At 40.5% G+C, this 72,089-nt stretch overlaps 1 protein-coding gene across 1 annotated transcript; it reads right to left on the bottom strand.

The window, feature by feature from the left end:
- Nucleotides 1–27,042: 27,042 nt before the first annotated feature.
- On the bottom strand, nt 27,043–31,055 carry LOC134223675 (CCAAT/enhancer-binding protein). Its single transcript, XM_062702860.1, has one exon. The coding sequence runs from the start codon at nt 30,032–30,034 to the stop codon at nt 28,859–28,861; it is 1,176 nt and encodes a 391-aa protein (XP_062558844.1). The 5' UTR covers nt 30,035–31,055; the 3' UTR covers nt 27,043–28,858.
- Nucleotides 31,056–72,089: the final 41,034 nt, after the last annotated feature.

Genomic DNA, 72,089 nt, shown 5'->3' on the forward strand with positions numbered 1-72,089 from the left:
AAAAAATCTTTAGGTAGGTCAAAACATACAAACCGCCCTGCAGAATAAATAAGGTTGTCAATTCAAAAAATAACTCACCACATAAAGGTCATTTGTCTAGAGGATCTATACTAAAAAATACGCTAGAACAAAACTACTTTAGTTCTCGATAAAACAGGGGGTGATCAAGTCTCCCCGGGGATCAAGTCTACCCACCTTCCCCTACCTACACCGGTTCGGACACTCGGCCTCGCCCGAGTGTCCGGTGTGCGCAGGTTTAGAGGAAACGGCGGAACACGTGTTGTTCGTGTGCCCGCGTCTGGACACTACCCCGGCCAACCTAGTTCGGAGGATGTGTATAGATGAAGTTGGCTGGAACGCCGTTTTATCGGCTATCGTCCAAATCGTCTCGGAGCTACACAGAAGGTGGCGCGTGGACTCAAGGATGGCTAGTTCAGGCGCAAACAAGAGGTGGTCCAAGGGTTCGGAGTCGGCTTCATGGGTCATACCGGTGGTCATGCCCTGTGGTCGAACTCGATCCTTTTATCGAACAAGTGGCCACGCGAAGAACAACATGGTATCGTCGCTTTCGCGGCGTCGGTCAACCGGGTGGGTTCCGAGCCCGAGGACGGAAAGGGGTCCTCGTCAAGGCTGGGGCATGCGTAGGCACCGCGTCGGCAAGTCCCTCTGTGTGTTGGCGAACAGACCCTATCGCAGAGAGGTCAATTTGGAGTGCACGCGGCATCATCATTCTTGATACCAGTCGTGCAGAGGGAAGCAGGCGCGAGTCGACCCTTCCCACCTTCCGAGAACTTAGGGCGTGGTAAGGCCACCTGGAAAACCGGCAATGCGCTGGCACGATACCATGGTGTTCTTCTAAAAAATCGAGTCACGATCTTCGATGCTGCAAGGACACGTAGCTAATCTCGAGGGTGCCCCCTTTGAAGCATTACTTTCTGGTTGTACCGAAGGGACGATGGGCTTGGCGGCAATGGAAACGGTTTAGCGGGTCGGGATGTAGTCCTGCCTCCCTCGTTTGCTGTTGGAGGTGGTCCCAGACCCCGCACTTCCTGGAGTCGATTAGGGTTACGGCAGGTGTTCCGCAAGGCTCCATACCCAAGCAGCACACTAGTCATAAACGAGTTACTGTGACTCATGTACGCCAAAGTCCAGTCATATATAAGTTGCTGCAACCTAATCGGTCTAAATAGTGCTGCTCGGGTACTTGACCCAATGCTGTGGAAAGTTATGTACAACGGAGTATTAAAGCTGAAGTTGCCCAAAGGCGTGATAATCTTCGGATTCACGGATGATGTCATTCTAACGATAACCGGAGAGTCGCTGGAAGAGGTAGAAATGCTGGTGCGCAGACGACCGACGCAGTTGAAACCTGAATGAATAGAGTCAAACTGCAGCTTGCTCGCCACAAAACAGTAGTGATGCTGGTCAGTAACTGCCGAATCATCCAGCGAATGCAGATTATCGTCGGAGAACACTACATATCGTCTGTGCGGGCTTTGAGACAACTAGTTGTGATGATCGACGACCGGTTGTATTTGAACACCCATATCGACTATTCCTGCGAGAAGGCGGCTAAGATGGTCACTGCGCTTGCAAGGATCATGCCGAACGTCGGTGGACCGAAAGACAGCAGTAGGCATCTACTGGCGACCGTATCATCCTCAATACTGAGAAACGGCGTTCCAGCCTGGGGAGCTGCACTCAAGGCGAAACGTAATTGCAGGAAATTGAATAGCGTGTTTCGTCTAATGGCCATTCGTGTGGCGAGTTCGTACCGAACCATTTCGTCAGAGGCAGTTGGCGTTATCGCATAACCAGGTACTATAAATGTGAGGAAGACAGTGAGACTGGACTCTATGATGAAGTGGCAGCAGGAGTGGGACAATGTAGATAGTGGAAGGCTCATCCCCAATGTGTCGACGTTGGTGAACAGGGAGCATGGAGAGGTGAACTTTCACCTCACTCAGTTCCTATCCGGACACCGTTGTTTCCGGCAATATCTGCGCCGGTGTGGCCATGCTCCCGGCGTGTATCAACGTAGAGGAGACTCCAGATCACGTGTTATTCGATTGTCCGAGGTTTGCGGAAGCACGCAAAGGAATGCCTAGTGGACAACATCGCAGAGCGGATGTGTCACGATGAAGATACATGGAATGCGGTAAGCAGAGTCGTGAGGCAAATACTGTCAGAGCTGCAGCGTAGATGGAGAAGGGACCAGCAAATAATCGTCGGCTCGGAGGAAAATCCAGCACAGTGAGCAGTGTTTGACCTCGGGTCGTCGGGGCGCCGGTGAACCGTAAGTGCAGACCTTGAGAATAATATATAGGTAAGCATTTGGCTATTGAATATAACCTAATTTTATGCCAACAAACTTTAACGCAGGCATTTCCGTTTATTGCTAAATAAAGTTATGTCCATTCAGAATCCGGAATCATTTATTGTATTGCAGCGGCATGGAAAATGGCCGCTGCAAGAATTCTTTTACAGCGGTTTGTCTACCTAGGCGCCCACTTGCTGTGGTATAAATTTCACGATGTTTCGTGCAGCGAGTCAAAAATTATTCCAGATGGAAGCCGAAAGGAGAGAAAAAAAATCTGCACACCCACGTTGATAATCCTGCTCATCGACGATGGAACCTACGTCAAAATGGATTTCGGACAGCTTTCTAGCCAAAAACTCTACATGGCGACGGCACGAGGAGTAGTTCCTGCGAAGTTTAGGTTTGCTTTTTGAACAAACTTGCAAAAAATCGTATGATTTTGGCAAGGGATATGCAACTGTGAGGCAAAGACGTTGTTTGTGACGAATAAGACGATAGACTCGAAGCTGTACAAGGAGGAATGTCTCGAAAACCATGGTCTACCTTTCATAAAGCCAATAAAGGTCCCGTGAAGTTTTGGCCAGATTTGTGGAGTTGCCACTACAGCCGGTAAGTCATCCAGTGGTACCGCGATAATAACGAAGATTTAATCGATAAAATATATCCACGCAACTGCCAACAGCTCCGGCCCATCGAGACATTTTCGGCAGTAATGAAACGGAAGCTTAAGAAAAGTGGAAAACAGCTCGGGACGCGACTCAGATGACCGAAATGTGGAAGAAATGTGCCAAGGAAGTTGACTTCGGAGGTGTGCAACTTTTGATGAGAGGAATATAGAAGAAGGTGCGAATTTTCATTAGAAACAAAAAGAAATTATTTGTATCATAATTTCTTCCTTAAAGTACAGTAAATTACTCTTGTTTTGATGTATTAACCGTATTTGTACGTCAATCCGTTACTGAGATACAGATGATTTTATTATTCCGGATTCTAAATGGACATAGCTTTATTACCTTTTAAAACTAGCAGCACATTTAAACTAACAACAAACTGCCCTGCGGAAAACACGCCGCACCGGCACGATTGTGACAGAGAATAGGTTCGATTTTGAAGCGTTTGAATAATCTGGATCTGCAGGATCTTGAAAATGTGAGAAAATTATAGTTTTCCATGATATACGGAAAGAAAAATATCTGAAGGTAAAAGTTTAGGTCATAACAATACCTGGAGCATTCTTAAATCTGCAAAGATCTAAAAATTTATAAATCAGGAAAACTGCTGAAACTTCATCATCTCCATTTCACTGTTTTCAAACAATGGTTGTTCAAACTGAATACTTTCAAAAGACAACGGAAAACGGACAATACTCAGAGGAGGAAGAATTCGCTAATCGAAGAGCTTCCATAATTAGGGCACAAATCGAACAATCGTTTCATAATACATTTCATATTACATACACAACTCAGTCAACTTAAATAAAAATAGAGCATACCGGTGGGCCCTCCTTAGCCGTGCGGTAAGATGCGCGGCTACAAAGCAAGACCATGCTGAGGGTGGCTGGGTTCGATTCCCGGTGCCGGTCTAGGCAATTTTCGGATTGGAAATTGTCTCGACTTCCCTGGGCATAAAAGTATCATCGTGTTAGCCTCATGATATACGAATGCAAAAATGGTAACTTGGCTTAGAAACCTCGCAGTTAATAACTGTGGAAGTGCTTAATGAACACTAAGCAGCGAGGCGGCTCTGTCCCAGTGTGGGGATGTAATGCCAATAAGAAGAAGAAGAAGAAGAAGAGCATACTAAAACGACGAGATCTACAAACTATTTTTACTTCACCGAGCGATATTATTTAAATCAATATCTCTTATGAATTACGTTTTATACTTGAACACTTTCAGCAAAACATTGAAGAAATTTTCAAGTGGAAACCAAAATGACACATTCCAGCGTAACGCGACACCATGAGGAACCGACTTTCAGCGAGAAATTAGGTCTGCATTCGAAAATTAGCCTCGGGGACATATGATTAAACAGGTGTAAAATTATTCTTACTAAATTTCCTTTCTGATAGTATATTCATTTTGAGATTTTTCGCTTTGAATATGATAAATATAGGGCGTTGCATTACGTAACGCGACACCATCGCTGAATTGCACTTTTTCGCATTTTGAAATGCAATTGCGTTTTTCAGCTCTGGTATACGGTTTGGAGTCTCGATTTATTCTAAGCATTTCTCGTATACATCAACAGAAATGAGGTTGTGAATTAAAATCGCAGGAAAAAACGGAAATTATAATGAAAATAACTGAATTGATATGAACACCGCCGCGTTACGCTGATCGACAAACAGTCTCCTGCAAATGGTGTCGCGTTACGCAAACGTGTTTATCGTTGATAGAATACATAATTTCAGCCGATTTCGATGCGACATGTTATTTTCGACACAGAATATTATCACATTATCTATCGTTGAATGTAGTTCGAGTTGGTGGTTACGATCTGGAGTTTCAGTTATCAAAGTTTGAGGGACTAACCGGCACAAATATAGAACTGAACCAATTCCATTCGTATCACATATTCAGTTTTAGAAACAAATTAAATGGTAATGGGTTTTCCTATTTTTATATTGGTCACACCCAAGTATGACCCAGATCGGTTTTTAAGTACGTGATCAGACGATCGATCCCCCTAGAAGTGAGTTTTTTTTACACTGAAAAGTTCTATATTGCCTTTTTTCTACGTTAACCATTTTGAAAGGTGATGATGGCTCAGCAATGTTGAAGAGGAATATTTCTGTCGTTTTTTATTCTACGTTTCTACTGGAACGTTGTCTGTTTTCAACTTTTTATTTATTTCCGAAAAGATTGGAATACGTCTCATGTCTCAACCAATGTTTATCACAAGAACGTATGCGTCGTGCCCTGAGTGCACTACTTTTAACTACATTTTCAATCTTTACGCTATCATCAACACTACTCAGAAAATAAATACTCAATTTTGAAAATAGTCTGGTGTAAAATAATTGTCTTATTATTGTATATTCATTCAGGTCAAAGCGAAGTTCATTAGGATGCCTGATGTAATATGTCTTTATTAACGAACCAGCTCAATGCTGGTTCATCTCGATTAACATAAAATGGATTTTTTTTTCAGTTTATCACTCGGCAACTCTCTGTTAACCTTTTTCGATAGGCTCTTATTCTTGCATTGGTTTGGTGAAGTTTTTTGCCTGACGCTATTCATTATATTTTCGACTACGGGTGACCAACACTCTTAAATTATTTCACCGATTCTGACTGTGAAAATCTCTGCTAAAGTTCTTAAGATGAAATATCGACTAAATTGACATATGTTCACGGCATCTTCTTTGAGCGCAGACGTACTCGGCCGTGGAGATCTTGGCCAAGAATAAAAAAATGCCGAGCTAGTGAGAGCGAACGAAAGGAAAATTAACTAAAATATTAAAAATCATCAAATTAAATGGAGTCTTTCGGTTCCTCAAAGCTAAAAATATGTTTAAAAATCAAGATAAAACTTGTATTAAAAAACATAACTGCGGCTCCGTAATGCTTCACGTCAGATGAGCCTTTCAAATAAACGAACCATTGAAAAAATATAATCATACTTGGCATCCACAAACAAGTTTGACGGTTCGTGACATGGTAGAAGGAAACCGTGCTCGTCAGCAAACTGTTAGTTACGTTTACTCATATGAGTGGCATGGTGATATTGCGTGGAAAAGAGAGAGGATTAAAAAAGCCTCACAATTTATTCGAAAAAAAACTCAGTTTCACGTGACTTATTAACGGACGACCCCAAAGGAGTCACCAAACACCAAACATTTGTAATTTCCCATCACTCCGTAACATTTTTGTATCGTATCCTATTTTTTGTAGTATGGGGAGTTACCAAATGACACACCCCGTTACACCCCCAATTTGTTACGCTATTCATGTACAAGCCCTAAATTACTTGAAAGAAACCATTGTGATACTGTATCAATAAACCGAAAGCATTTTATCCCTTATTACAGAAGCACATTCAATTCGCGTAACGCGACACCATATTTTTGTACCTAGTGTAACTTCATGGAAAATGGTCCGATTTTGGATCTTAATACACGAAAAGAAAGCTCCACTACTACGAGTACTAAAAGAATCCGAAATATTACTTTTCCAATGTTTGTACCTTTTGTCTAGTATCAATTATACGACTATTTTTGTAACGCGACACCATTTCAATGTCACTGTTTTTAAAGTACAAATATTTCATGTAAACTAAAATTTTCGAAGCAATACAATGTGCACACAAAAAGATCATTAAAAACTGTATTTAATTACGTATTCATCAATACATTTTCACCCAAATAGGTGCGATAGAGCACATTTATAAAAAAAAATGATTAGGGAGTTTTTTTTATACTAAAAGTCTGCTACTTTGATTGGCTAATAAACAATGTTCCGAAAACATTTTTCAGTGGAAGAAATGTTTTTCTTGTAATTCAATATGTATGTTTTCCTGTCCTACAGATATTGGATCCCAATTTTTAGTTTGAAATTTTGGTCCCTTGGTGTAGAAGTGCGTGGATTGTGTCAAATGATTTTTCTTGAATATGCATAATTGTTTCACGAAGTGAGATTTAGTGAAAGAATTAATATGTATCAAAATTTTAATAGAGTTTGAATAGCTTTATTGAGCGGTGCATCCGAAATTTTTTAGCATTAGCATTAGCATTAGCATTAAGCAGTTCGCACAAATTCGTAGGTGGTACAAGCCAAGACTTTTGTATGAGAGTAGCATCACTTTCATCCGTTACCACAGATATTGATTTGGGACTAATCACTAACTCTTAGATGGAGGCAATTTACTCTCCAATAGTCGAGATCTGTCCTGGCCACGTCCTTGCGAATGCTGAGGAAGGGGAAGGATGGTTTGTTGGACACCTACTTAAGAAAGATGCAGAGAACTCTACGACCTCTCATAGGTGCCACGGGAGGTTTTGGGATTGTGTGGAAGGTTATAACAGTAGGAATCGTTTTGGTATAACGTGAAACACAGAAAGAACTTAGATAGAAATACAAAGTAGGAAAGGGACGAGCCTGGAATTGAACCCACGACCTCCTGCTTATAAGGCAGAAACAATAGCCACTAGACCACCGAGCTCGTCAGCGGTGCACCCGAATTTTTTTGATATTAAAATTGGAATTAACAAAAATTCATTTCGAAAATTCCGCAAAATTCCGTTTAATTTCGTTAGACAGCGGTTCTCAACCTTTTTCTTGAGTGGTACCCCTTCAGACCATGGCACAGCTTGAGGTACCCCCAGTTTTTTTTAATTTATCGGTGAGCTCAAATGTAAAAGTGGGTATTCGATTTTCATTGGGTTTTATCAAACCTAACATTCAATTTGATTGAATTTTCAAAAACATAATTTTTTGCTTCTTTAACTTTAAAAACTCTGCAAGGATTTTGAACTTTTTACTAGGTTAAGAAAATATCTTCAAAATATTGAAGCCTGATTAAATTTTTGCAATTCTTATCAAAATTCTAGAAATGAAAAGGACAATGTTAGGTGTCAGTGTTTGAGAAATTTGATTTTCTGTTCTCAAAAAATAGGAGTTTTTGAAAAGCTTATGAGAATTGAGAATCTTAGGATTTAAACCATTCCACCCACGACTTATTTCAAAGATTTCAAGAGGAAGGAATCATCTTTGAAAAAATGCTAGAACAAAGGTTATTGGGCATAGCTAACATTAGTGAAAATCAAAGAAAAAGTTGTGATTGTAAATCAATAGTTGATTGATTGTTTTCAATATTTTGACTATTTGTACTCAAATTGATATATATTGCATTTTGTTGTTGAAACAATTCGATGAAGGTTAGAAGGAGTAAAATTTAATGGTGCTCCACAAACACCATGGGCGGGAGGGGGTTAAAGCATTGAGTGACCCCAAGAAACGGAAAGTTGATGTAAACATAGCGTTTTCATTGAAGATCGACAAGAGAAATTTTATTCACCTTGACCAGAAGAAAACCAGTTCATCTATTGTATTTATTCGACAGGCTCAGGGGTGTATAACACTTAACGGAGCCGAGACTCTTAATGATATTTACAATCGATATCATCTTAAAGCCTGTCCACGTTAAGTTTCGGACACTGTGACAATGTCCAATTGATTTGTAGCCATTTCATCATTTTGACAAGAATGGAAACATGCTCAAAGAATCACATAAAGCGGAGAGATTCAGCTATCAAGTAAATTAATCTTCTCAGTGGTTTGTGAAAATTTTTAAAAATAGCATTGGATGATGTGTGTCCGAATTTTAACGTGGACAGGCTTTATTATCAACAGTTAGTAAGGGAAAGTGACAAAGACCAAGATACTCGTGGCGACTCAAGGTTAGATTGCGTAATTTGGTGATAGACCGGGTTGGGATTTAGGTTTGAGGTATTTAAGTTGCTCATCCAGGTATTTGACGCCATAAGGTACCCCGGGGCAAGTGAAAATACGGGGTAAGTGGGTACTATGGCTGCCGATTAATCGGTGAACGTTTTTAATGGTAACAATGTTCTTAAAAGATGAAGCAGAATTATCAACGAATTCGCCTGACACAAAAAAAATGGAATCAAAACCATTTGCGGCACCATACAAATGGTATTGTTTAATCATGACCTTAAACTACCGGCAAAGTCTATTACTTTTATTTTAATTCAATGGATTTCCAACAAAATAGTCGTTTCTAAATTCATCATTGATGTGGAAAGTGAATATGTTGAGCAATTAAATAATTATGTGACATCGAAAACGATTTAAAAGTTTTAAATAAAGCCGAAATCTGCAATTTTCACTTGCCCTTAAGTTTTAACATGCATGGGGCAAGTGGGACATATTAATAAAACATTTTCGATAGAGCCATTTTACCTGTTTTTAGATTGTTTTCTAGTGAAAAATAATTTCGACACTCATATATCATATGCATCTGAATCAAATGCAGTTGATATCGTTGATTTCGTTTTTAAGAAGTAGTGTACAGTTGATTTACCAAATGTGTATTTTACTTTCTGTAAATTATCTTCCTAATGGAAAAGAGCAATGGTTATTACTATGCGAAATTTTCCGTTTACAGTGCAAACAATCTATTTATTCTACAATAGATCAACAGTTTTTTTCTTGTGTTTTGTTATTTTTAAACATCGCATCAGATTAACAGATTTTCAGATAAATAAAGTGCTTAAGACATAAATTGGCCATTTCGTTCTATTACAAATTTACAACACTGCGCATCGCCTGAATAAAAACGTTTCTTTTGAAATTCTAATTTATATAATAATTTGTTTTAGAACACAAGAGAAACATTCATTCGAAAAGTGAACGAAGACTTGCTCATCTTTTCCATCTAACACATTTGGTAAGAAAGTAAGCTAATGGAAAGCCAGACAATGGCCAATTAAACAGTGTATTTTTTTTTTATCTAGTAACATTGTGATCCCTTTCTTTTTGCAAAAACAAAAGTCTGACAAGTAATAAACCTCCATCCATGGTGTGAAATACTACGACTCAGAAATTACATGAACATTATATCTACATTCTTCAAATTAGTTTCGTTCGACAGTATAAAGCAGAATAGGTCCCACTTGCCCCGTTTGAAGGGGTTAGTGGGTCCCACAGGTAAATTTATTTATGTCACTACCAATATTTTTGTAACTGAATAAATGGCTTACAACACGTCTACACTTCAACAACGGAAGCATATAATGATGTATCCGAGGTTAATGTCCTGAAATACCCTGTTTTCTAAGTATGCGTTAATGATTTTGCTGAACTAGCGTTTTTTAGGTCCCACTTGCCCCGGGGTACCTTATCTGGTTTGGCGTAGCGTCGTGCTCGCGTTTTGGTTCTTCAGGGAGCATCTTCCGGATGGCCAGAGCTTCTTGGTACACGGAACAATAAGACAGAGATAAGAAAAAAATGAGGAAGAAAAAATTTAAGTATTAGACATTGATGTCAGACAAGCGAAGAAAAGCATAGATGGCCTGCAAATAAACCACATCGCGATCTCCTGGAAAACCAGTGTCCTTAATTTGTTCGAAAACTGTTCCTGTGTTGAGAAACTATTATGTTTGATTTGATTTTGAAGGAATTTTAACGACATTACGAGACCAAGCATTATACGAAATGTGATATTTATATTAGATCATTAATAAAAGTTGTAAAAGCTTCAATTGTAAGGTGCATATTTAGTATAAATTTACAATATTGATTAAAATTACTCATGGAAGAGTGAGGAAACACCAAGTCTGAAAATGCAGCATGTGTCAGTTTTGAAATTTTGTCAAAACAGGAAACCATTCCAATTAAAAGAACGGAAAATTTGCTACGGAATGCATATCGGTTGTTCTTAACATCGTCTGCCCTTAGAAAAAGCCTTCACCGGTAGCAATGTATGTGTGAAAACGATCAATATTCTTGAACTTTAGACGATCGACAATCAACTTTATCAACGTGAGGGAGCTCAACCACCACCAATTCCAAATGATGTAGACAGACATGGAAGCAGAATACGTAGATTTGCTGTATTAGCGGGAAATTGGTTGACTTAGCCGTGGTACAATGCTTGAAATATTTTTTCTCTTCGAAAGGAAATCGCACTCTTTTTACGAGAAAAATCAATGGTCGAGTTGAATGATCTTGAATATGTGAATGAATAGCTTCTCTAGTAGATGTCACCAAACATCTTGATTACTTGAATATAAAGCTGCAAGGCAAGGATCTACACGTCGAACTTTTAATTTCCAACATTGAAGCTTTAAAAACAAAATTTAAACTTTGGCACAGTAGGTTTACTGAAGTTTTCAAGCATATTCGCTGATTTTTGAGAACACAGTAACAAAACTTTCATTTCACAGTAACAAACTTTCAACACCGTTTACTGTTATGAACAATGCACCTAAAATATTTCAAATGGAGACTAATAACCTCCGAAGTAAAACAAGCTTAAATCTATACAAGCAACCTCGTCGGTAGTTCCGTTTCCTTTTGCCCTTAAGGACGTGATGCATGTTATAGAACCTGTCCCAAACTTCATAGAAATAGCTCTGGTCAATTACGAAATAGAAATTATGATTTCGTCAACATGTTATGTTGTGATTGAGAATCAATTTTCACTATATCAATTGATGATTTTTTTTTCTAAATGGGCGTAATATATTTTGACCTTGAGCTTCGAACAGCGATTGTAAAATCTCACCAAATCCCTAACCTTTTAAGAACTGTGCTCTTTATTCAGGACAACAAATCTGCTCAACACAAAAAAACTGTACTGGTAGTAACGTCATATGAATGAAATAAACAGAATTAAAGTCGTTTAAAACTTCAAGATCAATCCTAAAGTGAGAATTTTTTGCAATTATATAATACAACGTCCGCCATTACGCATTTTTGTCTCAGGTACCCCCAGAGACCAGCAAAGGTACCCCAGGGGTACATGTACCCCAGGTTGAGAACCACTGTGTTAGAAGTATGATTTTTCCTTCGAAATTTTTGAAATTTAACGATACGAAACGAAATCAGAAAATTAGATTTCGCTATACTCAAATTCCGCGGAATTCCGTGGAATTTAGTTTCGAATGCCCTAAACCGAAATTTTTCGAAATACCGCATATGCTTAGTATATGGACAGCCTCTACCGTTTGAGGGTATACTGGCTGGAATCTATGTCTATTCTATTCTTTGTTGAGATGAATCTGCTAGCTTGGGAGATCTACACTAGCTATACCTAATAATATCATAATCTCTGAAAAAAAGTATCAGACGGAATTATCCTCCGTTAAATCTTTAAGACATGAGTCCTTCGGGTTTTTCTTTTTGGAGACTCAGGCAGTATAGATAGTCCGGCTTTGCAAATGTATACTTTATGACTCATATATAAACATCACACGACCAGTGCAGCATACACCATTCCGTTTGAGAGTAAAAGCTTTTTGTTAGCATGGAGCCACAGACAACGCATCATTTTTTTTCCTCGGAGATCTCTGTCACTGCCTAATACCGGTGTGTGTCCACCGGAGCCAATTTGAATGGAGACGCGAAATGTGCGTTCCCTACCGTTTGTCGTCTGGCAAAGTGGTGGTCGCGTCGGCAAAGGGAAACGTTGTAAACTTTCACTTCAAATCCAAGCAGTAAAACTTTTCGACAATAGGAACCATTATGAAGCGCACTTTGGCCCCGACATTTGACGACAGCGGCGGTCGGTGTGGTGACAATTTGAATCGAATGTAATAGGATTAAACTCGGAAGGTTTTATGTCCAAAACTCATCAACTTTCGATCAGCGGATTGTCGTAAGTTGTCGTTACAAAGCCCTTCCAGATGCATTGTAGTTTGTTTCAGCATCCCACTCGCGTAATAAAGAAATCAAATCCGGCAAATCGGATGTTGGGTTTACATCGATTTTGAGCATGTGTACTGCCGAATCTGCCCGTCTCCACTGACCTACTGCTTACTCGTTTCCTATCCGGATGAGCCGGATGCGTCCAAACCGAAGGGACCTAAATTCTAATATTAGAACCTATTTATGTTTTTGCTGTCTTCGCATGCATTTTTCTATTTTGCTCATCATCGCATCGTCGTCGAATTTTCCTCAGTTTCCCGAAAAAAATTCTCATCATCTGATCTCGGACTGGGCCGCCAAAGCAACGACTGATGTTTCGGATGAAAAGTAAATTGCTGGCAGCACGTTATGCGTTTCTGCGGCGGTTCTGAACCTGTTCGCTTGGTTCGCAAAAGTGACCCACGTGTGGTGTACTTTGAATGAACGGTACTGTGGGAACAAATACACGGTGGACGCTCATTCCACTTACGCTCAAAGGAACTATGGCCAGAAACGTAAATGACGACGTCGTCACTCATGTTATATCCATATCGACCATGTCGGATATGCTGCCCGACTACAACCGGCTGTTGGACAGCTGTTCTGTGAGGGGGTGCTATAAGACAAATTATATTGCTTTTGCGTTATGACGAATTCATTGAGGGTTTTTAAAAAATTGAGGGTGAACTACACGTTGCCTGCAGTTTTCTTCATCCCAGTGATTAAAATAAGTATACGGAGTTAAGATTGTCTGAATCAACAGAACAGCTTTTTCAGGAACATTGAAGAATAATCGTAATATATTATCAGATGTAGATCTCAAATGAAATCCTCGATCGATAGCTGCATGCATTTGGAATTTTCGGAAGAAATGTCTTATCAAAACTAGATCTTTTATCACAAGAAAAATCAAACTTTCCGTCTATAGATTGGCGATTCCACGCCCATAGTTGAAATGTGATATAACGTCATATTTTGAATCAAATCCATATTAAACTAGCTATCAAAATCATAATATTATTGGCACCGACTGAGCTATTGAGGTTTGATTGAAAACAGCGTCGATGTTCCAAAACCGATTGTAAATTTTCATCAAAACGACGTTTTGTCAAACGAATGAGTCTTCTCTTCCCTAGTTGGCGTGCCTACCTACTGCCCGGTTCCAATGCGGTTCATAGAAAATGAAAGTTGACATTTGCATAAAAGCTGCGTGCGTCCATATTTTTTATGTCCCAGCCCAACCGCTCTCTGTGCGTGAGTCGTCGATCCAGCAGTTAAGGACCAACTAAATGGAGGCATTACAACGGTCGTTTGCGTATTATTTTTTTGAATCCACAACACACAACACGACATTTATTAGCTGTAGGTATTGGAGGCGCATGCGAAGAAGAAAGGAAGACCCGTCGTCAAAAGTCAACGAGATCACAATTCATTGCCAGCTGTGACGCCCCTGTCTGGGTTTAATTCATCTGCTGCGCGTTACGGAAGATTAGGAACCCAACGCTAGTTTTGCTTTGATTTTGTTTGCATTCTATTTGTATGGCACCTATCTTTTGGCACAATCTTTCTATTCTCATAGTTTATAGGGAAATATTATATGCTTCCACACCGCACAGCTTCATCCATTTCCTTGTGAAAGGAATCCTTTACCTCCCAATTGGAACCGCAGCCATTCTCATACCTTAGTATATACCAACGAATATAAGGTTGTCTTCTTAAAAATGTCAAAATTAATAATGTGTGTTTAGTGATATTTTACAGATTCTTCAGTAATTCAAAAATTGTATTTTATCAATAGAAAACTAAACCTAACCTTTCTAGATATTTTAGAATTCTAGGAACTTTTTTCAAATAGGCGTAATTGTATATGACCTTGAAATTTGAAACGGTTAATACTCTCTCAATTCAGCATATTTCGTTCAGCTAACGTTACTACCAGATAGATCGGAATCTATTCTTCCTGTTAGGCACATAAGTTCACCAAAATAGTTGATTTGAAGAGCACAAACGCCGTTCCAAAAATCATGGCTAGAATCATGTACGCCCATTTGAAAAAAGTTCCTAGAATTTCGTGAATTTAGTTATCTTCCGTACTAAATAGAGATTTCAACTTAGTCGCGATGCTTTACACTATGAGCTAATTTAAAAGGCCCAAGATGATTGTAATATATTGAATGAAATATGTATGTTTACTAGCCGTGTGAGAAACCGTATTGTGTTTCTCTGCATGCAGACATCAATAGGGGAAAAGGCTCGTTCAGTAAAATTATTTAGCTTTTAGTGCAAAAACTCCCTATTAATAGAGAAACCTGTTGTTGATTTTGTTCCAATTTCTTAAACTGTCTGTGCATTTCTTTTACCAATGGTTCCAAACCATTTAATGGGATATCTTCCTATAACAAGATTCAGAATTAAATTATATTTTACCTACAGTTCCCCGCAAAACTATCGACTGTTGTTAAGCCCATTATCTACTTTTGACGTAGGACTATGTCTGTGCTTTCTATTCTTGGGTACACGTTGTGATTGTGAAAATCAGAGATAAACATGGAACGGCAATGTTTCAGTCGTTTCTTGATGATTTCAAATTTTTTGGACCATTCCACCAAGCAGCATAGTTCAGATCGATTTGTATGCAGCAACTCCAATGTAACTGAATTTAGTCGTATATGAGTCACAGTGACTCCCTCCTTATCCCTGGGCATAAAAGTATAATCGTGTTAGCCCCATGATATACGAATGCAAAAATGGTAACCTGGCTTAGAAAACTCGCAGTCAATAACTGTGGAAGTGCTTAATGAACACTAAGCTGCGAGGCGGCTCTGTCCCAGTGTGGGGATTTAATACCAATAAGAAGAAGAAGAAGAAGAAGAATACTGATATGACTCGGGCCATTAAGGAACGCTGCTTTCTATTGCTTTCTATTGCTATTGCTATTGCTCTGAAAGTATTGATTTTCTACTATTTATTATCGATAATTAGTAAAATGTTCAGAAATAGGTCAACCAATCATTTCCGTCGCAAGCACAGCAGCACACTTGTTCCACATCCCAAGCAGCACAAACTGCTTCACTACTAAACATTTCACTGTGTTGCAACTATTTGGAAAGAAACAATCTTTGCGAATGTGCCATCAAATATAACTCTCTTGCAATCTAAAAAGCGCAAGTGGTGGAGCCTACGAAAACATCCTTCGATTGCATTAAAATTGCAATAATGTGCGAAATACTATAGCGGAAAAAAAATATAAAACTGGATTCGATTTATGGATCTTGTAATTGATAGTCCTTTACTCTACCGCAGCACCATTCAACACTTCGAAGGACTGCATGCTGACTCATAATAAAAACCATACGATTATGATTTTTTGTACTCGGGTTTCCTGTTACTTGATTGCACCATCACAGGAAAAAAAATGGGAGTTGTCAAAACGTTAAACGATGCTAAATTGAATATGAAGACACAGTCCACTTATCTGCAACTTAATTTAAACAAACAATTAAATTTCGAAAGACGCATTAAAGTTACATGGTAAAAAATATGCGACTTAATGATTTTGTTTCGTGTTTGCAACATGATGTAGAGGTGTGCGCCGGTCCGATATTCGTCGGCGGCGGCGGCGGCGTGAATCGGCGTTGCGATTTTTTCATTACGTTTTAAAAAAAATCAATTTTTCGGAAGAGGAATTTCGCTTGAAAAATCTAATAAACTTTTCCAGAAAATTCTATAAGTTTTTCCAAAATCTGGAAAATGTTTTTGGATTTTCCACGGAAACTACTTTGAAGTTACGAGAAATCTTTTAAATTAGCAAGAGAAGCTCTTTGTAATTCCCAAATAAAATTGTTAGGAATTTCAGCAGAAAATTCGTCGCAATTTATATGAGAAACTTCAGAGTTTTCACAAAAAAAACCCTGATTGATCCACCTAGCGGTGTTTGTGCCTTTCTCGTACATCAGATATACTAAAAAAAATTGAGTGAGAATTTCTTAGCGTGTTTTTATTTATATGGATCGTATTTTGGCCATAACTTTTGATCCCATAGTCCGGTCTGGCCAATTTTCAATAGGAAACAATGGGACAGGATTTCCCACCGAATGCATTGAAAACAAATCGGATCAAGATAAGTGCCTAAAAGATGAGTGAGTTTTATTTTGCGCACATACATACAAACACGCACGCACAGACAGACATCATCTCAATTCGTCGAGATGAGTCGATTGGTATACATATAACATTATGGGTCTCTGGACATTCTATCCCAAAATCGTCTTGGAAGTGAATATATAGCCTTTTCGTTACACCTTGGTGTACGAGAAAGGCAAAAAATGTTCTTAGCTCCTACAAGAAAATCTTCAGAAATTCTCGGAAAGTTTCTGTTGAGTATTTTTAAATATTTGCGCAAAAAAAATTTCATAATTGTAGGAGAGTGCGGCTAGTAGAATGGATGTTTTAACGTTGGCTTTCTTAGTCTAGAATAATTCTAATAATTATTATTAAGACAGCTAGTTTGGCATGGCAAACGATAAAACAGTAATTTTCTTAAGAATTTCCGCGAAAGACTCTAAAGAATTTTCAAGGAAAATTCTCTGGAATGTTCACGAAAAATTCTCCGTAAGTTTAACGGAAACTTCTTTAGAACTCGGTGGCGGCGGCGGCGTCACCAAATTCTAAAAATGTCATTTCCTTTCTAAAGATGTCCAATGTCCTTTCTGCAAAACAACCCTTTCGCCCAAATAGCATTTTCTGTCAAATGACATACAGGGAACTCTCTCTAACTCGATATTGTCTCTTATACTAATGACACACTGGTGGTATAAATACCATGGTACAAGAATCTTGAAATGAGTACCATACCAATTATTGTCATTATCAAAGATAGTCTTGGAATAATTTTCTTGTCCTCTTGTACCATGGTACAAGTACCACAGGTGTGTGCTTAGTATTGCTCGATGAAATTCAAAATCCCTTGAATTTTGCATACTTCGTTACCTCCGTAATCCGATATCTCCATTACCCGATATTCTTCAAGTCGAAGTAACTACCCAAAACTTTTTCACCTTGCTACTTTGTTGTCAGAAACAGTTCACATGCACAATATATACGATGCAGGGCCATTTGGACGAAAAGTTAAAAAAAAAACATATATTGTGAGTATTGAGTATGTAGTAGGAATTACATGAAGTATGCATCGAGAAGTGAGCAATGAGACATTTCACACATCTCATAACTGGAAATAGGAAGTGAATAGTGAATAATAATAAATGAAAAGTGAAAAGTAAAAAGTGAGAGGTGTGAAATGAGAAGTAAGAATTGAGAAGTGAAAAGTGAGAAGTTAGAAATTTGAGAAGTGAGAACTGTGAAGAGAGAAGTGGAACGTGAGAAGTGAAAAATGAGAGGAGAAAAGTAAGAAGTGAGAAGGGAGAAGTAAGAAGTGAGAATCGAAAAGTAAGAAGTGATAAGTAACAAATTTGAAGTGAGAAAAGAAAAGTAAAAAGTGAAAATTAAATTGCGAAAAGTGAGAAGTGAGACGTAAGAAATATGAAGTACGAATTGAGAAGCAAGAATTGAAAAGTGAGAAGTTAGAAGTATGAAATTTGAGAAGTATGAACTGTGCGGTGATAAGTGAAAGTGAAAATGGGAAGTGAAAAGTTAGTAGTCAGTAGTGAGAAGTAAGAAGTTAAAAGGTGAAAGTAAGAAGTGAGAAGTGACTAATTCGAAGTGAAAATTTTCAAAGTGAGATGTGAGAAATGAAAAATGAGGAGTGAGAAGTGGTAGGTGAGAAGTAAGAACTGAGAAGTTAGAAATGAAAAGTGAGAGGTAAAAAGTTGGAAGTGAAAAGCTCGAGAAGTGACAAGTGAAAGGTTAAAAACGAGACAAGAAAAGTGAGAAGTGAAAAGTGACAAGGGAGAAGTGAGAAGCGAGAAGTGCCAAGTGAATGTTGAGAAATGAGAAGTGCAAAGTGAGTAGTGGAAAGTGAAAAAAGAGAAGTGAGAACTGAGAAGTAAGAGGACCAAGTTGTGAAAAATGAAAAGGGATCTTTAATCTTTATTCCTTCTCCTTCCTTCCTGCTTTCCTTGAGATGTTATAAGTGGGAAATTTGTGTAGTGAAAAGTGAGAAGTGAAAGGTAAAAAATGAGAAGCGACAAGTAAGAGGTGAGAAGTGCTGATTTCGAACCTTTCATTTTTCATCACTTTTCAATATTCATTTCGAACATCTCAATCCTCACTCTATTTAATAAGGCAATCAATTTCAACTATTCGGCTAAACGGCATTCGGCCAAATGGTATTTTGTCAAATGACCCTAAACCATATTTCTGCATGTTAGGGACCATCTACAAAGCACGCTTCGTCACGCTCCTAGGGGGAAGGGGGGGTTCCGAGCAGCATGACGACTCATACTACAATTCTAGAGGTTTAATATAAATAGTGCGACGAAGGGGGAGGGGGAATGAAAATCGCCAAATTCAGCGTGACGTACTTTATGGATCTTCCCTTATAAGTGTTTGATATTTAGGAAGAAAAATATAAATGTGTTCTCTATCTCGATGGTCCCTTCAATACCGAGTAAGGGAGAGTTCACTATATTGAGCTAAACGTCTTTTTGACAAAATGATCAATTCAGCCAAAAGACACTTTTCAAAGGATACTTGCAGAAAGGACATTTTTGGGCTTTTTGCCGAATGACATCTTTTACCAAACGGCCTATTTATTCAAATGATACATATTTGGTCAAACGACTTTTTCAGCCGAAAGGCATTTTCAGCCAAATGACCTGTTAGGGTAAACAACTTTTTACAAGTCCGGCCAAATTTTCATTTTGGATGTACATCGCGCTTTCGGCCAAACTATATTTTCGGTCAAACCAGTTTTGACCTGATAACAGTTTCCGTTAAACGTTTAGTTTTGCTAAATGCCACTAGGCTAGATGTTTTTTGGCCTAAAGGTCAGTATCGATTTAAAAATATAGAGGCCTTGGACTTTTGTTCAATGGTCAGTTAATAAAAAGGCCATTTCGCCAAACAAGTGGCCAGTTATGACCATATTACTCGGACCATAGTCCGAGGTTCAGTCATTGACATTTGGCATGACCCGTTGGACCAAATGACATTTTCGGCGAAATAGCCCATTCTGTCAAAACCATTTCGGCCAAACGGCATTTTTAGCCAACGATCGTTTTGGCCAGTCGACCTGCTAGGGCAAACGACATTTTCGGCCAAATTACCAGTTCGGCCGTCTGTCGCTTTCAGTCAATGGTATTTCCCAAGAATTTATTATCGAAAATAAGAATTTTTTAAGAATTTTCTAAAGAAACCCAAAAAAATCCTCAAATATTCTGAGCTTATAGCTCCTTTGTTTTAAAATTGGCTACGCCAAACCAGCCTTCCAGTGATGAACTTCTCCCTACGAAAAAAATCACTCTAATAAACAGGGATTGCATTCTAAAGAGAAAGAGCAAGTCTCTCACTTATCATCTCTGTATACTACTTGATACTTGATGGGCTACAGCTTTTCGATGAACCTACGCCGAATGGAGTATCCTTCTCCACTGGACTCGATCCTAGGCCAATTGCTTTGCAGACTACGGGACTTAAGCTGGCTACGAAGTCCATAATAAGCCCTATTTGCAGCTGCAATACGTCTTTTCACCTCGCAGGTAACATCATTATCGTCACTAATGTTCCAAGATACACAAATTCTTCCACCACTTCAAATTTTTCACCATCCAGCACCATTTCGCTACCACCACCGCTAATGAGCCCACGTTGATTGCCAGCGACCATGTACTTCGTTTAGCTGGTATTGATCGTGACTCCAATCCTTGCTGTCTCCCTCTTAAAAGGCACTTCCACGGCACGGCGATCAATCCCGATAATATTCCACAAAACCTAGGAGCATATGCTATCTTGTGATAATGGTACCGCTTCTTTGCACACCAGCTCTCCTAATCGCTCCCTCGAGCGCTATATTGAACAGTAGATTCGAGAGTGCATCACCCTGCTTCAATCCATCTAAGGTAACAAATGACGTCGATATTTCATCCGCAACCCTTACACTTGATTTCGATCCGTCCAACGTTATACGAATCAGCCGTATCAGTTTCGCCGGAAAACCATGTTCAAGCATAATTTGCCATAATTCATTCCGTTTCACTGAATCGCACGCCGCCTTGAAATCAATAAACAGATGATGTGTCTGCAAGAATTTATCAAGGATTTGTCTCAGGGTAAACATTTGATCCGTGTTTGTTCAGCCCTCACGAAAACCTGCTTGGTATTCACCGACGAAGGACTCTTCAAGTGGTCTCAATCTGTTGAACAGAATACGGGACATAATTTTGTACGCCGAATTAAGAAGGGTTATTTCTCGGTAATTGACGCACTTCAGTCTATGCCCTTTTTTAAAGAGAGGGCAAATGAGGCCGTCCAACCAGCTAGCAGGCATTTCCTCGTCTTCCCATATTTTCTACATAATATGGTGCAGAACTTCATAAAGCTGCTCACTGACATTTTTGAGAAGTTCAGCCGGGAGCTGGTCCTTCCCCGCAGCCTTACTGTTTTCAGTTCTTTACCAGCTTTTTTTACCTCATCTAGTGTAGGCGACTACACAACTTGTCCATCGTCGCTAATATTTATTCTGCTCACCGATGCACCGTCTCTTTTTCTCTTCAACAAAGTCTCGAAGTGTTGCTTCCACCTGACAGCCACTTCGGTTTTATCTGTCAGCAAATTCCCTTGTTGGTCGTTGCACATGACGGGAGATGGCGCTGTCTTCTCCGCACGCCTTTGGCAGACTCATAAAACCTTCGAATATCGTTCTACTCCATTTTTTCCTGCGCCTCACTAATCACTTGTTCTTCATGTTCTTTCTTCTTCCTGCGGTGGGTTCGTTTTTCGGCTGCTCTTGCTTCCTTGTACCGATCTCTATTCGATCGGGTACCCGACACCAACACCCAGCTTCTGACAACGTTCTTCTCGTCTGTCACTCTCTGACTTTTCACATCGAACCAACCCATCCTGGGTCGCCTCTGTGCAGTGCCTACCACTTCTCGTGCTGTTTTGCTCACCGCTCCATTGATCGACTCCCATAGATCGTTGATGTTGTCGCTAACGTTGATTGCACTTATCCGTTCGTCGAGCTGGCGGTACTCAGCCGATACTCCTTCCGCCGACAATCGCTGAATATTGTAACGTAACGCATCGTTCGCTGTGATCTTTCGTTCGATACAGTTGACAACCGTGATCGAATTTTACTGTCAACGAGGTAGTGATCAGAGTCAATGTTCAAACCTCTGAATGTCCGCACATCGATAACATCCGAGAAATGGCGCCCATCCACCAGAACATGGTCTATCTGGTTGCAAGTTTCAACATTTGGGTGTCTCCAGGTGTGCTTTCGGATGTTCTTTCGTGCAAAGTAGGTGCTACTGATGGCCATTCCTCTGGCAGCAGCGAAATTTACTAGCCGTAAGCCGTTATCATAAATAAGTTATTCGAGTAAATAACACATACAACAAAATGTATTATCAACTTGGCATCTAACTCTTTCAGATTTTTTTAGAATTACTCCAGGTAGTCCATTGAGATACTATTCAGAAATTCCTTTGGTAATTTCCTTGAATTAATCCTAAGGTTTATAAAATGTATAGGGATATGAACCAAAATTTTTTCCGCGAATTTTTACAGGAACTTTTTAAAGAAATCCATCAGAACTAAATTGATTAATGAAATCCTTAAAGAACTATTTAGAATAATCGCACAAAACATTCATTGTGAATTCCGTCTGGAGGAATATACCGGAGCAGCTTCTGGGGGATTTTTTGAATTATACCTTAATTTATGGAGGAATTGCAAAACTAATTTCCGAAGCAATTTATTGGAGAATGTATGGAGGAATTTATAGAAATAGTTTCCACAGAATCACCCGGAGAAACTCGAGATAGAGAAGGCAGAAGTATTTGTGGAAGAATTTCTAGGGGCGAGATTTGGGTGGAAATACCAGGATAAAAATAAGGAACATTCGGAAAAAGAACTTTAAATATAAAATTTCAGAGGATTTTTTGTGTGCTTTCCAGAGGAATTTCTGAAGGAATTACTGAAGAATTCCAAAACTATTCTCCTGGGGATTCTTGGAGAAATACTTTGGGAAATACCTGGAGGGATTTCCGGATTCACTTCTGAAGGAATTCGCAATTACCTAAAAAAACACCAAGAGATATTTTCGGAAGCATTCCAGAGGATGGGTGTGAGTTGCGTTAAAAATTTTTAGATTGGAAAGAAATGCAGTGGAAATTTTGGAAGTAATTTATGAAGAGTTTTCGGAGAAATTTTTAGAGGATCTCCAGGAAAAATTTCAGGAGAAAAAACTGATGGATATTTTAGAGGAATATTAGAATCTAAATAATCATAAGGTAAGTTTCTGGAAGAATTCACGGTGAAATTTCGTAAAAGCTCCTATGGAATATCTGAACTGTAATTTTTTTTTAAAAGGGATTTGGAAGGAACTACTTCAGAAACTTCTGGCAGAGTTTCTAAAGGCATCTACAGATGAATTATTTTAAGGGGTTTCTGGATGAGCTCCCTGAAGAATTTTTGAAGGAAATCCCGAAGAAACTTCCAATAAAATTCTTAAAGAAGCTTCCTAGAGAATTTTTGACGGAAATTTTGTAGAAATTCCGGAAAAAGTTCATAGAGGAAATTCTGAAAAAAATCCTGGGGAAACTTCTGAAAAAAAGCCCTGGAGAATCTTCCGAATGAAATTCTAGAGAAACATCCTAGGGAATTCCTGAAAAAAAACTTTCGGACGACATCATGGAGGATCTTCCAGACGAAATCCTGGATGAACTCCTGGGCAAAATTTTGGATGAGCTTCTGGACGACATCCTGGAGGAGTTTCCGAAGTTCTGCACGAAATCCTGAAGGAACTTCTGAAAAAAATCCTAAATGAACTTCCGGAGGAACTTCTGGGGATATTTCCGGACGACATACTGGAGAATCTTCTGGACGAAATCCTGGAGGAATTTTTCAAACGAAATCCTGGTGGAGCCTCCGGACGAAATCCTGCAGGAACTTCCGGACAAAATTCTGGAGGAACATTCGTAAGACATCATGGAGGAACTTCCGCACGGAATCCGGAGGAATTCCTGGGGGAGCTTCCGGACGATATTCTGGAGTGACCTCCGGACGAAATTCTGGAAGAGCTTCCGGACGAAATCTTGGAGGAATTTCCAGAGGACAAAATTCTGAAGGAACTTCCAGACGACATTCTGGAGGAATCTCTGGGCGAAGTCCAGGAAGAACTGCTGAACTAATTCCTGGAGAAATTTTCGGACATCCTGGAGGAACTTCTAGACGACATTTTGGAGGATCTTTCGGACGGAATCCTGGGGGACCTTCCAAGCGAATTTCTGGAGGCGTGGAGGACGACATCCTGGAGGAACTTCCGTACGAAATCCTGGAGGAAATTCTGGACGAAATCCTGGGGGAGCTTCCGAACGACATCATGGAGAAACTTCCGCACGAAATCCTGGAGGAATTTACGGAAGAATTTGTGGATAAAGCTCCGGAGGAATTCCTGTAGGAACTTCCACACGAAGATCTGGAGGAACTTCCGGACGAAATTCTGTGAAAATTTCCGTACAAAATTCTGGAAGAATTTCCACGCGAAATCCTGGAGAAACTTCCGAACGACATCTTGGAATAACTTCTGGACGAAATCCTGGAGGAACTTTTGGATGGAAACCTGGATGAACTTGAGGGACTTTGGGACGACATCCTGGAGGAACTTCCGGAACAATTCCTGGATAATCTTTCGGACGAAAACCTGAGGAACCCTTCAACGAAATCCTGAAGGAACTTTCGGATGAAATCCTGGAGGAACTTCCGGAAGAATTCCTGGAGGAATTTGTTGAGGTACTTCTGAAGAAATTTCTGAGAATTTCTGATGCTTGAAATAAATCCAAGCCGACCCACGCCGCCGCGCCGCCATCGATCATCAACGGCGTGACGCCACTACGCTGCTACAACTGGCTGAAAATGATCTATCACTCCGCGGCGGAAAATTTTCAATTGACGAATCGTAAAATTATGGGAAGCGTTGAAGTTGTTTAAGAAAGGGGTCATATGCTGTCAAATTTCGGTTTTAGGAGAGAGAGAGAGCAAAGCTTTGTTTAGCAAAGTTGTTCAAAATTTACTGTTCTATCCTATTTACTGTCCTATCTCTATCCTATCGTATCCCTATCCTTTACTTTTCTATTGTTCAAAATGTACTGTAATATTGATATATATTATGGTTAATGGGTAAAACGAAGGTATAGAGCATCCAAACTATCTTTGAATTGTGAACTGAATGTTCTAAAGAATAAACATGAAAATATGCGATGTCCCCACCATTATTATGAGTTGGATTAGCTCCTATGGACATCAAACTACCATTATGGGCACTTTACAGTATTACCAGAATCTTTACGACTATCCAAAATGTCCTCAAGTTTAGTTCTTGATGATCTCAGTAATCAATATGAAGATATGCGATGTCCCCGTCATTGTTAGGAGTTGGATTAGTCCTTAGGGACATCAAACTATCATTATGGAAAATCTAGAATATTATCAGAATCTCTATAACAATCCAGAATGTCCTCAAGCTTAGTTTTTGATGATCGAAATATTTAACATGAAGATATGCGATGTCCTCGTCATTGTTATGAGTTGGATTAGCTTCTAGGGACTGTACTAGAACTGCGCCTTTTTCCATCTCATTGAACAAATATTCATCTTATCGCTAAACAATCAAATACAGAACCAATTTCGTCGTTTTTATTTGCTAACATGCGTGCTTACTGCTGAAAAAATCACAAAAATAAGAAACAAGACCAAGAGCAGTAACCCTACGTCAACGAAAAATTATTTAATGTTTTGACTCCAAACTCCGAGTCTGAGTCAAGTTTAAACTAGTTATTAATCAATAATATATTTCTCATGAAATGAAAACCAAAGTACAAAATAATGTTTATACTAAAATATTCTACTGGAAAATATTTATGCGGCCTTTTTAAATATTTACATGTATTTACAATATGAAATGGATACCACTGCTGATTGTGCATAATTTAATTGCCGATGGCTTCTGCAAATGAATGAAAATAATTATTTTTAATAATTTTTTGTCACCAGTTTATTTGTTGTTTGTCTGGGGAACCAGAACTGTTATAGTATAACCCTGTTTTAATGTACGTATCGTTCAGTACCACCCCATCTTAACATATAGTCAGACATATGTCAAGCCTCGTTCCTATCCCGGAATGATGTGGATTATGAAACCAATCACTTTCGCTGGATGAGCAGACCAAATCTCTCTGGTCTAATTTTATTTTTCTCTATTCACGCGCTTCTGTTAAAAACTTGAAGGAATCGTACACGGCATGCAAATCTTGCGGTGGATCAGAAGACCCGTGACTTACATCATCCTGATGTCCGTGTTAGAAATGCACGTACGGGATTGGTTACATCAGATTTTTTTAGTGGCCTTGACAAGAATTTAAATTTTCAATAGCTTATCGTTAATAATCTTGAGTTTCAATGAAATTGGCAAATTGTTGGATAGTGTCCGAGTCGATTGATTTTCAAATCTTAAAAATCCTTCAAAAGATAAAGGCGCTAGTAACGTTGGAAATCTTCCCTTTCAGCGTAACGCCCTCGATTTACAAAAAAAATAAATGACACCCAGTATAGTAAAGAAAGACGTAAGTCCTACGTCAAAAATTAAGTATGTACGATCATAGTTCCCACTGGGATTGGTTACCCGATCTTTCTTATGGTTGCTCGTATCATGGCCAGCACCACAAGGAGGTGGGGATAGGAGCGGCTGGGTAAGAGGCTAAGGACCTGGTTTGTCCGAATATATTGGCGTAGTATAATAATTACGTCTCAAATGTCTTGCCTCTAATATATCATGTAGACGTAGTTAATGGTCAGTTTTACTATAGGTAACGAGTGAAAACATTTTCCTACTGATGAATCCGGGGAGGCATTTCCCTCAGCTTGCGAAATCAGCTATAAAATCGCGTACCCAAAGCTAACTGCCGCCGTGCGCTTGGGTGAAAGCACTGTGAACTTGATCTAAATATATCAACACTTTGTTACAAGGTACTTTTCCCGCTGTACATAGAGACTAGGTACTTACATTACATCAGTGTCGTCCTCTCGGCAGACCCACTGATCCTTTGCCAACGACGGTGACGGTGCGTTTTATTTCAGAGACTGCAGCTTGGCACCATTGCAATTGCACGAAGAAGCGGACAGAAACGAGAACCAACAGAAGGCAAGGGACCGTCACGAAGGAAAACATGCTTTTATATTAATCACTTTTAATACATTCTTTATTTCATTTCTTATTTTCAAAACAGACTTTTCAAGCTGAGAAAAATACAGTACTTGTATAATTGTGTGTGTTTGTGTTGTTCAGGTTTGTTTGTGTTTATCGCTATAATAATAGATTTTTTTAGAGTCTTCATCTTCCGAAAAAGCCAGCTAAACTCGCGTCCCCGGTTGAATGTTTTCCGAATAATTAACGACAATAACAGATCGAAAGTAAAGAATAAACTTGGTAAGGAATCTATAAAGCATCCAAAAAACAAATTACTCTCGTTCCTCTTCAATTAGCTAATTTGAGAGAAAACTTAATTGCTACTAGTAGACCACGTGTTTACAATTTAACATTATTCTAACATGGTAACAAATCCGTCTCAGTTTCTGCGTTTTCTTAAGTTTCCCTAGCTGTTTGTTTATGTTTACATGCATACGTGAATATAAGTTTCGATTCTCACCGTTTGCGAATTATTAAATAGCAGACTTGATTTTTTTTCCATTCCGACATTAATATTCATACTCAGGAAATATATTGATAGATACCCAGTCTGTCACCTTGTGTTTCGATAAACGATTCTTCGACTTTTAATATGTAATACGGGCAGGAGGTTGAGTCTTGTCACTTTCATTTTTTTTTTCGTTTTCTGCTGTCTTGTCTATTACAAACTAGAATTCTAGATCACTTTCTCTATGCAAAATTAGTCTAGTTACACCTTTTACCACCGAGTGTCGGAACCAGAGTGCACGTTACACGGATTTTGCTAGTCTGGTTCCATTGCTGGGGTTCATTAAAATTATTATTGCAGCGAATTCCGAGTGGTTTTGCGAAATTAAATTTACACAGTTGGATGATTGTTTTTCGTGTTTGGCCGCTTGGTACAAGAGTATGCATAAATAAATGTCTTTTTTGATTTTTGTATTGTTCCTCTACTTAGCTGATTGAGAAGATGAGATTTTTCAACACAGTTTAAACTAACGAGCTGAGATTGGTAACTTCGGTTCTAAGCGATCACATGATTTCACCGTTCCCTAAAGCAAACAAATCTGGTGAGTCCTTCAAATACGGATAGCTTTCGATGGGAAACAAAAGAAAATCTGAGGCAAATTGCGACTGACCTTGGGTTTCGGCTGCATTTTACAATTTTCTGTACAACGATTCTACTCTGGTTGCGGATGAACGAGCAAAGAAACAACAAAACTTTAAAAGAAGAAAATATTTCTTTCTGTCGATCAAACATAACACTTGGTTTATTAGCCGTTTTCTAAACATTTATTCAACATTCACAAACGAATAAAATATTACTCTTTAAAAAAAATAATGGGATGATAATTATAATAAAAACAAGTCTTATCGAAGCTGTCTTGTGAGTTAAGTAGAAAATATAACTTTCTTGCACTTTAGCAGCTGTTGATGGTAAATAAAAATGAATAAGTGTATGTACAGGTAATCCATTTCCATCCAAAAGTTCTGCGTTGCCTCGCTCAGCTCAACACTTACAGCTTTTCGCGCTCCGCCTTACTCGCAGGCTTGTTAGCACATTTCTACACATACTGTCTTTGGTTCAACGTTCATCAAAAATGGTCCAATTTCATGTGAAACTATTTCCACCAGTTCCAATACAAATCGTACATATCTTCCCCGTCGCCAGGTCTTTGTCTATATTTACAACGATTTTCAATCTACAATTTTCCACTAAATAATACGCGAATTGCGGTTTAATTTACTACAAGCTAAGGACAGACCACTTCACGTGACGAACAAAGGGGCGGGTGGAGATGATTGCATACAATAAAATCCCTTATTCTACATATGATCACCCATGTTTGACAGATTCAACGCACTGCGGCAGATCTGGTTGATCTCCGGATTGCTGTGGTTCATCAGATGCATGTAGAGCTGTTTGTAGAGCTGGATTTCGTTATTCTTCTCCTCGATCTTCCGCAGCAGCAGGTCCTTCTCTTTGATAAGAGTTTTCACCTTCTCCTCGACTTCTCGCGATCGCACCTTCGCCTTTTCGCGGGACTTTCGTACCGCTATGTTGTTCCGTTCGCGCCTTCTCCGGTATTCGTCGGTTCCCTTGTCGACGGACTTCGGCACCGACTTTCGAGCTACGTGCGGCAGCATTTTGTTGTGTTTGGTAAGGTTCGCTAGGTGGGCAGCTCCGGCAAGATGTGGCAAGGCTTGGTGATGCAACACCGTAGCCGGAGTAAGGTTCGAGAAGGTGTTTCCATTACCGTTCGTAACGTAGTTGCCTGTGCCGATGCCTCCACCACCGCCGCCGCCAGCCAGCTGATAGGTCGTATTACCCATGAACTGTGCTCCACTGTTCTGTAGCTGGCGGCGGTACTCGTTTGGATCTACTGGTTCTTCTTTGATGTTAGCTGACTCCGAAGAACCAACACTGCTGTTTTCGTCACTCGAAGTATTCGCATATGTAGCGCCAGTGTGAACTGGTTGTGGCATGTAGGCCAGAGATCGTTGATAGCTGTTTCCATTTGTGTGTTGGGACAATCGGGCTTGCTGTAGCTGAAGGGCTTTAGCAGCCGCTGTCTGAACTAAGGGGTTCGTCACGCTACCGTTGGTGCTACCGACGGTAACCATTTCGGTGAAGATACCGAGGGCCTCCGGATCACGGAACTGATCATCGATCAGATGTTGGAGGTCCAGCGAAATTTCCTGAGATGTGAGCTCGTCCAGCTCACTTTGCGAGTACTGGATCTGCTGGAGCATTTGCTTTGACAGAATATTTCCGTTGGTTAACGCATTCCCGTTCGATTGGGTGTGTTGGTTCAGTTGAACCTGCTGTTGCTGCTTAAGGGCCAACGTATTCTGGTTGACTGCCGTTGGTGAGTTGTTATTATTATTTGGCGTCGAAGCATTATTGTTGTTGGTATTTGTGGTGTTCGCTGCCATTGTTAGTTTCTTGATATCACTTCGCACTTGAATTTGATTTGTGTCATACATTTGAGGCGATTCCATATTTTGCTAAACACTACACTCAGGTTCTTCCAATGCAGCTTTCAAAATCCGTATTTTTTTATTGCACTGTAAATTTCTTCTGATTTCTTCCGATTGCACTTCTTCTTTCTTCCGAATATTATTGCACTGCTTTTCATGAAGTCCTTCTCAGTCCATAACACCATCCAGAAAAAAATATTAACAGTCCATTTCAACGACCACTTTCGAAATCTTCAAATTTTCAAATTATTCTCTCCATTATTTTCTTCTATTATAAATCCAGAAGTAGAAATAATCCATTTTAATCCTGGTTCACAGCTCCAAATGACGGATCAGCTTCCTGCTCTCCAACAGTACTTCACAATCCCGGAAAATCCTTGAGAAAATATTCGCGTACCACGGAAACAAGTCACTGTCAGGATTGCAAAATTTTGAAAATAGCTCAAGAATCTGCGCGCGTAATCCCAGAGCTGGTTTGTTCCTCGCGTCGCGGCGTGTTTTTCTTTTTTTGCGAAAGATGTTTATTGGCGGTACACTTTCTTAAGACTGAAGTCTTAAGACTATGATGCAACTTGTTATATATTAACAACTTCTTCTTCACAGCCCAATCACGGTGTCTCTCTCACTCTGTCCGACTAAGCACCCGTCACCGACCTAAGAGCCGTTTGTGCACTTTCTCACCGACTGACACACTACTGGGTTGCTGCAAGTGGTCCCCCCTTTCGAGTATAGGTGTACTACTACTGTACTACTACTAATACTGCCACTCAAGGGACACGCCAAAGGCAGAGGGGTTGTTCTGTTTCGCTTGGCACCGCACTTCTCCCTCCACCGTCCCGTTCTTCGCCGTAACTCTTTTCCAAACGTCCGAATCAGACGTCAGAAATCAAAAATCTTCAGCCACCACCGAACGACAAAAATCCAACCAAATCCACCAACCGAGGAAGAGAAAGAACAACCTTCAATCGTCGAGAGAGAGCACGCGCGCGCGATTTTCGCTGTTGACAGTCGGATGGCCTAGACTTAAGTGAGGCAAAACTGTATTAAGCAACCCGGTATCAATCGAAATAAAAAAGCAACACTCTTTCTCGCGAACGAAAAATGCTCTCTGCGCGTGCAGAACACACCAGCCCAGACCAGACCAACCAGCCGGCGGTCGGTCGTCGTCGTCATCGTTGCCCTCGCGTCGTGGTCGGTCGCATCTTAGCAACGGTTGGCGAGCATGGCTTTGGGGTAGGGCGGCCTCGCCACGGACGGACCCGATTCACCACCGCGCGCGCGGCAGTGACAGTATGACTTTGAGAGTGAGAGTTTCCTCATACCAGAGTGGAGTTTGAACCCGCCGCCGCTGAACGCCGTCCACGGGCCACACCACACCGCGAGCAGTCGGTTTGTGATGGAATAACGGCACTCTCCGTCTAATACTCGCTCGCGTAATATCGGCGAAACGCGCACGACTTTTCGCGCTCCGTTATTTGATGGTTCCCGCCGTCGCGAGCTGGTTGGTGCTTTATGCGCTTATTCACGATGACGTTCGCTGTGGGATTAGGTCTCTCGTGGGAGCGGTCGCGTGAGGTGACGACGCTGGGAAAGAAGATGCATTTGGGTGCTAGACCACTTGTTGAATGTGGACGATTATATGAGCGTGCTGAAAGTGTGGCTAGTTTTGATTTTCTTTGATTGAAATTAATTTACCTTGCCATACTATAATTCGATGGAGATTTTAACCTGTCGCTGCACAATATTTTCATTGTCAGGACTAAGATGGGACAATGAATGAAACTGAAACTAGGATAGACATTGGATCTGACACTCGGACAGGTATGTAAACTAGGACTAAGACTGCAACTGCAACAGCTACTGAGGGGGGAAGAATGTTTGACCGGAAGCCATTTGGCCAACAGCTATTTTGTCGAATGTCATTTGACCAAATTACACGTAAGACAGAAAGTAATCTAGCCTAATTCTTTTTGGCCGAATTAAACGTATGGTCGAAACGTTTATTGTACCGAAAACAGTTTCGCCGGACATGTCATTTGGCAGAAATAAACATACGGCTGAACATATGGCCGACATTTGGCCGAAGAGGCCGTTTGGTTGAAAACGTCATTTGGCCTAAATCGTTTTTTGGTCGGATAGGTCATGGGGATTGGGACTGTGGCTGAGATTGGAATTGGGACGGGCTCAGAAAATAATATTTGGATTGAGACTGTGTCTGAGATTGGGACTGGAACTGGAACTGTGATTGAGATTAATATTAGAGATGCGAGTGGGGCTGGACACGAAAGTCAGATTTTGATGGGGATTGGGACTGTGGCTGGGATCGGGACTGGGTCTAGGACTGAGACTGGGACTGGGACTGTGACTGTGACTGAGACTGAGACTGGGATTGGGACTGGGATTGGGACTGACACTGGGACTAGGACTGGGACTAGGATTGGGACTGGGACTGTGATTGAGAATAATATTAGAGCTGCGAGTGGGGCTGGACACGAAACTGGGACATTGATGGGGACCGGGACTGTGGCTGAGATTGGGACTGTGACTGTGACTGGGATGGGGACTGGGACTGGAACTGGGATTGGGACTGGGACTGGGACTGTGACTGTGACTAAGACTGGAACTGGGACTGGGACTGTTACTGGGATAGGGACTGGGGCTGGAACTGGGATTTGGACTGCGACTGTGGGACATTGATGGGGATTGGGACTATGGGTGAGATCGGGATTGGGACTGGAACTGGGACTGGGACTGTGACTGGGATAGGGACTGGGATAGGGACTGGGACTGTGACTGGGATAGGGACTGGGACTGGGACTAGGATTGGGACTGGAACTGGGACAGGGACTGGGACTGTGATTGAGAATAATATTAGAGCTGCGAGTGGGACTGGACACGAAACTGGGACATTGGTGAGAACCGGGACTGTGGCTGGAACTGGGACTGTTACTGGGATTGGGACTGGGATTGGGACTGGTACTGGGATAGGGACTGGGACTGGAACTGGGATTGGGACTGCGACTGTGGGACATTGATGGGGATTGGGACTATGGGTGAGATCGGGATTGGGACTGGAATTGGGACTGGGACTGGAATTGGGACTGGGACTGGAACTGTGACTAAGACTGGAACTGGGACTGGGACTGGGACTAGAACTGGGATTGGGACTGCGACTGTGACTGGGACTGGGACTGTGATTGAGATTAATATTAGAGATGCGAATGGGGCTGGACACGAACGACGGACATTGGTGGGGATTGGGACTGTAGCTGAGAATGGGATAGGGACTGGAACTGGGACTGGGACTGGGACTGCGACTGTGACTGCGACTGGGACTGTGACTGGGACTGGGACAGGGACTGGGACTGGGAAAGGGACTGTAACTGGGATTTGGATTGGATTTGGATTGGATTTAGATTGGATTTGTATTGGTTTTGGATTGGATTTGTATAGGATTTGGATTGGATTTGGATTGGAATTGATTGGTTGGGTTTGGTTGGTTTGGTTGGTTGGATTGGTTTGGATTGGTTTGGATTGGTTTGGATTGGTTTGGTTGGTTTGGATTGGTTTGGATTGGTTTGGATTGGTTTGGATTGGTTTGGATTGGTTTGGTTGGTTTGGATTGGTTTGGTTGGTTTGGATTGGTTTGGATTGGTTTGGATTGGTTTGGTTGGTTTGGATTGGTTTGGATTGGTTTGGATTGGTTTGGTTGGTTTGGTTGGTTTGGATTGGTTTGGATTGGTTTGGATTGGTTTGGATTGGTTTGGTTGGTTTGGATTGGTTTGGATTGGTTTGGTTGGTTTGGATTGGTTTGGATTGGTTTGGATTGGTTTGGATTGGTTTGGTTGGTTTGGATTGGTTTGGATTGGTTTGGATTGGTTTGGTTGGTTTGGATTGGTTTGGATTGGTTTGGTTTGGTTTGGATTGGTTTGGATTGGTTTGGTTGGTTTGGATTGGTTTGGTTGGTTTGGATTGGTTTGGATTGGTTTGGTTGGTTTGGTTGGTTTGGATTGGTTTGGATTGGTTTGGATTGGTTTGGTTGGTTTGGATTGGTTTGGATTGGTTTGGATTGGTTTGGTTGGTTTGGATTGGTTTGGATTGGTTTGGATTGGTTTGGATTGGTTTGGATTGGTTTGGATGGTTTGGATTGGTTTGGTTGGTTTGGATTGGTTTGGTTGGTTTGGATTGGTTTGGATTTGGTTGGTTTGGATTGGTTTGGATTGGTTTGGATTGGTTTGGATTGGTTTGGATTGGTTTGGATTGGTTTGGATTGGTTTGGTTGGTTTGGTTGGTTTGGATTGGTTTGGATTGGTTTGGATTGGTTTGGATTGGTTTGGTTGGTTTGGATTGGTTTGGATTGGTTTGGATTGGTTTGGTTGGTTTGGATTGGTTTGGTTGGTTGGATTGGTTTGGATTGGTTTGGATTGGTTTGGATTGGTTTGGATTGGTTTGGATTGGTTTGGATTGGTTTGGATTGGTTTGGTTGGTTTGGTTGGTTTGGTTGGTTTGGATTGGTTTGGATTGGTTTGGTTGGTTTGGTTGGTTTGGATTGGTTTGGATTGGTTTGGTTGGTTTGGATTGGTTTGGTTGGTTTGGATTGGTTTGGATTGGTTTGGTTGGTTTGGTTGGTTTGGATTGGTTTGGATTGGTTTGGATTGGTTTGGATTGGTTTGGATTGGTTTGGTTGGTTTGGATTGGTTTGGATTGGTTTGGATTGGTTTGGATTGGTTTGGATTGGTTTGGATTGGTTTGGATTGGTTTGGATTGGTTTGGATTGGTTTTGGTTGGTTTGGATTGGTTTGGATTGGTTTGGATTGGTTTGGATTGGTTTGGATTGGTTTGGATTGGTTTGGATTGGTTTGGATTGGTTTGGATTGGTTTGGATTGGTTTGGATTGGTTTGGATTGGTTTGGTTGGTTTGGTTGGTTTGGATTGGTTTGGATTGGTTTGGATTGGTTTGGATTGGTTTGGATTGGTTTGGATTGGTTTGGATTGGTTTGGATTGGTTTGGTTGGTTTGGATTGGTTTGGTTGGTTTGGATTGGTTTGGATTGGTTTGGATTGGTTTGGTTGGTTTGGTTGGTTTGGATTGGTTTGGATTGGTTTGGTTGGTTTGGATTGGTTTGGATTGGTTTGGTTGGTTTGGATTGGTTTGGTTGGTTTGGATTGGTTTGGATTGGTTTGGATTGGTTTGGATTGGTTTGGGTTGGTTTGGTTGGTTTGGATTGGTTTGGTTGGTTTGGATTGGTTTGGATTGGTTTGGATTGGTTTGGATTGGTTTGGATTGGTTTGGATTGGTTTGGATTGGTTTGGATTGGTTTGGTTGGTTTGGATTGGTTTGGATTGGTTTGGTTGGTTTGGATTGGTTTGGATTGGTTTGGATTGGTTTGGATTGGTTTGGATTGGTTTGGATTGGTTTGGATTGGTTTGGATTGGTTTGGTTGGTTTGGATTGGTTTGGTTGGTTTGGATTGGTTTGGTTGGTTTGGATTGGTTTGGTTGGTTTGGATTGGTTTGGATTGGTTTGGATTGGTTTGGATTGGTTTGGTTGGTTTGGATTGGTTTGGATTGGTTTGGTTGGTTTGGATTGGTTTGGATTGGTTTGGTTGGTTTGGATTGGTTTGGTTGGTTTGGATTGGTTTGGATTGGTTTGGATTGGTTTGGATTGGTTTGGATTGGTTTGGTTGGTTTGGTTGGTTTGGATTGGTTTGGATTGGTTTGGTTGGTTTGGTTGGTTTGGATTGGTTTGGATTGGTTTGGATTGGTTTGGATTGGTTTGGTTGGTTTGGATTGGTTTGGTTGGTTTGGATTGGTTTGGTTGGTTTGGATTGGTTTGGATTGGTTTGGATTGGTTTGGTTGGTTTGGATTGGTTTGGTTGGTTTGGATTGGTTTGGATTGGTTTGGATTGGTTTGGTTGGTTTGGTTGGTTTGGATTGGTTTGGATTGGTTTGGTTGGTTTGGATTGGTTTGGATTGGTTTGGTTGGTTTGGATTGGTTTGGATTGGTTTGGATTGGTTTGGATTGGTTTGGTTGGTTTGGTTGGTTTGGTTGGTTTGGATTGGTTTGGATTGGTTTGGTTGGTTTGGATTGGTTTGGATTGGTTTGGTTGGTTTGGATTGGTTTGGATTGGTTTGGATTGGTTTGGATTGGTTTGGTTGGTTTGGATTGGTTTGGTTGGTTTGGTTGGTTTGGATTGGTTTGGATTGGTTTGGTTGGTTTGGTTGGTTTGGATTGGTTTGGATTGGTTTGGATTGGTTTGGATTGGTTTGGTTGGTTTGGATTGGTTTGGATTGGTTTGGATTGGTTTGGATTGGTTTGGATTGGTTTGGATTGGTTTGGATTGGTTTGGATTGGTTTGGATTGGTTTGGATTGGTTTGGTTGGTTTGGATTGGTTTGGATTGGTTTGGATTGGTTTGGATTGGTTTGGTTGGTTTGGATTGGTTTGGATTGGTTTGGATTGGTTTGGATTGGTTTGGTTGGTTTGGGATTGGTTTGGATTGGTTTGGATTGGTTTGGATTGGTTTGGATTGGTTTGGTTGGTTTGGATTGGTTTGGTTGGTTTGGATTGGTTTGGATTGGTTTGGTTGGTTTGGATTGGTTTGGATTGGTTTGGTTGGTTTGGTTGGTTTGGTTGGTTTGGATTGGTTTGGATTGGTTTGGATTGGTTTGGTTGGTTTGGATTGGTTTGGTTGGTTTGGATTGGTTTGGATTGGTTTGGTTGGTTTGGATTGGTTTGGATTGGTTTGGTTGGTTTGGATTGGTTTGGATTGGTTTGGTTGGTTTGGATTGGTTTGGATTGGTTTGGATTGGTTTGGATTGGTTTGGATTGGTTTGGATTGGATTTGGATTGGTTTGGATTGGTTTGGATTGGTTTGGATTGGTTTGGTTGGTTTGGATTGGTTTGGATTGGTTTGGATTGGTTTGGGTTGGTTTGGATTGGTTTGGATTGGTTTGGATTGGTTTGGATTGGTTTGGATTGGTTTGGGTTGGTTTGGGATTTGGTTTGGATTGGTTTGGTTGGTTTGGATTGGTTTGGATTGGTTTGGATTGGTTTGGATTGGTTTGGGTTGGTTTGGATTGGTTTGGATTGGTTTGGATTGGTTTGGTTGGTTTGGATTGGTTTGGATTGGTTTGGATTGGTTTGGATTGGTTTGGATTGGTTTGGTTGGTTTGGTTGGTTTGGATTGGTTTGGATTGGTTTGGTTGGTTTGGATTGGTTTGGATTGGTTTGGATTGGTTTGGATTGGTTTGGTTGGTTTGGATTGGTTTGGTTGGTTTGGTTGGTTTGGATTGGTTTGGATTGGTTTGGTTGGTTTGGATTGGTTTGGTTGGTTTGGTTGGTTTGGATTGGTTTGGTTGGTTTGGATTGGTTTGGATTGGTTTGGATTGGTTTGGATTGGTTTGGATTGGTTTGGATTGGTTTTGGTTGGTTTGGATTGGTTTGGATTGGTTTGGTTGGTTTGGATTGGTTTGGATTGGTTTGGATTGGTTTGGTTGGATTGGTTTGGATTGGTTTGGATTGGTTTGGTTGGTTTGGATTGGTTTGGATTGGTTTGGATTGGTTTGGATTGGTTTGGATTGGTTTGGATTGGTTGGATTGGTTTGGTTGGTTTGGATTGGTTTGGTTGGTTTGGATTGGTTTGGTTGGTTTGGATTGGTTTGGATTGGTTTGGATTGGTTTGGATTGGTTTGGTTGGTTTGGATTGGTTTGGATTGGTTTGGTTGGTTTGGATTGGTTTGGTTGGTTTGGATTGGTTTGGATTGGTTTGGATTGGTTTGGATTGGTTTGGTTGGTTTGGATTGGTTTGGATTGGTTTGGATTGGTTTGGGTTGGTTTGGTTGGTTTGGATTGGTTTGGATTGGTTGGATTGGTTTGGATTGGTTTGGATTGGTTTGGATTGGTTTGGATTGGTTTGGATTGGTTTGGATTGGTTTGGTTGGTTTGGATTGGTTTGGATTGGTTTGGATTGGTTTGGTTGGTTTGGGTTGGTTTGGTTTGGATTGGTTTGGATTGGTTTGGATTGGTTTGGATTGGTTTGGTTGGTTTGGATTGGTTTGGATTGGTTTGGATTGGTTTGGATTGGTTTGGTTGGTTTGGTTGGTTTGGATTGGTTTGGATTGGTTTGGATTGGTTTGGATTGGTTTGGATTGGTTTGGATTGGTTTGGATTGGTTTGGATTGGTTTGGATTGGTTTGGATTGGTTTGGATTGGTTTGGTTGGTTTGGATTGGTTTGGATTGGTTTGGATTGGTTTGGATTGGTTTGGTTGGTTTGGATTGGTTTGGATTGGTTTGGATTGGTTTGGATTGGTTTGGATTGGTTTGGATTGGTTTGGATTGGTTTGGATTGGTTTGGATTGGTTTGGTTGGTTTGGATTGGTTTGGATTGGTTTGGATTGGTTTGGATTGGTTTGGATTGGTTTGGATTGGTTTGGATTGGTTTGGATTGGTTTGGTTGGTTTGGATTGGTTTGGTTGGTTTGGATTGGTTTGGATTGGTTTGGATTGGTTTGGTTGGTTTGGATTGGTTTGGATTGGTTTGGATTGGTTTGGATTGGTTTGGTTGGTTTGGATTGGTTTGGTTGGTTTGGATTGGTTTGGATTGGTTTGGATTGGTTTGGGTTGGTTTGGATTGGTTTGGATTGGTTTGGTTGGTTTGGATTGGTTTGGTTGGTTTGGATTGGTTTGGTTGGTTTGGATTGGTTTGGATTGGTTTGGTTGGTTTGGATTGGTTTGGATTGGTTTGGATTGGTTTGGTTGGTTTGGTTGGTTTGGATTGGTTTGGATTGGTTTGGGTTGGTTTGGTTTGGATTGGTTTGGTTGGTTTGGTTGGTTTGGATTGGTTTGGATTGGTTTGGATTGGTTTGGATTGGTTTGGATTGGTTTGGTTGGTTTGGATTGGTTTGGTTGGTTTGGATTGGTTTGGATTGGTTTGGATTGGTTTGGTTGGTTTGGATTGGTTTGGTTGGTTTGGATTGGTTTGGTTGGTTTGGATTGGTTTGGATTGGTTTGGTTGGTTTGGTTGGTTTGGATTGGTTTGGATTGGTTTGGATTGGTTTGGATTGGTTTGGATTGGTTTGGATTGGTTTGGTTGGTTTGGATTGGTTTGGATTGGTTTGGATTGGTTTGGATTGGTTTGGATTGGTTTGGATTGGTTTGGATTGGTTTGGTTGGTTTGGTTGGTTTGGATTGGTTTGGATTGGTTTGGTTGGTTTGGGTTGGTTTGGGTTGGTTTGGATTGGTTTGGATTGGTTTGGTTGGTTTGGATTGGTTTGGTTGGTTTGGATTGGTTTGGATTGGTTTGGATTGGTTTGGATTGGTTTGGTTGGTTTGGTTGGTTTGGATTGGTTTGGTTGGTTTGGATTGGTTTGGTTGGTTTGGATTGGTTTGGATTGGTTTGGATTGGTTTGGATTGGTTTGGATTGGTTTGGATTGGTTTGGATTGGTTTGGATTGGTTTGGATTGGTTTGGATTGGTTTGGATTGGTTTGGATTGGTTTGGATTGGTTTGGTTGGTTTGGATTGGTTTGGTTGGTTTGGTTGGATTGGTTTGGATTGGTTTGGTTGGTTTGGATTGGTTTGGTTGGTTTGGATTGGTTTGGATTGGTTTGGATTGGTTTGGTTGGTTTGGATTGGTTTGGATTGGTTTGGTTGGTTTGGATTGGTTTGGTTGGTTTGGATTGGTTTGGATTGGTTTGGATTGGTTTGGTTGGTTTGGTTGGTTTGGATTGGTTTGGATTGGTTTGGATTGGTTTGGTTGGTTTGGTTGGTTTGGATTGGTTTGGATTGGTTTGGTTGGTTTGGATTGGTTTGGTTGGTTTGGTTGGTTTGGTTGGTTTGGATTGGTTTGGATTGGTTTGGTTGGTTTGGATTGGTTTGATTGGTTTGGTTGGTTTGGTTTGGATTGGTTTGGATTGGTTTGGTTTGGACTTGGATTGGACTTGGATTGGATTGGTTTGGATTGGATTGGTTGGATTGGTTTGGATTGGTTTGGATTGGTTTGGATTGGTTTGGTTTGGATTGGATTTGGTTGGATTCGGGTTGGTTTGGATTGGTTTGGATTGGTTTGGATTGGTTTGGATTGGTTTGGATTGGATTTGGATTGGTTTGGATTGGTTTGGTTGGTTTGGATTGGTTTGGATTGGTTTGGATTGGTTTGGATTGGTTTGGATTGGTTTGGATTGGTTTGGTTGGTTTGGATTGGTTTGGATTGGTTTGGATTGGTTTGGATTGGTTTGGATTGGTTTGGATTGGTTTGGTTGGTTTGGATTGGTTTGGATTGGTTTGGATTGGTTTGGATTGGTTTGGTTGGTTTGGTTGGTTTGGTTGGTTTGGTTGGTTTGGTTGGTTTGGATTGGTTTGGATTGGTTTGGATTGGTTTGGTTGGTTTGGTTGGTTTGGATTGGTTTGGTTGGTTTGGATTGGTTTGGATTGGTTTGGTTGGTTTTGGTTGGTTTGGATTGGTTTGGATTGGTTTGGTTTGGATTGGTTTGGTTGGTTTGGTTGGTTTGGATTGGTTTGGATTGGTTTGGTTTGGTTGGATTGGTTTGGATTGGTTTGGATTGGTTTGGATTGGTTTGGTTGGTTTGGATTGGTTTGGATTGGTTTGGATTGGTTTGGGATTGGTTTGGTTGGTTTGGATTGGTTTGGATTGGTTTGGATTGGTTTGGATTGGTTTGGATTGGTTTGGATTGGTTTGGATTGGTTTGGATTGGTTTGGATTGGTTTGGTTGGTTTGGTTGGTTTGGTTGGTTTGGATTGGTTTGGTTGGTTTGGATTGGTTTGGTTGGTTTGGATTGGTTTGGATTGGTTTGGATTGGTTTGGATTGGTTTGGTTGGTTTGGTTGGTTTGGTTGGTTTGGATTGGTTTGGTTGGTTTGGATTGGTTTGGATTGGTTTGGATTGGTTTGGATTGGTTTGGTTGGTTTGGATTGGTTTGGTTGGTTTGGATTGGTTTGGTTGGTTTGGTTGGTTTGGTTGGTTTGGTTTGGTTGGTTTGGATTGGTTTGGATTGGTTTGGATTGGTTTGGATTGGTTTGGTTGGTTTGGATTGGTTTGGATTGGTTTGGATTGGTTTGGATTGGTTTGGTTGGTTTGGATTGGTTTGGATTGGTTTGGATTGGTTTGGATTGGTTTGGTTGGTTTGGATTGGTTTGGTTGGTTTGGATTGGTTTGGATTGGTTTGGATTGGTTTGGATTGGTTTGGTTGGTTTGGATTGGTTTGGATTGGTTTGGTTGGTTTGGATTGGTTTGGATTGGTTTGGATTGGTTTGGTTGGTTTGGATTGGTTTGGATTGGTTTGGATTGGTTTGGATTGGTTTGGATTGGTTTGGTTGGTTTGGATTGGTTTGGTTGGTTTGGTTTGGTTGGTTTGGTTGGTTTGGATTGGTTTGGTTGGTTTGGATTGGTTTGGATTGGTTTGGATTGGTTTGGATTGGTTTGGATTGGTTTGGATTGGTTTGGATTGGTTTGGTTGGTTTGGTTGGTTTGGTTGGTTTGGATTGGTTTGGATTGGTTTGGATTGGTTTGGATTGGTTTGGATTGGTTTGGTTGGTTTGGATTGGTTTGGTTGGTTTGGTTGGTTTGGATTGGTTTGGATTGGTTTGGTTGGTTTGGATTGGTTTGGATTGGACTTGGTTTGGATTGGTTTGGATTGGTTTGGTTGGTTGGATTGGTTGGTTTGGATTGGTTTGGATTGGTTTGGTTGGTTTGGATTGGTTGGTTTGGATTGGTTTGGACTGGTTGGATTGGTTTGGTTGGTTTGGATTGGGTTTGGTTGGTTTGGATTGGTTTGGATTGGTTTGGATTGGTTTGGTTGGTTTGGTTGGTTTGGATTGGTTTGGATTGGTTTGGTTGGTTTGGATTGGTTTGGTTGGTTTGGATTGGTTTGGATTGGTTTGGTTGGTTTGGATTGGTTTGGATTGGTTTGGATTGGTTTGGATTGGTTTGGTTGGTTTGGATTGGTTTGGATTGGTTTGGTTGGTTTGGATTGGTTTGGTTGGTTTGGATTGGTTTGGATTGGTTTGGATTGGTTTGGATTGGTTTGGATTGGTTTGGATTGGTTTGGTTTGGTTGGTTTGGATTGGTTTGGATTGGTTTGGATTGGTTTGGTTGGTTTGGATTGGTTTGGATTGGTTTGGGTTGGTTTGGATTGGTTTGGATTGGTTTGGGTTGGTTTGGATTGGTTTGGTTGGTTTGGATTGGTTTGGATTGGTTTGGTTGGTTTGGTTGGTTTGGTTGGTTTGGTTGGTTTGGATTGGTTTGGATTGGTTTGGTTGGTTTGGATTGGTTTGGATTGGTTTGGTTGGTTTGGATTGGTTTGGTTGGTTTGGTTGGTTTGGATTGGTTTGGATTGGTTTGGATTGGTTTGGATTGGTTTGGATTGGTTTGGATTGGTTTGGATTGGTTTGGATTGGTTTGGATTGGTTTGGATTGGTTTGGTTTGGTTTGGATTGGTTTGGATTGGTTTGGTTGGTTTGGTTGGTTTGGATTGGTTTGGTTGGTTTGGATTGGGTTTGGATTGGTTTGGATTTGGTTTGGATTGGATTTGGATTGGATTTGGATTGGATTTGGATTGGATTTGGATTGGATTTGGATTGGATTTGGATTGGATTTGGATTGGGTTTGGATTGGATTTGGATTGGATTTGGATTGAATTTGGATTTGGATTGGTTTTGGATTGGATTTGGATTTGGATTGGATTTAGATTGGATTTGGATTGAATTTAGATTGGATTTGAATTGGATTTGGATTTGGCACGGCAAATGCAAATGAATAAAATAGACCCCATCTCGCGGTCCTTAGACTCTTACCCAGCAACTCCTATCCCTACCTCCCCGCGGTGCTGGCCGGGATACGAGCGACCTGAAGGAAAATCGGGTTATCAACCCCAGTGGGAACTATGGTCGTATGCTGACAGGGAAGGGGGTTTGCTCCTCTCGGAGGTGCAAATCTTATTGAGCGTCTGTTCTCCATGTCAGGATCGGCTCACAACAGCGTCTGTTCTCCATGTTAGGGCGGCTGATCATCGTCCGAGTGCCAGCGAGGGACTCTAAAGTGAAACTGTGCACCATGGTCCACCGGAAATAAGGAGGAATGGTCCTCCGGAAATTTAGGGGTTTGGTGTCAGGCCCTGCAAGCCAGCCTTTAAAAATCATAAGCAACGAATAATCAACAAGAGAGTACGGACCGGAACCATCGGCGAAGACCACTGCGACGAAAAGGACTAATGATTGGAAAATCGGTTCGTGGAATTGCAAATCTCTCAACTTCATCGGGAGCACACGCATACTCGCCGATGTGCTCAAGGACCGTGGATTCGGCATCGTAGCGCTGCAGGAGGTTTGTTGGAAGGGATCAATGGTGCGAACGTTTGGAGGTAATCATACCATCTACCAGAGCTGCGGCAACACACACGAGCTGGGAACAGCTTTCATAGTGATGGGCGACATGCAAAGGCGCGTGATCGGGTGGTGGCCGATCAACGAGAGAATGTGCAGGTTGAGGATCAAAGGCCGGTTCTTCAACTTCAGCATAATCAACGTCCATAGCCCACACTCCGGAAGCACTGATGATGATAAGGACGCATTCTACGCGCAGCTGGAACGTGAGTACGACAGCTGCCCAAGCCACGACGTCAAAATCATCATAGGAGACTTGAACGCTCAGGTTGGCCAAGAGGAGGAGTTTAGACCGACTATTGGGAAGTTCAGCGCACACCGGCTGACGAACGAAAACGGCCTACGACTAATTGATTTCGCCGCCTCCAAGAATATGGCCATTCGCAGCACCTACTTCCAACACAGCCTCCGTATCGGTACACCTGGAGATCACCACTGCAGACAGAATCACAAATCGACCACGTTCTGATTGATGGACGGCACTTTTCCGACATTATCGACGTCAGGACATATCGTGGCGCTAACATCGACTCTGACCACTATCTGGTGATGGTTAAACTGCGCCCAAAACTATCCGTCATCAACAATGTTCGGTACCGACGACCGCCGCGGTACGACCTAGAGCGACTGAAGCAACCTGATGTCGCCACTGCATACGCGCAGCATCTCGAGGCAGCGTTGCCGGAAGAGGGTGAGCTCGGTGGGGCCCCTCTTGAGGACTGCTGGAATACAGTTAAAGCAGCCATTAACGACGCAGCGGAGAACAACGTCGGGTATATGGGTCGAAGTCGACGGAACGATTGGTTCGACGAAGAGTGCAGACAGATTCTGGAGGAGAAGGACGCAGCGCGGGCGGTCGCGCTGCAGCAAGGTACCCGGCAGAACGTGGAACGTTATAGACGGAAGCGGAGACAGCAGACCCGCTTTTTCCAGGAGAAGAAACGCCGCCTGGAAGAAGCGGAGTGCGAGGAGATGGAACAGCTGTGCCGTTCTCAAGATACACGCAAGTTCTATCAGAAGCTCAACGCATCCCGCAAAGGCTTCGTGCCGCGAGCCGAAATATGCCGGGATAAGGATGGGAGCATCTTGACGGACGAACGTGTGGTGATCGAAAGGTGGAAGCAGCACTACGAGGAACATCTGAATGGCGCTGAGAGTACAGGCAGTGAAAGTCAAGGCAGCGGAGGAGATGACTACGTCAGTTCAGCGGACGATGGAAGCCAACCAGTCCCCACTTTGAGGGAAGTTAAGGATGCCATTCAACAGCTAAAGACCAATAAAGCAGCTGGTAAGGATGGTATCGGAGCTGAGCTCATCAAGATGGGCCCGGAAAAGCTGGCCACTTGCCTGCACAAACTGATAGTCAGAATCTGGGAAACCGAACAGCTACCGGAGGAGTGGAAGGAAGGGTTATATGCCCCATCTACAAGAAAGGCGACAAACTGGAGTGTGAGAACTTTCGAGCGATCACCATCCTTAATGCCGCCTACAAAGTGATATCCCAGATCATCTTCCGTCGTCTGTCACCATTAGTGAACGAGTTCGTGGGAAGTTATCAAGCCGGCTTCTTTGACGGCCGCTCGACAACGGACCAGATCTTTACTGTACGGCAAATCCTTCAAAAATGCCGTGAATACCAGGTCCCAACGCACCATCTGTTCGTTGATTTCAAGGCGGCATACGACAGTATAGACCGCGTAGAGCTATGGAAAATTATGGACGAGAACAGCTTCCCTGGGAAGCTTACCAGACTGATCAAAGCAACGGTGGATGGTGTGCAAAACTGTGTGAAGATCTCAGGCGTTCGAATCGCGCCGGGGACTAAGACAAGGTGATGGACTTTCGTGCCTGTTGTTCAACATTGCGCTAGAAGGTGTCATGCGGAGAGCCGGGTGTAACAGCCGGGTACGATTTTCAACAGATCCAGTCAATTTATTTGCTTCGCGGATGACATGGACATTGTCGGCCGAACATTTGCAAAGGTGGCAGAACTGTACACCCGCCTGAAACGTGAAGCAACAAAAGTTGGACTGGTGGTGAATGCATCGAAGACAAAGTACATGCTTGTGGGTGGAACCGAGCGCGACAGGGTCCGCCTGGGAAGCAGTGTTACGATAGACGGGGATACCTTCGAGGTGGTCGAGGAATTCGTCTACCTCGGATCCTTGCTAACGGCTGACAACAACGTTAGTTGTGAAATACGAAGGCGCATCATCTGTGGAAGTCGGGCCTACTACGGGCTCCAGAAGAAACTGCGGTCGAAAAGATTCGCCACCGCACCAAATGTGTCATGTACAAGACGTTAATAAGACCGGTAGTCCTCTACGGACATGAAACATGGACAATGCTCGAGGAGGACTTGCAAGCACTCGGAGTATTCGAGAGACGGGTGCTTAGGACCATCTTTGGCGGTGTGCAAGAAGACGGTGTGTGGCGGCGAAGAATGAACCATGAGCTCGCCCAGCTCTACGGCGAACCCAGTATCCAGAAGGTAGCTAAAGCCGGAAGGGTACGATGGGTAGGGCATGTTGCAAGAATGCCGGATAGCAACCCTGCAAAGATGGTGTTCGCTTCCGATGCGGCAGGTACGAGACGACGTGGAGCGCAGCGAGCGAGATGGGCAGACCAGGTGCAGAACGACTTGGCGAGCGTGGGGCGTATCCGAGGATGGAGAGATGCGGCCTCGAACCGTGTATTGTGGCGTCAAATTGTTGATTCAGTGTTATCTGTTTAGATGTAGACTAAATAAATGAATGAATTGAATTGGATTTTCATTTGATTTGGATTGGATTTGGATTTATGTTGAATTCAGTTTGGATTGGATTTGGATTTGGATTTGGATTGAATTGGATTTGGATTTGAATTGAATTTGAAATGGATTTGATTTAGATTTAGTTTGGTTTAGCATAGATTTTCTTATCTTTTTTAGGTTGCCCTATCAGCACATCTGTTCTACATAGGTGACTCCCGAGCAGCAAAAGTCAGACAATACTGTTTGCTGAAACTTGATTGTGACTTAATCTGGTCCCATAAGAGTTGCAGTAACCTATGTGAAATATGTGTGCTACTAGAGCTGTTACTCATATGTGCCAGATTTATTCGCAATCAAGTTGCTGCAAGCATTTCTGTCTAACTTGATATGACTAAATCACATTAGTAATTAAGTTTAACACCTCTTAGTTTTGGATTGCATTTGGGTAAGATTTGGAATATTTTTGGAAGAAATTGGAACTTCATTGTATTTGCTAAAATCTCTGATAACAAAAGAAGGCCATTAGCTTCGTAAATTTGTTGTTTTCTAATCCTCCATTTATTACTTAGATCCTAATTTTGAAGCTTGTATAGATTTGTGGCACGGAATAGGAACGAGTTTTCATGGAGTTAACTGGTTGCTCAAATATAACAGATATTCACCTTTGTCTCATTCAAATAACCCAGGAGAAAAATAGGCATGGCATGCTATGCTAGAAGATTTTGTTTGCGTTTTAATGAGAGAAGAAGGGGAATGTGGGGTTTGAGTAAAATGCCTTCAGCGTGTCAATCGGCGAGCAGCAAGCCATGACTCTGCCTCATCTGGTCAAATCTCCGCGGCGTGCACACGCATCCACGGAGAGTTGCTGTCATAATTTCGTTCCGGCCATTTAGGGCCACACAGTACTTGGCACAAGATCGATCAAGTTTATGATAAACCTGTGAGAATTGAGTCTCTGAGGAAAATCCCAAATGGACCGAAACTTTGGACAAAATTTAATATCAGTGTTTTGATTTTGTCAAGACCGCAAAGCCATCTCTGGGTACATTTCGAGTTGCAAAGTTTATTGACTTCTCTGGGTATAGATCTGTGATGCAGATCTTAACCATATGTAAGTCTTTTACCGTGCCAAAAATTAGCAACTGGCCAGCTCGTTTTAATAAAATGGGGGCGATTTTAACATAAAGTATTCAAAAAGAAAATAATAAAAACCCATTCTTGCTAATATTTGTACTTTTTAGAAGTTTTCACTGATGTTAGCATACAGATGAAGGACTAAAGAAATTTATGCTGTATTCTTTTCTTTGAAGTTGAAATACGTTTATAGTTAAATGGAAAATGAAACAGTTTCTCAAATTCAATTTATTTTATAGCCATCCGATTTAAAATTGAATGGTAACACTGGCAATCGCAACGCATTGCTGAAACAGACTTCTGCTTCGAATAAACATCAACCGACTCAGCTTCAACATTCGACGTCTCAGAATCACGTGCTGCTGGACCGCTCTCCGTTATTGGCGGTGCATCATAGGAGCAGCAGCGACGATAAGCTGAGAGTAACCCACGCGAGAGCACCGTCTACGTCATACTTAAAAGCGAAACTCGATAGTTAGATCGAAACCGTTAGCTTCGCTGCCCGAACGAATCAGACGCGGACCGAAAACAACAGTTTCTATGTTCGCGATACTGGTACCCACTTACAGAAGGTTGGTTGGATCGCCACACCGACACCGCTTTGTTGGACCCATTGATCTGCTCCACTGACTTAACACAGCCAGCAGCGGCGTGGCGGCAGCAGCACCAGAGCAGACTCCTATGATATAATCTGCTGACTGCCGCCGCGCCGCTCCATGGAACGGCGATGACGCTGCACTCTCGCTGCCGTCTGCTGGATACGTAGGTATGATGGCATAGTTAGACAGAAGCACGGACTCAACAACGCACCAGAATAATATCGGGCACAATTCGAGTGCCAATTTTTTTGTTGTTGCTGCGCGATTGAGCCGATAAACATGCGCTGGCAGTTTCACTTTCATTCTGGCGTGGAGTGATGGTGTGTACGGGTAACTAATTAGTGAATGAGGTAATGTGGGGCTAGTAGTAGTTTTTTTTCTTAAATGTTGGCGGTAAACTGCAGAATCCTAAATACACTGAAGGCTTATGGAACATCCGCGAAGTAAGTCACACAAAAAATGCCATTATCAACCCCCCCTCCCCCCTTCGCAGTTCGTCATACTTTTGTGTTAAACCTCTAGAATTTTTGTATGAATCGCCATGCTGCTCGGAACCCTTCCCCTTTATGCATGACGTACTTCATGGATGGCCCCTTAACTCGTATAACTGTTCCACAACGAATCTTTTAACCTATTCGTCAGTGGTTTTTATTATACATGGCATTTGACTTTCTTTTTTTAATCAAATATCAAGAGTCAAGAGACAAGTATGATTGATTATTTTTTTTGTTTTTGCTTTCAATCTGGCTACCCAAGTAACCAAAAGTTCCTTTAAAGGAACGTTTTTCGCTTCATCAGCTTGACTGCGCTGATTAAGCGAAAAACGTACTTTTAAAGGAACTTTTGGATACTTGGGTATTTTTGCTTTCGATAATGGACTATTCTATGTTATGGGGGCCCTTCTTAGCCGTGCGGTAAGACGCGCGGCTACAAAGCAAGACCATGCTGAGGGTGGGTTCGATTCCCGGTGCCGGTCTAGTCAATTTTCGGATTGGAAATTGTCTCGATTTCCTTGGGCATAAAAGTATCATCGTGCTAGCCTCATGACATACGAATGCAAAAATGGTAACTTGGCTTAGAAACCTCGCAGTTAATAACTGTGGAAGTGCTTAATGAACACTAAGCTGCGAGGCGGCTCTGTCCCCCAGTATGGGGATGTAATGCCAATAAGAAGAAGAAGAATGAACTATTCTACGAGAAATTCTTTTAAATATCCGTTGGAAATTTCTCTAAATCTCCGCGAGAAATTATTCAGTATTTTCAAGGGAAATTCTTTCTTCCTTATCCCATATACCATATCTATTTGCTTTGAAAATGATACTCAAAATCTACGCGAAATGCCTTTTACTTTCTACGAGAAGTTGTTCTTTATTTCCATTGGAGTTTCTTTTGAATCACCATGAAATTTTTTTTTCAAAATTTCCATGTTTGATTATTCTGACCTTACTCAGAAATTTTTTGAGTTACCACGAAAATTTTTCGGAATACTGAATTTCTGAATTTACTGAATGTACTGAGAGTCAGGAAGTTGACGAAATGTAGTGGCCGGCGTAGTCTTCCAATCTTCAATCCAATGGGGTACCAGTCGAAACTTTATATGCAAGAGATGGCGTTGATTCAGTGGTAGTAAAATCGAAATTTCATCACTATGAATCAACAAATCACTGAGCTCGGAGTCACCAATTATACACCTCAATTTTCACTAATGATAGGGTCCCAAAAAATAAATACAAAATAGCTAGTTCTGGAGCGTTCTAACCTTCCGGGACTCACATTGAGTAAAAATGAGATATCTTTTTAGTCAGTTGACTAATTTTCACCAAACAACCATGTATTCCTTAAAAAAATAGTTCTTCATAAATTGAGAAGATAATTAAAGTGATTCGATAGAAGGCTAGGGAATATATAGCTAAATAAAAGGGTCATATGCACTGGGAAAAGTGACCAGTACTGAATCATTTATTTCACCAATAATTCATCCTAAAGTGGCGCGATTTTTTCCACCTATTACCGTAGGTGGCCACCAGGTGGCCTTCCGGAAAACCCGAAACGTTCGTAAAAATTGTCATTTTGGAAAGTTTGTCCTAGAGCAGCGCAATTTTTTTAAAGTCTTACTCAGCTACAACTGCAGGTGACCACAGACGGCCTTCCGAATAATTCGGAACGTCAGCAATTTTGTCAGCTCGACTGTGTGAATTTCGGTAAAAACTCAACAATTTGTGTTAATTCACAGTTCTTACTCTGCAATGGCTGCAGGTGGCTATCAGACGGCATTTTCCGCAAATCTGGATCGTCCGTGAAAATGGTCGTTTTGTACAGTACGTCCTAGACCAACATTTTTCTTCTAAACCATTTTTGATAATGACCAGGGAATTAGTCAATGCTCTTTACCATAACGGTTGTACGGAATCAAATTGCATCACTTTCAAAAGTTGATAACATTTCGCCTCCTGGGCTGATTTTAGCGAATTGTTTTGGAAGACGGCTTCAGCATATATTATTCACACTGCGTTAGTTTCATTATTTCCAGTAGTTTCGAAGATACAGCCGGAAGAACAGAACGTGTGCAAATAAATCTTGCGCATTCACCTGACTGATACAGGTAAACTTTCCATAAAACTTTCTGTTTTGTCGCTTCTATAGTAAGAAAATAAAATCTGAAGAATAAGGAAAGCGCTGAAATCCAATTTTGGACTGATATTCGTTTGATTTTGGGAGAACATCAATCTCATTGTTCAGACCGGTTCACACAGCAGCACATTTTTGATTTTTTGTTTTCGATTTTTGTAATAGCTAGAGGCGTCAAAAAAATTGTTTCTTTGGGAAAGTTGACTTAAATTAAGTTAAATAATCGACTGATACCATGAAATGATTTTTTTTTGTTGGGATAGATTGCAGGCTGAAAAATGTTGGTCAAGGTTATGCACAAAATCTTATGAGTTCATTTAAGAGAAAAGTTTTAGCATTTCGATGTATTTATAGAATTACAGTGAAATAGTTATACGTAATCATAGCTTACATATTGTATTTCAGTCCCTGAAAATTCCACGACAATCGGTTGATAGACGAATTTTTGGCGAGCAGTTCAAAGTGATGCAATTTGATTCCGTACACCTTTTACAATATTGTATAGAATTTACCACCTTCACCGTAGGTATGATAATAACCCAACAATATACTACTCAAACAAATTAATGATGAATGCTATAACAATAACACCAAATTAGTAGTCATTGATGATAATAACCTCATCAGGTATTCGAGATTTATTGAATACCAAATCAATATCTCGACAAAGTTAAGTTATTCTACATCAGCGGTTCTCAACCTGGGGTACATGTACCCCTGGGGGTACCTTCGCTGGGCCCAGGGGGTACCTCGCACGAAAATGCGTAATGGCGGATGAATTACAATTTTAATCAAAACCTGGAAGGCTCCTTTCAAGTGACCCGAAATCCTTATTTTAAGAGGTTCGGAAACTTTCTTTCAAGAGGCCCGGAAGCCTTCTTTCAAGCTTTTTCTTTTTTTCTTTTCTCCTTCTTTTAAAACCCTCGGGAAGCTCTTTTCAAGAGGCTCCAAAGGCTCCTTTCAACAGGCTTCAAAGCCTGCTTTTAAAAGACTCGGAAAGCCTGAAAGCCTCCTTTCAATAGGTCCTTTTTTTTCTCCTTCTTTCAAAAGCTTCGGAAAGGTCTTTTCAAGAGGGTCGGAAGGCTCCTACACCCAATCAGCGGATGGAAGATTTTAATACAGTTCTTCAAAGGAACCTTACAGAAACTGTATAATAACTTGGCATATACAATTTCGGAAGGGTTCAATACAATTGTTGTATTGAAATCGGAAAGATTTGTATTATTTTTACCTTTCAAGAGGCCCGGAAGCCTCCTTTCAAGAGGCCCGGAAGCCTCCTTTCAAGAGCCCCGGAATCCTCCTTTCAAGAAGCCTTGAAGCCTCCTTTCAAGAGGCCCAGGCCTCCTTTCAAGAGGCCCGGAAGCCTCCTTTCAAGAGGCCAGGAAGCCTCCTTTCAAGAGGCCCGGAAGCCTCCTTTCAAGAGGCCCAGAAGCCTCCTTTCAAGAGGCCCAGAAGCCTCCTTTCAAGAGGCCAGAAGCCTCCTTTCAAGAGGCCCAGGCCTCCTTTCAAGAGGCCAGAAGCCTCCTTTCAAGAGGCCAGAAGCCTCCTTTCAAGAGGCCCGGAAGCCTCCTTTCAAGAGGCCCAGAAGCCTCCTTTCAAGAGGCCCAAGCCTCCTTTCAAGAGGCCAGAAGCCTCCTTTCAAGAGGCCCGGAAGCCTCCTTTCAAGAGGCCAGAGCCTCCTTTCAAGAGGCCCGGAAGCCTCCTTTCAAGATGCCCGGAAGCCTCCTTTCAAGAGGCCCGGAAGCCTCCTTTCAAGAGGCCCAGGAAGCCTCCTTTCAAGAGGCCCGGAAGCCTCCTTTCAAGAGGCCCAGGCCTCCTTTCAAGAGGCCCAGAAGCCTCCTTTCAAGAGGCCCAAGCCTCCTTTCAAGAGGCCCGGAAGCCTCCTTTCAAGAGGCCCGGAAGCCTCCTTTCAAGAGGCCCGGAAGCCTCCTTTCAAGAGGCCCGGAAGCCTCCTTTCAAGAGGCCCGGAAGCCTCCTTTCAAGAGGCCCGGAAGGCGCCTTTCAAGAGGCCCGGAAGCCTCCTTTCAAGAGGCCAGGCCTCCTTTCAAGAGGCCAGAAGCCTCCTTTCAAGAGCCCCGGAATCCTCCTTCCAAGAGGCCCAAATGCCTCCTTTCACGAGGCACAGAGGCGCCCTTTCAAGAGGCCCAGGGGCCTCCTTTCAAGAGGCCCGGAAGCCTCCTTTCAAGAGGCCCAGAAGCCTCCTTTCAAGAGGCCCAGGCCTCCTTTCAAGAGGCCAGAAGCCTCCTTTCAAGAGGCCCAGCCTCCTTTCAAGAGGCCCGAAGCCTCCTTTCAAGAGGCCCGGAAGCCTCCTTTCAAGAGGCCCAGAAGCCTCCTTTCAAGAGGCCCAGGCCTCCTTTCAAGAGGCCAGAAGCCTCCTTTCAAGAGGCCCAGAAGCCTCCTTTCAAGAGGCCCAGAGCCTCCTTTCAAGAGGCCAGAAGCCTCCTTTCAAGAGGCCAGAAGCCTCCTTTCAAGAGGCCAGGAAGCCTCCTTTCAAGAGGCCCGGAAGCCTCCTTTCAAGAGGCCGGAAGCCTCCTTTCAAGAGGCCAGGAAGCCTCCTTTCAAGAGGCCAGGCCTCCTTTCAAGAGGCCAGGCCTCCTTTCAAGAGGCCCAGGCCTCCTTTCAAGAGGCCCGGAAGCCTCCTTTCAAGAGGCCAGAAGCCTCCTTTCAAGAGGCCCAGAAGCCTCCTTTCAAGAGGCCAGGAAGCCTCCTTTCAAGAGGCCCGGAAGCCTCCTTTCAAGAGGCCCAGAGCCTCCTTTCAAGAGGCCCAGAAGCCTCCTTTCAAGAGGCCCAGGCCTCCTTTCAAGAGGCCCAGAAGCCTCCTTTCAAGAGGCCCCCCGAGCCTCCTTTCAAGAGGCCCCGAAAGCCTCCTTTCAAGAGGCCCCGAAAGCCTCCTTTCAAGAGGCCCCGAAAGCCTCCTTTCAAGAGGCCCAGGCCTCCTTTCAAGAGGCCAGAAGCCTCCTTTCAAGAGGCCCGGAAGCCTCCTTTCAAGAGGCCAGAAGCCTCCTTTCAAGAGGCCAGAAGCCTCCTTTCAAGAGGCCCAGGAGCCTCCTTTCAAGAGGCCCAGAAGCCTCCTTTCAAGAGGCCCAGGAGCCTCCTTTCAAGAGGCCCAGGAGCCTCCTTTCAAGAGGCCCAGGAGCCTCCTTTCAAGAGGCCCGGAAGCCTCCTTTCAAGAGGCCCGGAAGCCTCCTTTCAAGAGGCCCGGAAGCCTCCTTTCAAGAGGCCCGGAAGCCTCCTTTCAAGAGGCCCGGAAGCCTCCTTACTCGAAACCGCCTTTTTTAAGAGCTACGCCTCGTTTTTTAAAGAACTTACTTACTTACGGATCCTGTACACCTCCGGTGGTGCAAAGGGCCGATTTGAAAGATCTCCATCCTGAGCGTTGCCCGGCTATCGCTTTAACCTGTTGCCAGGTTAGATTTCGGTCGACTTCTTTTATTTCTTTATTGAGGCTTCGCCGCCATGAGCCTCTGGGTCTGCCTCTGCTGCGATGTCCCGCTGGGTTCCAGTCTAATGCTTGTTTACAGATTTCGTTTCCGCCCCTACGTTTTAAAGAAGCTACGTTTTTTTAAGAAGCGTAGAATAGCTACTTTCAAGAGGCCCGGAAGTCTTCAATAGTCAAAAAAAGTTTTGTAGGAAGCTGTATGAACGTAATTTGAATTGGAAAGTTTCATGGAAAATGAAAATTAAGAATTTTTTTTGAGAGCCATATATTCCTGAAAACGTCCATTTATTATATATCTTATAAGTTAAGCTTATTTGCATTTACAGCAATAAACAAAGGGGGTACCTCAAATAATGGACAAGCTCGAAGGGGTACCTCTCATGAAAAAGGTTGAGAACCGCTGTTCTACATGTATGGTGTGTATGTAATGGCCTAAATTTCTGAAAATACCTCAATGATATACCATACCTGCTTGAGGTGCATACAGTGCACTTCGCCTTACTCGATGTGAATTCTGGATAGGATGATCAGTTTTTGATAACAATTTCGATAATATTAACGAGTAGCAAATCCCAACAAACATTGAATGCCGTTAAAGGTCCTATTTAGCCAAAAACAAGTTTCTTCAGCTAAAAAGCTAGATTGTATGTTGGAATGTGATAGGAACGCAATTCTAATTGGATGTAAGAAACAAGTTTTTGCTGCATTTCCAGGTCTAACAATTACTTCTAGACTAGGCGAGTTGAAGGTACATGATTGAAATGGAAACGATACGGAAATTGATTTCCTGTTCTAGAGATTGCAGGAACATGAGAAATATATAAAAAGATACAAAGTAGGAGAATGAAATGGGCCTGAGATCGAATCCAAGGCCTCCTGCGTATGAGGAAGAAACGGTAGCCATATGACTACCAAGCACACTTTTCTAAACTCATTGGTTTGCGAATTCCAAATAACTGTGAAATTCTGCACTTTTAAATCCCACATATTCTGAGATATCTAACAAAACTGGTTGCCCTTCACCACCCAGCGATCACAGGTCCGGATATATATATCCAATCTGGCGGTCACACATGCACTAGCACTACTCTACGGATGCATTTTAAACACCTTTTCAACATACTTTCAACATATCAACACCAATTTTCTGAATCCCACAGATCCTGAGATATCGAGCTAAAGTGATTTCCCATCTACACTAGCGCCGCCTCACGGCTCAACTCTAAACTAAACAGTTTCTCAACATATTGGTTTCCAATGATCGAACAACTTCATAGAGGATGGCAGCTTTCCAAAACCAACAGATCCCGAGATATGAAACCAAACTGATCTCTCATAAATAGTAGCCCCACCTTGCGGGTGAATTCTGAACTAAACAGTTTCTCTTTCGGTGGGGTTTCGGTCACCGTAAAACTTTATATTTTCTGGTTTGTTGATTGTGATTGTATAACATTTCACCGAAAACTATTTCGCGAAATTCATTTTCGCGGTTGAACATTTCGCGGAATAATATTTGGCGGTTTGTAACTTTCCGCGATACGACATTTCGCGGTTTGTACCTTTCGACGAATGACTTTTGGCGGAATGTACCATTTCGCGGAATGCATCATTTCGCGGAATATTAATAATAATAGCTTAGTGTTCATTCAGCTTTTCACAATTATTACCTGCGAAGTTTATAAGCCAAGTTACCATTTTTTTTGCATTCGTATAACACAAGATTAACACGTTACATTTTTCAAAACTTTAATACCTAAAAGAGTCTTAAATTTTTTTCGATTTATAGCTAATATAATGGACCGTTTTCCCTAAAAAAATTACGTTCGAAAAAAGATAGGGTTTTGAGATATTTGAGTTTTTGTGACAAAAATGATATTTTTAAAGGCAAAAAATTTTTTTTTACTGTGCACATTTTCTTAAGAATCACCATTTAGTTGTCTAACTTTGCTGAAAAAATCATAACAATCGAACATTCCGTTTTTGCTGTGCAGCTTTTTAAATATTTTTGAACCATTTTCACATACACCCTTTTGAAAAATTAGTCGTGACTCAATATGAAGATTTGATATCGAAAAATGACGATTTAGATGAAATTGAAAAACTGTGCAGAGTTTCAAATATTTTCGAAATGGTCGCTCAGGATCGACTGACATGCCCCCGTGGAATGCCTCATAAGTTTCCTTTACCGGTCCAGAAGTTGAACCCACCCTTCTTCAGCATAGTCTTTTTCGGCAGCCACGCAACTTCCTGCACGGCTAAGGAAGGCCCCCCAGAATATGTAGAAGTAGGGTTCAATCAAAGATAATTGCCTATTTTTCACCCGACTTGGCCATTAATTTACAATGTTCTGAAAAACTCAGATGTGAATATTTACATTATGTGGATGATTATGATTTGTAACATGTATCACTACTAAAGTTCGTAGGTTCGAGTCGCATCAAAGGAAAGTAGTTACCTCCAATACATTTTTCAAATCATAATCATTCACACAATGTACCTATTCACATTTGAGTTTTTCAGAACAATGTAGAAATAGTTTTCAAAATTTCAACTCCCCCTATACAAATCCTTTGTAATATCTGGCAGATGGACCAGATATAATGAAGGGATTATCTCCTCTGTTTACGTTACGGATAGACGTTTTTATGAATAATCCATTATTTCTCCATTTCGCCTTATACAGAGAAAACGTATTCATTTAAATATTACATTATATCCTCTCTTCGCTTTGTACCGGGCAGACGCTACCATTTAAAGAAGGCATTACCCCTTCCGTCGCCTTATATCGGGCAGATTCGTTCTTTTGAAGAAGGTTTTATTAACTTCTTTCGCCTTATACCGAACAGACGCATCCATTCAAAGAAGGCATTACCAGCTCTTTTCGCCTTATACCGGGCAGATGCATTCATTCAAAAAGGCGTTACTCCTTCCTTCGCTTTATACCGGGCAGACGCGTACTTTTGAAGAAGGCATTATCAACTCCTTTCACCTTTTACCGGGCAGATGTATCCATTTAAAGAAGGCGTTACTCCTCTTTTCGCCTTATACCGAGAAAACGTATTTATTTAAATATGGCATTATATCCTCTCTTCGCTTTGTACCGGACAGACGCTACCATTTAAAAAATCAGAAGGGTTATGTACAAGACACAACCGCCCAACGTAAACTACGTAAGGCAGTTTTGTTCATTGAGGATTGTAGTGCCATCATGCATGTATATTTCTTTTAGAAAATTCATTTGATTACTTATGTCAATGGTTTCGAACAAAACTAGCGTATCTTAAGATATAAAAATTGTTGGATACAATTGTTTAAAAAATTTACTATGAAAACCCAAATTTAGTCCTCAGAGGTAATGATGCCTTTCATGGATCCGAATTGCCTACATTTGGGTTTTGAAGCATTTGATGAAATATTTCAATAGAAGAAGCCCTAGGGAAGCATTCTCTTTTCCGTTTGCAACATTTATTATTCAGAAACATTCCAATCATAGGCATATCTTGTTTTTCGTGCATCACTAGAAATCATAAAATGTCAATCATGTACCAAAACCCAACTAATTTGGTTGTGGTGCACGCGAGTAGTAAACGTTGCGGACGGTAAAAGATAGTGTGTGTGTTATTACATTCTAACTCCTACTGTCTGGCAGTGTCACCAGTGTTGGTAAAATCTCAAAATCTCATCGGCGATTCAAAGCATGCGTGAGTCAAATCCCATCACAATTATGGCCGAGAGATTTGCTCATGATTTAAATCGCAATTTGCATCATTGCATGATATTTACGTGTTCTTCATTGAGTTAACTATTTTTCGTCTAAAACAATGGCTAATAATTACACAGATAAAAATATGTTGTGGTTTTAAATGTATTTTCATGCACATATTTGGAGCATGCAAATAAACGTAACATTCAATCGATCCCACCATTCTTTTCAAACGAAATAAATGTAAACGGTGCTTGCTTGTAAAATTCAATCAAGTTTAATTGAATATCGAATTACACTAAATTAATGATTTCGTGTGTGTTACTTCTACGTGAAGTTAAACGATTTACAATGATATGGAAATGCTAATATCATCTTCCAAACTCGAACGTACATGTTCATGATAGCATTAGAGGCGAAAGTATAGAATTGATAGTTCCGTTAGGATACGGCAGGCATGATATTCTTCCCTCCCCCTTCATACGGGAGCTTGGCAGAAGGAAGGTCGTGTGATATGTGCCATCACAAATATTGCCCTCCGCTCGCTTTCAAATCGACTTCTATAAAAAAACCCAGATTAATCCACCTAGCGGTGATGGTGCCTTTCTCGTGCATTATAAAAATAGTATTTTGGCCATTACTCGGGAGCCCATAGTCCGATCTGGCCAATTTTCAATAGGAAACAATGGGAGAGTATTCTGCGTCGAATGCAACTTGTTGCGAGTAAATCGGTAAAGGACAAATGCCTGAAAAATGAGTGACATTTTTTTTCTAAATTTTTCTATAAAAATGTGGTATTTTGGCCATAACTTCCGAGCCCATAGTCCGATCTGACCAATTTTCAATAGGAAACAATGGTAGAGTATCCTGCGTCGAATGCAACTTGTTGCGAGTAAATCGGTTAAGGATAAGTACCTGAAAAATGAGTGACATTTTTTTTGGGTGGGTGCGCACAGACACACACACATACACACACACACACACACACACATACACACAGACATCACCTCAATTCGTCGAGCTGAGTCGATCGGTATATAACACTATGGGTCTCCGGGCCTTCTATAAAAAGTTTGTTTTTGGAGCGATCATATAGCCTTTACCGTATACTTAGTATACGAGAAAGGCAAAACATTCTTCATGCCTGCCGTATCCTAACGGAACTATCAATTCTATACTTTCGCCTCTAATGCTATCATGAACATGTACGTTCGAGTTTGGAAGATGATATTAGCATTTCCATATCATTGAATATCGAATGTTAATTCGTTTGATTATTTTTATGATGCATTTTTACACGTCGTTGAATATTCAAAATTATTTGCTGTGTATGTATATATAAACAAAACATACGTCTCGATTGCGTTTTGACGCTTTTTAGAACGAAACCATTTTTCGGTGAGTGAGCGAAGCGATGCGATTCTTGCCGAGAAACTCAAGCGCGACGCTTCCCCTACAGAATCGCAGGCGAGTTAGCTCGTGCATGAAACCTCGATGATTCAGATTCGAGTATGATTCTACTAACACTGAGTGTCATTATGGGTAAAATATTCGTGCAAACATTTTATTAATATCATTGCAAGACTTTTGAATCAGGGAGCAAGAAGGTGATAGCTCTATTGTATTTCATACAGCCCGTTTCAAGAACGTATGCGTTCCGAAGCTTTTATCGTGTACAATAAGTTCCGCATTATTGCACCCACGTATTATAAAAATATCTTAAGTGCATTCACACTTCCTGAATCAAAGTTAAATCCTTCTGATTCAGGCGCGCATTTAATTGGACAAAATATTATTAAGCCGATATAAATATTTTTTTAAATATGTCTCACCCCCTCGGATTGTTTTGCTCAAAAATAACAACTCGAGGGGCATAAAAAAAAATTTCCGGTAAATTTTAAGAACTTTCAAAACATTCTTTAACAAATCCGAGGAGTTTTTTTTGTATTTTTTTTTCCATTTTAATATTTATTTTTTACTAGCAAACTTTGTTTCGCCTAAAATTGATTAACTCTCTGATTTGTTCTTGAGTCGTGCAGAAATTTCTGGTTCATTTGTATAGGAGCCCCCCTTTCCAGAAGGGGGAGTCGTTGCAAACCACCACAGAAACATATCTTCTCTTCCAAAACCTCCACACGCCAGATTTGTTTCCATTTGCTTGATCTCGAGTTATGATGCAATTGGTGTTTCATTTGTATAGGAGCCAGGTTTCAAAGAGGAGAGGGGTCTCTAACCATCTTAAGAACCTTCCACGGCCCCAAAAACCTCTGCATTCAAATTTTCATGCCGCTCGATTCAGTATAAGAAGAAGAAGATTACCTCCTCCCTCTTGACTTTGCGGAGACCATAATTTTTATGTGTAACGGCCTTATTAGTTTTCAGTTTGCAAAAAAATGCATTTTCCAAAGTCGTTTTTTAATATAAATTGATTGCATTACTAGCAAGGGCATTGGCATTGATAACAATTGATTGTCTCATGCCTGCACAAACATGCCCCTATCTGGTTCACTTTTTATACACCATGCACTACATTACGCACTTTTGATACATTTCTTTCGACCGCGGTCACTGGTCCGGCTCCATTGTTCTACTTTTTGTGCGAAACACCGCACAAAAAGGAGAGTCCAAAAGCCAACCGAACTGAACGGCGACGGCCGAAACGAGACTCTTGCGTACAAGAAAAGAGGGTGCTGCCAAAATGATCCGATACCCTATTTTAACATTCATAACCCAAAGTTTCAATATAATTGACAAATTGGTAGAGAATTTCCGAATCGATTGATATATAAATCTCAAAAATCCATTGGAAGATAAAAGCGCTATTAAAGTTCAAAATCTTACATGATTTCGTGACGGTCTACAATTTGGAAATTTTCATTTGTCACCCTGTATCCGAGTCTTCCCCTTAGACGTAGTTTACGTCAAAAGGCATTACCCCTTCCTTCGCCTTATACCAGGCAAATTCGTTCTTTCAAAGAAGGTTTTATCAACTCAGACAGCAGACGCATCCATTCAAAAAAGGCATTACCAACTCCTTTCGCCTTATACCCGGACGATGCATCCATTTAAAGAAGGCGTTACTTCTTCCTTCGCCTTATACCGAGAAAACGCGTTCTTTTAAAGAAGGCATTATACACTCGTTTCGCCTTATACTGGGCAGACTAGAGATGGTTTCAGGTTTGGAAACCTTAAACCCAAAGGGTACAATATCGGGTTCGGGTTTGTGAGAAGAAAAAATCGTGTCCGGGTCGGGTACGAACTTAAGAAATAAAACACTGAATATTATTCTATTCAGTTTTGTTAACTGTGAACCTAGTTCGTTGTTTGGGCTTACATTTTTTTGTTAAAAAAGAAAATATCTAGTTCGAATTTTCGGGCAAAACTTTAGTGTGGGCCTAAATAATTAAATGATGTCGTGTTTGGGTCGAGTACAGGTTTACGAATGCAAAAATTCACGGGTACAGGTTGGGTTCGAGTTTGATAAAAAAAAATATTCCGGGTTTGAAAGAATAATTTACAAATCAGGATCTATACCGAGCAAACTTGTTCATTTCAAGAAGGCATTGTTTTTTCACTTTGCGTTATACTGACTGGATGCGATCATTCATTATTAAAAAAATTTCATTAATAATCACCGATAAAAATCAACAAACCAGAAAATAAACAGTTTTTCGACATATTGGTTTCGGGGAAGGATCGTTTGGGAAAGCCATTTGGCCGAATGCCACTAGGCGGAAAAAACCATAAGGCGAAACCCATCTGGCCGAAAGGGTAATTTGGCCGAAAGAATCATTTGGCAGAAAGGGTCATTAAGCCGAAAAGGTAGTTTGGCCGAAAGGGTAATTTGTCCAAACGAGTCATTTGGCCGAATATGACATTTGGCCGAATAGGACATTCGGCCGAATTGACCATTTGGCCGAATAGGTCGTCTGAAAAGTGAGAAATTAGGAGTGAGAAGAGATACGTCTCAATTCTCATTTCTCATTTCTCACTTTCTACAGTGAGAAGAGAAAAAGGAAGAAATAGAAGTGAGATGGCTCACTACTCACTTCTCACTTCTCACTGATCACTGTAAAAAGTGAGAAGTACGAAGTGAGTAGTGAGACGTCTCACTACCCACTTCGCACTACTCACTTTTTACAGTGAGCAGTGAGAAATGTGGAGTGTGAAGAGAGACGTCTCACTTTATAGCAACTTTTTAAATCCCACAGATCCCGAGCTCTTGCTTAACTTTTCAAAAGGACCTAAGTAAAAATTTTTTCATGAATTAATTTGAGTAGGGGAATTGTGGGTAAAACCGACACTGCGGGTAAGAGCGACACCACTTCAAATCTCTGATTTCAAGTGATTATCGGACAGAATTTTTACATACTTTGAATGTACGTTTGATTTCTTGTATTCCTAGTAATCGGAGACTGGCGGAGACGAGTAAGAGTCATAATAAACAGACAATTAGCATTGATCACCATCAAGGAGATGAGTTATGTAAAATTTTAACTTCGGTTTATAAGCTTTTTCGACAATAATTTGTGGATTTTCAGTATTTAATCCATCTCTGATCCATAATTGAACATCATTTTGTGTATGTTGTGGAAAAATAGTTAACTTTTCTAATTATGAACATCCACATGTATCTCATCATTATTATGTTATCAGTTGGGGTTAATTCGGCACCTGCTATCGAATCACGAAATATCTCTCTTTTATTAGATTCATCATTCGCATTATATAATTTAAGTATTGGAAAACGAGGCGCCGGGGAATATAACTTAATCATAGACTGATTACATACCATATCATCATTGGGCATGACAATAGGTCTAGGGTGTAATATTGATTAATGAAAACTTGTAGGTCGGATAACAATAGCGCTCAAAGAAGAACCGTATTTTACGGCTTATTTTGCTCTTAGATATATTCAATCCGTTCTCTACTGTTGTTCTTTCGTGATCCATTTTCATCCCTGTAAACATGTAGCTTGTCACCTACGACACTAGTCATTTTCATTTCTGGTCATAACTGTACCATACGCATTTATTTAAATCGCCGTTATAAACAACTTTTTAAAATAAGTGAAATTTAAATGTAGGTGAATATTTACAGTAGTAAGTAAATTTGTTACTAATACAGGTAATCTTTGATATAACGTACCCCCGATATAACGTACACTCGATATAACGTCACTCGATATAGCGTACATTTTTCCCCGTTATAACGTACACTTTGAAAAATAATTTTTATTTGGGTAGTTATTACAAAATAATTTACTAAATTGTTATGATCATTCATGTAGGGATAACATTATTGTATGGAGTCCATTTTTATCAGCTAGAGGCATTAATTACTGTTTTAGTGACTTTTAGAAAACAAAATCCTGGAGGAGCTCCCAAATCAATTTCTGGCGAATTTTGTGAAGGAATTTCTGTAGGAAATTCCAAACAGAATTCCCGAATCAATTATTGGAAAAAAAAATCTGATTGAATTAATAACGGAATTAAAAAAACTACCGTCATCGGGGGTGATATTGGGTCTGGGGGGTGAGAATGGGTTATCGCTCTCACCGGCAGTCTGGCAAAATCGCAAAAAGGCAAAATCGTTCTTTTATATTTTAGTCTTCTTGCCCTCAGTTACATTCAATCTATTCTTCAAACATTTTAAGTAGTAGAAACGGTGATCCATTCTCACCCCCATTTGACCCATTGTCACCCCCGACCACGGTAAAGAAATTTTCGAAACGAATTCGTAAAGTAATTTCTGGAGGAATATTTTAAAGAATTTCCAATGGAATTATTGAAGGAATTCCTAAAAGAATTTCCGAAGGAGTTTCCTGAATGAATTTTTAAGAAATTCCTCAAGGAATTTAGGAAGGAACTTCAAATAGAATTTGCGAAGAAAATCCTAGATTTCTACAGGAATTCCTTCGGAAATTCCTTCAGGAACTCCTTCCAGAATACCTTCTTAAGTTGTTCCATCTGGAATTTATCCTGGATTTCCTTTGAAAATAGCCCCTGGTAGTTGTTTTTTAGGAAAATGCACCAGTAATTTATTCTAAAATTCCTCCAAAAAATCCTTTGATGATTACTCCAGGAACTGCTTCGGCGATTCCCGAAGGGATTTCTTCTAAACATCTTCTAGAGATGAATCCAGTAATTCCTTCGAAAATTCTTCCAGGAATTCCTTCAGAATTTCCCTTAGACATTAGGTCAATACTTCCACATCGAATTCTTTCTTTAATTTCTTTCAAGAAAATCCTAAGACCTCCAGACATTCCTGCAAGAATTCCTACGGAAACTTCTTATGTAATACTTTTAGAAATTATCCCAGGAATTTGTCAAAAAATTCTAAAAAAAATCAAAGTAACTTCTGGGGCATTTCTAAATGAATTTGTAAGTGTTGGTTATGTTATGTGATGAGTGTTGCCGAGAAATTCATGCAAATGTAGTCTAATGCGTGAATTGTTTGTGAACAGCAGGTAAAACTCGTCTTTATGTGTAGGTTTTCCCAGTACTTTAGCAACTGCAGTAGAGCAGGTCATGATTAGCCTCCACCACCATAGTCCGCATCCAACCACTCACCATAGTCCTCCAACCCAACACCAGAGGACCAGAAGCACCTTCGTTAAGTAGCCCTTAAGAGGTGGCGTAATGAATGAATTATTGGCAGTGGCTGATTTTCTACCCGCCGCAGCCACATCCAGGCGCTATAGTATATGCGCAAAATAGCCAGCAAGAGTTAACCGCCAGAAATTTGTATGGCGAAAGACATCTAACGCTGGTTTTCTCAAAATTAGGAACTTTTCATGAAAAACTATTTGGTACCGGTTATGAGGGATGGTGTCCGCTACTACGCCTACCAAATATTTTTTCGATTAAAGTGCTTAATTTGGAGAAATCGAACCTTAGATGCCTTTCGCCATACTGATTTCAGAAAGTTAACTCCTAGTGTGCCGCTGTAAGCACGCTCAAAGCAGGCGATTCATTGGGCCGATACTATGAGACGAGGTGACTGACCTGGAAAAGTAGGTCATGACATGGGATGCGGTCACTATTTCAAAGTATTTTCAAGCAAATGGATGGTACAAAGTTACCAAAGTTGGAAGTTGAACAGTAGAGAAGAAAGTGTGTGGATTAAGGGAAGGCGTTGAGGACAACCCCACTGTTTTTGGGTTGAAACCCCGGCAAGAACCGTTGCCATTCCCTGGTTTCGTAGTCGGCCTAATCTGGCATTGTTTCCGCCGATAGTAGATCGGCCTTCTTATTGGTTGAGTTGCAACGAAACAAGTAGCGGGGAATATCCCCAAGCCACCCCGGCGATACTACCGGGAACCCCGCAGCGAACAGAGTTGCTCGCTGCTGGGTCGTCGGCTACAAAAGAAAGGAAGGAAAGAAAAGGAGTGGTGCAGTGCTGCCAGGAAGAGGGGCTCTAAAGGCAGGTTAACTAGCTTTATTAAGAGAGTGAAGACAGAAGTGAATAAAGTGTCGCAAAGTGAAGCTCTGTGGTTTTCCCTGCATTTTATTGCGAGAGTATCCTGTCCCCGAGTTGCTTGATGTGAGCGTGCCGACCTTAAGGCCATTGGTTTAAGGAGTCTCAGTATAGCGCTGAGCATACTTACCCGATGATTATAAATTCCTGAAGGATTATAAAATTGAGCTCCTTCGGAAATAAATCTAAAACCATTTTTAAATTCCACCTCAATGTTTCTTCGAAAATTGAAAGAATAAATTTTTAGAATTACTTCACAATCTACCTCAGGAGATTCTTCGGAATTCAAAACTTCCTCCTGGAATTCTTTCGGAAATTCTTCGAATCATTCATTTTGAAATATATTCATGAATTACTTCCCAGACAACCAGAATGCATGCATAATAGAATTGTTTTTCTGTTATGCGATGCCTATGCGCACAAATTTCATCGCTTACCAGTCGCGAAAACACTTTTTACGTACAAAAGTGGAGGCGATATAAGTGTGTTTCTTATCCGACGTTGCACGGAAGTGTATGCGATGTGCACGATTTTTATGCGAGTTTGTTCGTTATGCATTGCGATGTAGTTTGTGATAACAAACTCTGTTTGACAGATAATCCGATTTCATGTGAGTTTGATTGCAGGGATATGCGATGTCAACAAATGATGCTGGAATAAACTCGTAAAATAGCCTACTGTGCGGGAAAATTTATAAATAAACTGATGAGCTTTGCACAACAATGCGAATCTGATGAAACTTGGATCGGTAAACGATTTTGATCGTGCATTCTTATGCGATGTGTGGTTGTCTGGGTTTTAAATATTCTCTGGAAATACCTTCCGAAACTCCTTTAGAAATATCTACGGAAAATATTTTGGCAATTCTTTCGGATATTCTTTAGAAAATTCCTTTGGGGATTCGTTTTGGTATTTCTTTACAAATTCCTTCGGAAAATTATTGGGGTACCGTCGTTCGGGGTGACATTGGGCCTAGGGGGTAAGATTGGGCCAAAAACGGAAAATGTTTCAACTTATAATATCTCAGAAACTGTTACGAATTTTAATGAAAACTTCAAATTATTCGAAATTATATGTTACGATAATCTGTTTGTTGTTTTATCGGATTTTATGAATATTTATTTAGCGGTCTTGTTTTTTCGTATCAACGAGCAATGCATGCTAAAAAGGGGTGAGATTGGGCCAAGCTTTTGGTTGATTTGCCATACATAGTTGGTAAAAGCCGTAATGTAGGCAATTATTTTTACTGAACGATTGAATCGTTGCATCGTCACCGCTGAACTTTATTGTATGTGGCCCAATGTCACTTTGATGAATTTCCCTCATTTATTATTTTTTCCCCACACAGTGGTAAATTTATTGTTCAAGCGTGTACCTAACTAATTACAACTTGATTCCAATATTAACTACTAGAGCTTTGTAACATTTACTTGGAGCATACCACATTTTGGCCCAATGACACCCCCGTAGACGGTATTGAAAATTCGCCTTGGAATTTCTTCGGAAGTTGCTTCAGATTTATTTTTTATTTTTCTAGAAATTCATTTAAGAGTTCCTTCAGGAATTTCACTAGAAATCCCTATGAAGATTCTTTCACAAATACCTTAAGAAATTTCTTCAGAAATGTCGTTCTTGTTAGCGTTGAACTGAATTTCGCAATAAAAAAGAAGACGTTAATAAAAAACACAAAAAAAACAGGTTTTTCTAAAAAGTTCTCCAGAAATTCCTTTAGAACTTTCTCCAGCAAACCTTTCAGAACTTTCTGTAGGAAATTACTTAGGATATTCCTCAGTTTTTCTCAGCAACTCTCTCAGCAATTTCTTTGAAAATTCATCTGGAATTTTCTTCAGAATGTCCAGAATTTCTTTGAACATTTGTGAGTAGATTCCTTTAGAATGTTCTTCGTTAATATCAGCGAAAAATCCTTCCATGAATGCTTTCAATATTTTAGGAATTCCTTTGGTAAATAGTTTGGAAATACCATTTGGAATTTCTTGGGAAATCCCTTTAGAAAATCTTTGACAATTTCGTTGAAAATTTCATCAAAAAATCCTTCAAACATTCTGTTGGAAATATCTTCAAGGAAGTATTGAAATTTCTTGAAAATACATTCAACAAAATATCTGATGAAATTTAGGTATTTTGTATGGTTTTATTGAAGAAAAGAAGAAAAAATTCCAAGAATCTCTGGAAAAAATATCAAAGGAATTTCTGATGAAAAAATCCTACATTTCTCCAAACTTTTATTCGGGAGCTTCTCTACAAATTCCATTGGATTAAAATTGATCAAAATTGGTGTACTATCAGATTTTTTATTCAGAATAATGTTGGCGTATATAATTACATTTCAGTGAAAATATTCAATTTGGCGAGTCACGTGCTCCATCCTGCCCTAGTTTAAATCCACTAAAGATCGCGGATACTCAATCAAAGAATATTCATGCAAACGGTGTGCCTTGTGTTTCCTGTGTCTCTCAGCCTCTTATTTCCTGTGCTTATAGATATAAAATGAAGAATTCAATTCTTCGGGTCATTTTTCTTAATAACGAACAAGTTTGTAGGAATTGTTCATAAGAAAAGCTGTTTCACACTGCTAGCTGAGCCTTATATAAAAAAAATAATCGCCCATCAAGTACATAATAGTACAACATTTAAGTAGTGTAAAATAAAGATGATTAGTCATGCTTCGATATAACGTACAATTCGATATAACGTACAACTTTGAAATCGATATGTACGTTATATCGAAGTTTACCTGTAGCCTATTCAGATTGGGCTATTTATGACTTTGTTAAGTGAGAGGGTATCCAATTATTACGAGGTGTTCAGACTGCAGCAAGATAATATATCTTGACGTTTCCATGTTTCCTCATTTGCACGCTAATACAGGGTTGAATTCAAGGAGAGTTTTAAAATTTTAATTTGCGAAATCAAGCATTTGTGTGGCGACAATCGAACATTTTTTTCTGAATAAAGTTTATACGAAAAAAAAAATATAAAAAAAATATGAAAAGGGATTTTCGAAGAATATTTGAAGCTCTCATTAAGGATAATGAGCGAAGCTACATTCATTAGTTGGGTGCGCCGTTCTTCGGGGAATCAGACTATTCCTCAATTTATAAGTTTAAAAAGTATTTTGATTCTGTACTATGATCGAACGGAGATTTGATAGAAAAATTTAGATACTTTTGGGAATTCTCACAAATAAATAAAAAAAGGACGATTGGACCAATTTTCAAGAAAAATTATCGATCTAAAATGTATTTCCACCAGTATCTCCATGTATGAAGGGCAACTCAGCAATTTAATTTTTTTTCAAAAATGGAAACTGAACCATTGCGTTCTACTCGACAATCAATGATACAGCTTCTAACAAAATCGAATCGTGTGAATGTGATATAATTCAAACTGGATTTTGGATGAATTAATGCATTACCAATCCATGTTTTATTTAAGGTTATTCTACTTTATATATACATCCCATTCAAATCGTACAGTTGTCCCACGTGAAAAATGTTGAAATCCAAAGTATATTAAGCCATTCAAGGAGCAGAATTGAAACAATTTATGAAATCACAACCATTCCTACGTTTCAAATTGTCTTCCGCATTGGCCCTTGAAATTTGAAAATTTATTCGATTTGTTCTATTAAATCTAGGTTTAAGTTAAATACTTCATGTTAATTCTAGAGAGCATCTGTTTTTTTAAACAATTCATGTTGAATAAATGGAGAATAAATAATTATCATCATTATTTTTCATCATATAAAATGCTTTCCACAAAACCATCACAATCCGAGTTATTCTTCAGCGCTCAGAAGATTTACATCTAACATGCATTCGACCCTGCTGCGACAGAAAAAGCATGACTGTCAACTACGAAACGAAATGAAAACAGAGAGAATTTTCTCTCTGGCAAAGAGAGCGTGACGCTTGTCAGTTTTGTTTTGTTGAATTTCTCCCTGCATCCCAGTTAGAACGAAAGCTCTCTCGTAATAATCGTTCGTAATAAATTCTTTATGACTCTTTTTAGCGGGTATCTTTTGACAGCGGACAGCGCAAAATGTATGGAATATTACGTAAATAATGACATCATAAAGCGTATTTACCCTGAAACGACAATTATTATGTCATTAATGGCGTAATCTGAATAGGCTATAACATTCCAATACTCTATATATTTTGCACCCAACCAACCAAAGAAACTAAATAAATTATGATATGAGGTGATGATTTTAAATATAAAATTTTGTTCAACCATCGTTTATGAGTGACCCCTTAACATGAATTTCATACACAAATATCAAAATGAATGTTGTTAAACATTTTCAATTATGTTGTAACATCATTTAGAATTGTTCTGATGTTCGATTCCATAACGACTAAGTCTTGATGTGTCGGTTTTACCCTCAAGTGGTGTCGATCTTACCTGCACCCCAGCTGATTGTGCTGGAACAGCGGTTCTCAACCTTTTTCTTGAGTGGTACCCCTTCAGACCATGGCACAGCTTGAGGTACCCCCAGTTTTTTTAATTTATCGGTAGGCTCAAATGTAAAAGTGGGTAATCGATTTTCATTGGAATTTTATCAAACCTAACATTCAATTTGATTGAATTTTCAAAAACATAATTTTTTGCTTCTTTAACTTTAAAAACTCTACAAGGATTTTGAACTTTTTACTAGGTTAAGAAAATATCTTCAAAATATTGAGGCCTGATTAAATTTTTGCAATTCTCATCAAAATTCTAGAAATGAAAAGGACAATGTTAGGTGTCAGTGTTTGAGAAATTTGATTTTCTGTTCTCAAAAAATAGGAGTTTTTGAAAAGCTTTTGAGAATTTAGAATCTTAGGATTTAAACCATTCCGCCCACGACTTATTTCAAAGATTTCAAGAGGAAGGAATCATCTTTGAAAAAATGCTAGAACAAAAGTTATTGGGCATAGCTAACATTAGTGGAAACCGAAGAAAAAGTTGTGATTGTAAATCAATAGTTGATTGATTGTTTTCAATAGTTTGACTATTTGTACTCAAATTGATATATATTGCATTTTGTTGTTGAAACAATTCGATGAAGGTTAGAAGGAGCAAAATTTAATGGTGCTCCACAGACACCATGGGCGGGAGAGGGTTAAAGCATTGAGTGACCCCAAGAAACGGAACGTTGATGTAAACATCGCGTTTTCATTGAAGATCGATAAGAGAAATTTTATTCACCTTGACCAGAAGAAAACCAGTTCATCTATTGTATTTATTTGACAGGCTCAGGCGTGTATAACACTCAACGGAGCCGAGACTCTTAATGATATTTCGATATCATCTTATTATCAACAGTTAGTAAGGGAAAGAGACAAAGACCAAGATACTGGTGGCGACTCAAGGTTAGATTGCGTAATTTGGTGATAGACGAGGTTGGGATTTAGGTTTGAGGTATTTAAGCTGCTCATCCAGGTATTTGACGTCATGTCTGGTTTGGCGTAGCGTCGTGCTCGCGTTTTGGTTCTTCAGGGAGCATCTTCCGGATGGCCAGAGCTTCTTGGTACACGGAACAATAAGACAGAGACAAGAAAAAAAAACTGAGAAAGAAAAAATTGAAGTATTAGACTTTGATGTCAGATGAGCAAAGAAAGGCATAGATGGCCTTCAAATAAACCACATCGCGATCTCCTGGAAAACCAGTTTCCTTAATTTGTTCGGAAACTGTTACTGTGTTGAGAAACTATTATGTTTGATTTGATTTTGAAGGAATTTCAACGACATTACGAGACCAAGCATTATACGAAATGTGATATTTATATTAGATCATTAATAAAAGTTGTAAAAGCTTCAATTGTAAGGTGCATATTTAGTATAAATTTACAATATTGATTAAAATTACTCATGGAAGAGTGAGGAAACACCAAGTCTGAAAATGCAGCATGTGTCAGTTCTAAAATTTTGTCAAAACAGGAAACCATTCCAATTAAAAGAACGGAAAACTTGCAACGGAATGCATATCGGTTGTTCTTAATATCGTCTGCCCTAAGAAAAAGCCTTCTTCAGTAGCAATATATGTGTGAAAACGATCAATATTCTTGAAGTTTAGACGATCGACAATCAACTTTATCAACGTGAGGGAGCTCAACCACCACCAATTCCAAATGATGTTGACAGACATGGAAGCAGAATACGTAGATTTGCTGTATTAGCGGGAAATTGGTTGACTTAGCCGTGGTACAATGCTTGAAAGATTTTTTCTCTTCGAAAGGAAATCGCACTCTCTTTACGAGAAAAATCAATGGTCGAGCTGAATGATCTTGAATATGTAAATGAATAACTTCTCTAGTAGATGTCACCAAACATTTTGATTACTTGAATATAAAGCTGCAAGGCAAGGATCTACACATAAACTTTTAATTTCCAACATTGAAGCTTAAAAAACAAAATTTAAACTTGGGCACAGTAGGTTTACTGAAGTTTTCAAGCATATTCGCTGATTTTGAGAACACAGTAACAAAACTTTCATTTCACAGTAACAAACTTTCATCAACACCGTTTACTGTTATGAACAATGCACCTGAAATATTTCAAATGGAGATTATTAACCTCCAATGTAAAACAAGCTTAAATCTATACAAGCAACCTCGTCGGTAGTTCCGTTTCCTTTTGCCCTTAAGGACGTGATGCATGTTATAGAACCTGTCCCAAACTTCATAGAAATAGCTCTGGTCAATTACGAAATAGAAATTATGATTTCGTCAACATGTTATGTTGTGATTGAGAATCAATTTTCACTATATCAATTGATGATTTTTTTTCTAAATGGGCGTAATATATTTTGACCTTGAGCTTCGAACAGCGATTGTAAAATCTCACCAAATCCCTAACCTTTTAAGGTCTGAGGGAAGCTCTCTCGCGGTAGAGCGCTATTTTCGTACTAAAATGTCTATAACTCGGAATTGGGAA

Source organism: Armigeres subalbatus, chromosome 3 (genome assembly GCF_024139115.2).
Source record: "Armigeres subalbatus isolate Guangzhou_Male chromosome 3, GZ_Asu_2, whole genome shotgun sequence".
Classification (NCBI taxonomy): Eukaryota; Metazoa; Arthropoda; class Insecta; order Diptera; family Culicidae; genus Armigeres; species Armigeres subalbatus.

What these genes read in the sequence shown, in the direction of transcription:
- LOC134223675 (XM_062702860.1), bottom strand. Translation starts at nt 30,034, where the DNA reads ATGGAATCGCCTCAAATGTATGACACAAATCAAATTCAAGTGCGAAGT.